This window comes from Xiphophorus couchianus, chromosome 12 (assembly GCF_001444195.1).
Source record: "Xiphophorus couchianus chromosome 12, X_couchianus-1.0, whole genome shotgun sequence".
Classification (NCBI taxonomy): domain Eukaryota; kingdom Metazoa; phylum Chordata; class Actinopteri; order Cyprinodontiformes; family Poeciliidae; genus Xiphophorus; species Xiphophorus couchianus.
In genome coordinates this window covers 8,472,300-8,544,388 of record NC_040239.1, presented here as the reverse complement: position 1 = coordinate 8,544,388, position 72,089 = coordinate 8,472,300, and the positions used below count along the sequence as shown (strand labels likewise).

Here is a 72,089-nt window from a genome sequence, read left to right as displayed (position 1 = left end):
AATTAGCATTTTATAAATTGCTAATTTATAAAATTAGCAATTTTATAAATTGCTAATTTATAAAATTAGCAATCCTTCTATTGGCTGCATAGAAGGATGGAATGCATTTCTGTGATTGTTTAATTTTCTGAACACTTCCTTCTTTTATAGGTGAAAGCTGCCACTGGGGAAGAAGTATCTGCAGAAGATCTTGGTGGTGCTGATCTGCACTGCAAGTATGAATGCAGCATTTGCAGTTACATTAGTTAACATTGTTTTAGCCACTGCACATATTCCAGAGATGCAATTTCTAATTTCAGCTTAGTGTTAGTGTTCTGTTCCCTGATTGAAATTATTTGATGGCAAAAACAAATGGGATTGCATGGACGGCGGTATATTTCACCTTCTCTCATCTTCATGATCATTTCTTAACCACTGATTTATATTCTATAATAGCTCCATTGTGATTGATTTGTTTCCAATTTCATAGAAAATCAGGCGTGACAGACCACTACGCTTTAGATGACAACCACGCACTCCATTTAGCTCGGAAGACGGTCCGAAGTCTCAACTACAGGAAGAACATTGAGGTCAATCCAATGATTAGTCTAATTGCTAATTATGGTCACCTAATTGTGCCTGAACTGCCTATTACATCTGTGTCAACTTTGTTTTTTCAGGTTACTGTAGAACCCACCGAAGCCCCCCTTTTTCCCTCAGATGAGCTTTATGGGATAGTTGGAGATAACTTGAAACGCAACTTTGATGTCAGAGAGGTAATTGCCCGGCTACTTGTCAAACCTGATCAAGGGGGGTGAGCTTAATGACTACACTCCAGAAAAGATGATCTTTGATGTGATGATTTATCTTTCATGTGTTTGACTGTGAGATAGGTATTCTTTGTTTTTGAGTTCTTACATGGGAATACATAATGAAGTAAAAATCATTCCAGAGCTCCTCTCCGAATGCTAATTAGATATTACTTGAGTCTGAATAGATTTCAATTTAATTAAAGGGAAGAAATACAATAAATTATAACCACCACACACTAGTATGTATTTAAACTTAAATATTGCTGCACTTAACAATTATTTTAGGAATCAATTATTCTATTCTTTATTCTGACAATTAATATGATGAAAACAACATGGCACATTCTGTAGATTTTTTGTTTACCACTTAAGCCTTTTTATACAATGTTGGAAATACATTTTAAGGTTTTGTTTTTCTTTCTTTGTTGTTTTTTTTTTACAGAACTTGAACTGAGTGAAACTATTTCTTTCACTTGAGGAGTTCTGGGTAGAACATATTTATAGACAAAGAAGATTTTCTTTTTATCTTAACTGCAAAATTTATAAATTTTTGTACAGTTTTGGCTTAATTACTAGTCTGTATTCTGCAGTTAACAATTATTTGATTACTGTATTATTTCAAAAATTGATTAATTACGATTAATCTGATTTCTCATTTCAGCACTAAACCTAAGCTTCATAAAGCCACACAGACATGGCTTTAAAGGCTCAGAGTGAACAGTGTTGAGATGTCATGTGCAGGTTTTCAGTTGATTATGGCTGCTTGGTATCAGTCACGCTGTTTTCCTTCTCTGGCTTCTCCTGAGGCTCCGATACTTGATGTAGACTCAGGAGCAGAAATTATTGTTAACTCAAGCAATGCCACAGCGTCTGTGGTGTAGAGCAGCATTGGCGGTCTGTTTAGATATCGGGAACAACCAGCTGCTCCTTTTTATTTACAGGGCTCTTGTTTTTTTATCAGGAACAGGCAGCCCAACACAGCATGCAGCCAAATCACTTTAATAAAGCAGGTTACATAAAATTTGTGACATTATTGCCCAATGCAGCTCGATTTTCTGCCTCAGGGCCTTGTTTTCTGACATTTTGTTACACACCTCTATGAGCTGACACATTCATTCGTTTGCAGGTTATTGCCAGAATTGTGGACGGCAGTAAATTTGATGAGTTCAAGGCATTTTATGGAGACACACTTGTTACAGGTATACAGGCTGGTATTGTTTTCAATTTCTACAGTACAAATTTTTTTTTCTTTGTTTTGCTGTCAGCCTCACCTTTCAATATCTAATTTGTGCCTTTTGTAGGCTTCTCAAGAATCTTTGGATACCCTGTTGGAATTATTGGCAACAATGGAGTCCTGTTTTCAGAGTCTGCAAAAAAGGTACTTGTCCTTTGGAACTAAAAAATAATATGAGTGTCACCTTGAAGAAAGAGCAATATAACATTTATGCACCCTGAAAATGTCAAGGTCTTAAAGCACAATCCTGAAGTGGTTCAGGCTGACCTCAGAGATTCGCTGCTCACAAAGAATGCTTGTATGTTTCGCTTGCATTGCAGAAGCTTTGGCATTCATAAGTGCTTTGCATTGACCCTTCACTGTCGAGCTGCAGAGTTTCTCTCATAAAGTAACCTTTTAAATTCCACTCGTCTTCCAATAAGTCCTCTAAAAAGGCTATTATAATAGCATTAGAGTTTGAAACCACAGGACAATCATAATTGTCATTTTGTATGATTCAGTTAACTTGCAAGCCAATTTGCTTTGAGCAGAGCTGAACTTCACGGCAGGATTAAAAAAAGATGAGTCAAATCTGTTATAATACTCCAATGTGGTTTTTTTTCAAACAGGTTTTAAATTAGATTACAGGCTTAACTTGGGGAAAAAAGAGATTTTCTTGATTCTATTTCTTTCTGTCGGGTCTCCTCGAGACAGGCTGTCTCATCGGAGTAATTACTGTCAAAAAAGGGCCGACAGTGGTTCGTGTGGAGAAGGCATGCTTGGAGAGCATATTCAACAAAAATCAATACATCACCTGGTTTTCAAGATTCATTTATGAGACACACTGCCATTGCTTTAAACAGGCCTGGGCTTCAATTATACAAGGTGTTGGGTGATTGAAAAGCATATCTGTCAGGTATTTGTGCAAAGAAAGAGAAGTAATACCGATAGAAAGATGATCTTTGGCAAAGACTTACCACATAACTACTTCTAATTGTCTGCTTTTTATTCCTTTTTACAAGTTGTTTGCAATTTTTATTGCAAAGAAATCTCCCTTACAAAAATAAGTTCTTAAAACATTACCCCAAATAAAGCATTAGTGTTTAAAATAATGACAGCACAGCCTTATATTTTGTTTGGCTCTTAAGAAGCTTCTAGTTCTTCTGTGTTTTGCATTAGCCTTTAATTCTTAATTTGAACCGACCAAATACTAGTAAATTCTCCTCCAAAATACTTCCTTACTAGTGCAACTTTTTTCAGTTTGAACTATTTATATGTCAAATATAGAAGAATATGAACTTAAAAGTGATGCTAGTAGCTCAGTTTTCAGGGATGATTTCAAGAAAACTACTAAGTAAAGACAAGATGCACCGCCTTTGTGTCCATCTGTCTGTCTGGTTTATCCATCCCTCAATTAATCCACCTATTTATTCATCTCTCCATCCCTTCATTCATTATCTATATGTCCATCTATATGTAATAATTTTTAAAAAATGATAAGTAGGGGGAGAGAACAGACTTTTCAGTCTGGAAATGTCTGAAATTGTGACTAGAAAGATGTATCTTTAAACCTTAGTAAAGGGGTTGTGATGCAGACTGGTCAGTTTTAGAAGGGCTATTGTTCAGATAATACCTGAAAATATTTTTTTTGTGTGCCCATCCATCCTTGGACTTTATTTATTGTTTGAGATGTACAGTTATATTTGAAGCAGCATCTTATTTGAAACCTATGTACTTATTTGTCCCTTGAGATGCCAAGACTTTTATCTTAATGTAATGAAGATACATTGCTGAGATTTTACCTCTTGGCAGCTCTACTGTTAGTAATAACTAAAAAATTGATTTCCATTCAGGGAACCCATTTCATCGAATTATGCTGCCAAAGACACATTCCTCTGATCTTCCTTCAAAACATAACAGGTTGGTGCAAATTTTTCCTCCTCTTTTGGAATATTGTGCTGTTTTGCAGTGATAAACCATTCTTCTTTTTTTTTATCTTTGTCCTAAGGGTTCATGGTGGGAAGAGAGTATGAAGCCGGAGGTATTGCCAAAGATGGAGCAAAGATGGTCACTGCTGTTGCCTGTGCCAAGGTGCCAAAGATAACAGTTATCATTGGAGGCTCCTACGGTGCAGGCAATTACGGCATGTGTGGAAGAGCGTACAGGTATAAAGTAGTCTCTTGCTGTTGGGTTGGGTGATTTGATACAGTAGCAAAAAATCTAAAAAAAATTTCCCTTTCTTGTACTGGTTTCATATTCACAATGCCTCATTTACATATAAGTGGAAATGTTCCTTTCTTATGAACAAAGACCTTCTTCACTTAAAGGCCAAAGACATTTTCAGTCAACTACGTTTTCGCCACAGTTATGGTTTGCTTTATTATTTTCTGTATTTGACAAGACCTTCAGGTTTTGCTATTTATTTATTTTTTTGTTAATGTTGCACCTAGCTGTTAATTATTTCATCTTAGAAAACCATCAAGAAAAAAGTAAGATAACTGGAGATTATAGTAATATAATTTCATATCTGCTAAGTAGATTTTCTACAAATCATAAGTTTATCAGCAATCATTGACATTCTACATACACAGTGGACTTTATGTAACATTTTTAGTATCATAAAGATCCATTGTTTTTGAAGTGTTGACCTTCATGTACAATTCTTGGACGATTGAGATTTAAAAAAGAAAAAATTATAATCAATACAAAGATTAATGAAGACCAGAAACAAAAAGGTAATGCAAAAATAATTTATTTTTTAATAAACTCAATAATAGATCAAAACTAAATTTTGAAAACAATACATTGTCATCTACAAAGAAAAGTTTTATGAATCAGAAACCAAAATCAAACCAAATCAAATTTTATAAATCTATTAAAATGAAATATACAAACTAAAAAAACTTGTTCCTTGCTACCAAGAGGACCACAAACATCACATGAAGAAAATGAACCATGCAACTCTTCCAACTAAATCTGACAGGTCTCACACTGCTAAATGTTCATGGATGCACTTCCAGTTTTTTGCTCTGCCCAAGCATCTTCAGCTAACAAAATACAGCCACAAACAAACCAACATCAACCTGGGCTTGGTGGAGAGAAGTTGGCGTTAAGCATGGTTTTACAAATATTTTACTACAAAGGCAAAACAACAGCATGAATGAACTGCTGACATGTCTCAGCATGATGTACCTTCTTACATTTCTCTGCTATCACTTTCTAAAGATCACTGAAGCTGAGAATAATTCATTATGACTCCTCTTCACTCAGTAATATTGTCCACTGCCAAGACTGTTGTTATTTCAGTGTAATTGTACAATATGTTGAAATTTCAATTAACTAATGAATGCAAGTCAGTGCAGGAGGATTTGATTTGACACCAGCTGATTTCTGATGTCAAGTTGGTAGGATGAGAACAACATACTCTAAATTTGAGTAAACAGGCTGTTTTTGTTGTTACATACTTATTTTCAGAAACTCCTTTGCACCATTGTTCCACCTTATCAGCTCAGAAAATATGTTTCCATTAAGCCGCCAGTGTTTCCCATTTGGTACTTCACACCGACTAGAGGCAGCTCAGTGCAGCATGGGTTGGTGCCTCCTCACAGCAGTCTGTTTTCATGGAAATTAACTCCGACACAACTCTAGAACTCAAGATTTTTGGTTTTGAAAATGTAGTGGCACTGTAAAACACTCGTCTAATGCCTCACAGTAGCAACGTAAAAAATTTAACAAGGGAGCAACCACTCTAGCTGTAATTACTGTGGCAGCCAGCAGCTGTTTCCAGCTTCTGAATGACAGAACAGACTAAAACCGGTCAGCCTAACATGTCCTTAAAGACATTTTCTTTTAATCTGAAATTGTTATGACATTTTTATAATTTTTTACTGCAACATAATGTTGGATTTGGGATGCTGAATTCACAACTCCAGTTCTTTTTTTAGGAATTAAAAAAACAACTTCTTGAGAATTAAATACTATTTTAATTTAAAATCCAGAAAATACACTTAATGCAATGTTTTAATTAAGACAAAACATTTAAAATATCAGCTGTTTGTTAAACTTGTATTTCATGCAATAAGAACTCCATCTAGATCTAGGATAAACTATTTTTTTGTGCTTTTAATCAGGTGTTAACATGTTTCACATATTTGTAAATAAACTATTTTCAATTTTTGTTAGGTGATGACTTGGGGTGTTATTTTACTAAAAAGACTCCAATTAAATTGATAATTGTTTGTTTTTCCTCACAGCCCCCGATTCCTCTACATGTGGCCCAATTCAAGAATCTCTGTAATGGGAGGCGAGCAGGCGGCGACGGTCCTGGCCACCATCACTAAAGATCAGAGGACGCGTGAAGGAAAGGAGGTAAAACCTTGTCATAAATCTGCCCTTCTCTACGCAGCCATAAATTGCCTGTGGTTGATTTGCTGCCAAAAGAATAAACATTATGAAAGGCACATTTCTTCCAGTGACAGTAAATCACAGCAGAATAAAATTATATCAGCGTTAAGTGAAACTGTGATGCCTTATCCAGAACAGTGCAGACATTAAGTGGCTGTAATTAAATTATCTCAGGTTTGCTGTTATAGGTGCATTAACAGTGCATTAATTGCTTCACAATGACACAGCTGTGCAGTGGAAACTGGCAATTTAATGATGTGTAAGCCATCTGAACGGAAAAAAGATAGCACACTAAACTGTTGAGTGTATTTTGTGAAGTTCTTTTATAGCTCTGACTCTTAGTTGAACCTGGGTGAAGAAAAAATGAATGTCAGAAGTTTTGTTGAAACTGACTAAACTCACTAAAGTATTCATATACTTTGAAGTTATCTGCATTTTGTCACGTTACAAGAAACTTCGATAAGAAAGAAGAGAAGAAACATCTGCAGTCATGATTCAAAAAATAAATGCATTAAAAAAAAGGTATTTCTATGTGTTTGCAGTGTCTTTAAAGTAAGTGAATGTCTGTAACATTCACAGATATTTAATAAAAAAGCAAGAGAGATTTGTCCCAATGGAGCATAATTTCTTTAAAGTCTGTCAGGTATCCACAGGGTTTATGGTTGTTTTTATTAGTGCCTCTTAATACAAATGGTGTAAATTTGCAGCTAAACTTCACCAAAATGATGTAGTTTAGACTATTTTAAAAGGATATTACAAAGTTAATGTTATATACAAATGTAATCAGATTGAAATTGTTGGCCCTTTTATATCACAAAACCCTATCCAAAACTACTAGCTCCATACTTGAACCTTTTTCTGGAATAAATGGATTTTCTGACAAAAATTTCAAGTGATTTTCCACAGAAACGTCAGTGCATATGTGATTACTTAACCACAAATAAGAAGGGGCCACTATAGAAAGGTATAAATGCATGGGCAATTTTTTAAAAGTGTTAAACCATGAATCATTTTCCTTCTAATTAGCAGCAGTGCAGTACTCTGTGTTTATATATATATATCACTCAAAATCCCCGTGATAAAACTCAAGGACTCTGAATAATGTTGCAAAGCACTCTACTAGTCCAAATGTTTCACTGCCATCTGAATAACAGCCTGAAAAGTGTTCTAGATATATTTAGAGTTTTTATAAAACATATTTCTTCCCGTAGTTATTAATTAGTGTCAAATTAAATGGTGTCAATGCCAATTTCTTTTATTGTTTAATGGTGTTAATTCATAATTATCAGCACACATTGAAGGTTATGAAATTCACCTTTGATGGAAATCTCAAATTGCTGAAGACTGGGAATTAGGGCTGAAACGATTACTCGTATGATTCGAGTACCTTGATTATTAAAATTCCTCGAGGAAATTTATGTTTTATTATTTAGCGCGCCATGTTCTGGCCGGGACATTATTTGCGTTACGCGTAGCTCTGACTTCCGCCTCTGAGTTTTTGACGAATGTTAAGTGTTAGCGGCATAACGTACAGTTTTCAAGTTCGACCCGTGGGGGTTCAAGTTTGGGTTTTCATCGTTTTTGGGAGACCAATAAGCATCCTTAAAATGACTGGCGCGATGCCAGGAGTACGACAGCCTTTCTCCTCCGGGAGCTGCTGGTTCAAAGCAAATGGTGGGAAGAGCGCTGCGGGAGTATTAATACAGGCAAGCAGTTAGACTGAACACGGTAGGCGGCTGAGTAGTTGATGGTTACAGTGTAAGTGCAACTTTACGGACCAACCGCACAATAAATTTCATATCATCCCAGTGTCAACAAACAGGTGGCGGAAATAATTGTGGCGGTACATGACTGGTAGATGAATTCCTGACTCATCTACCAGTGAGGGTGACGAACGAAGGTGCAATAAATATCCCATATTGTTTCCCCATTTACAACAGCCCTACTGGGAATTTATAAGGTGATGGTGCAGCAGAACACCAAATATGTGGAAGATTTTTTATTATGTTTTACAAAGTTTAGCTTTAAGTCTAGTTGAATGTTTTGCTAGAAAGTTTGTCAGATCCACAGCTTGCCCCTCTCATCCTTGAAGCTAAACTAAAAGCAGTGGGAAGCTGTTGCGTATACTCAGTGTTTTTCATTATTTTATTTTTTTTTCTCTAGAAGAATTGGCTCAGTATTTCCAAGCGGACAAGACCATCGTTCATGACAAATGAAAGGCTGTGTGCTTTCAGCTTTACATTTCATCTTCACCTTCAATAATTCAGACCAACCTTTGAAATGCCTCCAGCCGGGGCCTTCATTGCCCTGTTCTGTTCTCACAATTTATTCACAGTTCACAGCTGAACAAGAGGCTGCCATGAAGGAACCAATTGTCCGTCGGTTTGAAGAGGAAGGCAGTCCATATTACTCCAGTGCCAGGTGAGATTTGGTCAGGGCACATCACATTTATAAGGCAGGAGTGTACTGAAAAAGAACCATGTACTCCACTATGTCTCCATTTATTTCTTTTTGTTTGGAAATTGAAGTATTCAAATAATGTTGGCGAGACAGGTGTTGTTGAAGCTATGATGATATTCGACAGAACTGCCTTGCTTTTCTTTCTTTATTTTTAAATGTTTTCAGTACTTGGAATTCTGTTTTATCCTGGACCCAAGCAAGACAGTCTGTTAATACATGAGAAGTGATGCAAGGATTTGTTTTATTTCCATTAAGGCTCCTGTTGCTTTTTTTCCAATTACTTTTTATTTAGTCCTGTGGGTATTGATCAGTGTGCATGTGAGACTGGAGCTTATCAAAAGAAGTTTTGTTATTTGAATCAATACATATGTTATGAAATGGGCAGATTTAATATAACTTTTGAACATGTCTGTTCTTTAAATGTTTTTTTTAGGAAGGTGAACAAGCCTTGTATTTTACGCTCTTTGTTTCAATCTGATGCTGTCTGATGCTAACAAAGCCCCAGTAAAAAAAAACAACAACACACAAATCAGTTTGCAGTAAGCACTATGTTGAGATCAATAGGATTAAGAACATTTGGTTCAGACTGATTGGTTGGTATTGGCTCAGCCCAGGGGTGGGCAACTCCAGGCCTCGAGGGCCGGTCTCCTGCAAGCTTTAGATGCATCTCTACTTCAACACACCTGAGTCAAATAATGAGGTCATTAGCAGGACTCTGGAGAACCTGACTGCACTTAGGAGGTGATTCAGCTGTTGGATTCAAATATGTTGGACCAGGGAGACATCTAAGAGTTGCAGGACACCGGCCCTCGAGGACCAGGATTGCCCACCCCTGGCTCAGCCTGAGGGAAAGCCTGGACTTTGTTGTTCTGTAAGATCCAAGTTTTGGCTATGAATAACTATAATTGCTTAGGGCAACTATCTTTAAAACTAGTAATTTTGATCAAAAGTAATAGGTGGGGGGACCACTCAATTTTTGAGAAAATTATTTTGAGGAATTAATATGGTAATGAGTTTGACTGAATTAGAAAATCAGTAACCCCTCTGCATGTATGACAGGGGTGCCCAAAGTCGGTCCTCGAGGGCCGGCATCCTGCATTTTTTAGTTTTCTCCCTGGTTTAACGCACCTGGATCAATGATGGCTCGTTAGAAGGCCTAAGAAGAACACTAACATGCTGAAAAGGTTGGTGGTACTACCAGGGAGAGAACTAAAACGTGCAGGATCCCGGCCCTCGAGGACCGACTTTGGACACCCCTGATGTATGAGAAATGGCCAACAATGTAAGATTCTTTATTTTTACAGATTGTGGGATGATGGGATCATTGATCCTGCAGACACTCGTCTGGTTCTGGGACTGAGCCTCAGCGCAGCGCTAAATGCACCAATAAAGAAGACCCACTTTGGAGTGTTCCGGATGTAACTTTCATGTAGTTTATGCTGTAAATAGACATCTCTTTGTAGCATAGATTGTAAAGTGTGGAAAACAGATTTCAAGAGGGATCAGACTTTGGAGGAATTGAGGATGTAAGTAGTTCTCATTGTGGATCATTTCCACAATGAAGTTGTGCCTTAAGTGTTACTATTCCACTGTACAAACAACTCTTCTTTGAAACATTTTTCTTGGTTGAATTATGTTTTTATCACATACTTTAAATGAACATTAAAGAGCTGAAAACGTAAAGTTTTAATTGTTTTGACCTCTTAATAGTGCAATGAGACATTTCCTCATTAGGGGGCACTATTTAGCCAAAAATAATACACTATACCTTGTTTAGTGAGACCCAAAGGGTTTTTTTTTTTTTCTGGCTTTCTGAACTCCTTATTCAATGCTTTTGATTGAGCAAAAGAGGAAATGAGGGTAAAGTCATCAAGATATATATGTACGTATATGGTATCATATATTGTGGTGCAGTTTATGTAATTATTAAATACTGCCTTTTTACATTTAGTTAGGTATTTATTATTTTACTGAGCAGTTTCACTCCCATGTAAACCAGTTCACCCTCACTCTCAGTTTTGCATCAGGGATTTGGTGCATCATTGGATTTACATGTTTGCATGGATTCAGCTGGTTAAAGTGCTTAACCAGAAGCCCTTCACGCTTTCTGTGAATGACGGTAGTTGATGTACTATGGCTGTGGAGAGGTTCACCTTGGAGAGAGAAAGTAGAAATAACTGAGGGCATCATGTGGGCATGAGTTTGTCTGTGTGTTGCCCACACCTCCCACTAGACCTTCATCTTCCTGCTCCAAATGTCACCGTAGGAGGCATTCCAAATTTCACATCATGGTTTCTCAAATTGTGGATGTTCAGCAGATACAGACAGAGCAGATATTTCAGAAAAGTCTTCAGCATCACAAAAGAACCGGACTGGAGCTGTGAGAAACATTGATTTGCTATAGGAAATTATAGCAATTCTGATTCCGTACTATCTTTGTTGGAAATAGTTTCTGCCCCTGTCTGCAAAACGATCATTTAATGCGCATCTACCAGGTCTCTAACAGAGCAGAGTTTGGCTTTCAGTCAGTTCAGAATAATCTGGCAAGCTTTCGATCTGCTTCAGAGTGCTCTGCCTCCAAGGTTCACAGCCTTTCTTTGCTTATATTGGATTAAAAAGCAGTCAAGACAAATGGCCAGACACGTAGACGAGCACACTGAATAACAGTGATGTGTTAGATGGTTTATCTAAGAGAAAATAAAATGTCTTTGGGCAATTGAACAAAGATGAAACTAGTGAAAGAGATGAAAGTCAAGTGAGGCTCATCGAAGGCAACAGCGCAGCTGTGAGTGGCATCTCAATACATTAGACTGTCATCAAAAAGACGAGTTATATCACTATGTCAAATCAAAAAGGGAAACTATTCATTATTCCTGGGGTGATATAAACTATTTGATCGTCTCGATGATGATGGCTAAGTCTGTTTCTCTTAAAATTAGAATATTACATAAGACCACATTTTATTATATAACCCACACAATCATGGATAACACTACTTGCTTAATAGTTGTCCTACAGACATTGACACTCCACAGAGAAAAAAAAGCCATTGTAAAAGAACATTAGGTTTTACAGAGTTCTGTGTGCAAACATTTGAACAGAAAGTTGAGGAGGAGTAAAAATTGGGCTTTGCCTTACAATTCTCAATGCTCGATTATCCATGTTATTGTGCACCTGCCTCTACCTCTACGACTGAAGGAAATGAAGTCTTGTTCTGCAACTGGAGTCTGAAGGAAATGAAGTCTTGTTCTGCAACTGTAGTCTGTACTTTAAGAACCACATGTGCCCAGGTAATGAGCTACAGCTGTCATGTACCATGTGTGAAACCACTCCTTAACCAGAAACTTCATCACAGCTGTCCTATCTGAGCTAAGGAGAAAAATAATTGCTCAGTGGTAGAAAATCTTCAATTCAGATTAAAGTAAGTCAAGATCTTATCTGGAGGAAGAGTAGAGAGACACAGAATCCATGTTATTGAAGAGTGAAGCTTCTATAGTGTCATCTGCCAGTGCTGGTCCATTATGTTTCATTAGTGCAGCAGACAAACCTTTTGGAGATGTGGATTTAAATTTTCCATCAGGACTTGGCTAATGCCATTAATAAAGCAATCAGCCACATACTAAAAAGGAATCACTGTTTTTATTACTGAGACTCCATGCAAGGTTTGCTTTTTAAACTGAAATGCATAAGCTTTTCTGTCATATTTTGATTCACAAAGATCACCTTCTAGAGCTGAAGCAATTTTATCTGAAAGGCCTGATTGAAAACAAAGTATTTTGAGCCTCCAGCTGAAGTGGGATTTGACATTTTGTTTCAGCTAGATGCAGATAAGGGTTTTCTAGCTGAGCTGAATATTGTGTAAACAGTGAGTGAACCTCCACGTTGCTATGCATAGCTGAGTTCAAAATGCCAGGCATGTATTTTTAAAGCTCAAAGTTTTATTTTCATGGACACATAATGATTTGAATTCTGTCTGAAGGAATGTGTTTCTTATTTCTTATCAATCTACAGAAAGTAAAGGAATGGGAATAATAGGTGGACTACATTTTATTTGCAAACATATTTTCTGTTTAAATAAAAAATAATACTTGAAGATTTAGGGTTGTAAATCCCTCAGCTATTTTTTATTTGTGAAGCCCACTATTTCTGAGAACAGCTTCACATCTATGTTGCAGGGAGTCAACAGACTTCTGGCACTTGTGAAGAAATATTCCAGCCCCCTGACAAATACTGATTTCACACGTTTCACATTTCCTCTGCATTGCTTTATTTTGCCTCAAAAACAAGACAAAAGGTTGTGGGGTGACATCAAATATGATATCACCCCACAACCTTTCTATTCGATTTAGTTAAAAACAGTCATTTAAAGGACATTTCTTCATCAGCATAAAGCAGCATGACCATGTGTCTTTGTATGTGATAGAGTTTTATGCGGCAGCCACCATAGACAGCTCCTTACTTAGAAGAGGCAGCTCAATTTGCTGCTTGCCGAAATGTAAAACTATTTAGCTTGACATTTTTCATCATTTGGACTGTTGTGAGACTTAGCCATTAGCTTGCCTTCACAGAGGCATCATTAAGTTGTTATAATGCTCAAAGTACAATTAGGTTTTGAACACAATGTAATCATTCATTGGCTTTGCCACCATGGCTAGTTTTTGATTGATTTGAATGATCATTTATTCATAGTATTTCTTTTGATTTCCACTTTGAATTATTAGAGAATGTTTAACTGGCCAATCTATCAGATTCTGCACTTCTTTATATGTTTTCTACAATCAAACTATGCTGTTGTTCTGAACAAATTCTGGAAAGATCCCTTGAGTATGTAAACTTAAAAGATTACTCTTGGTTTATGTGAAAGGATTTGATCAATATGTTCACTTTTTTCTCAAGTTGGAGCTTTTATGTCCATAAAATGAACCAAAACTACCATCAGGAAACCTATTCTCTAAATAACATTTGCTTCCGCCATTCAGAAGGTCCGTTCATATTTTAAGAACTTTAAAAATGTTAGCTTGAAGCCTAGTTTATAAATTAGCAATAAAAAAGCAATACACAGAAGAGCTATACAAAACATCTAACATCTTTTTATGTTTTAAAAGCAGCCACAGTCAAAGTGTTGCTCATCTTGTTTTACAGGAATCAATACTACACCAGTCCTCCTCTCTACCAATTGCAAAACAAAACGTGAGAAGGAAAACCAACACAGTCTTTAATTATTAGGTTTTAGGTATTTTCCAGCCTCTTTATTGTGTAACATATTCCACCTTCTGATCCATCTGTGGGGGAGACCAAGCTATGACTTATTTATCTTCAAAAACTTTCAAACGTAGAGGTTTTTGCGTTTGTATTGTGGTTGTTAGTGTATTGACAGGACTAGGATATAACTTTCTCTAGTTATATCCATATTAGTTTTTCCATCCATCCATCCATCCATTTTCTGTTCACCCTTGTCCCTAATGGGGTCGGGAGGGTTGCTGGTGCCCATCTCCAGCTACGTTCCGGGCGAGAGGCGGGGTACACCCTGGACAGGTCGCCAGTCTGTCGCAGGGCAACACAGAGACATACAGGACAAACAACCATGCACACACACACTCACACCTAGGGAGAATTTAGAGAAACCAATTGACCTGACAGTCATGTTTTTGGACTGTGGGAGGAAGCCGGAGTACCCGGAGAGAACCCACGCATGCACAGGGAGAACATGCAAACTCCATGCAGAAAGACCCCGGCCGGGAATCGAACCCAGGACCTTCTTGCTGCAAGGCAACAGTGCTACCAACTGCGCCACTGTGCAGCCCCATATTAGTTTTTAATAAGAATAAAAAAAACATTTATTATTTCATCAACATGGCACAGGAAGGTGAAGGTCTTGTACTCAAAGATGAGGTGAAGCAAGAATGAAGCAAGATTGAGGTAGATGACTGGGTCCAAGTCCTCTGATTGCTGAGGGCATGGATGTTGTTTCAGATAGAAAGGTTTTGCAGTCTTTTGTGTAGTGGGATAAAAAGCTTCAAACTAGTCAGGGAGTTCATGCTGACCCCATACTACCACCAAAAGCACCAACAATTGGCATGACGGTGTCAGAACTCCCCCACAGTGGCAGCTTTTGCTTTAGTTGTAACCTGTGTGTGATACTTTACTCTGAATCCCGCCACGCATGTGGGTATTACTTTGAAATGTATCATTGCACTTTGTGGTTTCAACAGGATGATGTACCCTGACATAAATCAAAAGGAGATAACAAAAGATTAGAGTGCAGGAACGAGTTTGAGGTGTTGATCTTGCATATTATAGATACTGAAAACTATAAAACTGAAAAACTGAAAATTCTCCATATCTCAATCTAATGAAGCAAATATTGGACCTGCTGACCAAACAAGTCCAATACATGTAAGCCCCATCTGACAACTTACAGATTAAATGTTATACTACTACCATCTTAGTACTAGATAGTAAATCTACAAGAGTCTGATGCACTATTTCTCAGGTGGTCAAAATGTTATGTCTGTTGGTGAATATATTTTAAGAAAATGGCAAATATATTCAAGTCCTTTGGTTGAATTTTCCATTGTTGTTTCTTTTATGTGTCACAAACTCACATTTATCCTCTAAATGAACTACAAATCATGTTTTCTTTTGTCCAGCTGCAATAATTTGTTCAATAAGCCTTTCAGGCAGACCTCATTCAGGAGCTCATTCTCTCTTCAACAAATCTGCTTGGATTGCTATGACTCATGGCGAGACGACCCTCAGGCCAGAATATGAGTAATTTCCGCTGTTCAGCTCCAGGAGAGAGAGATTGGCTATTATCTGCTACAATAATTTAAATCACCTGATGAAACCCGATATGGATGGATAAAATCTAGAGTTACTTTAACTTTCTGAAGCTGTAGGTTCAAAAACACTAAACACTTCATGTAGTTTACTTACGGTTCTTATCAGTTCCTGTCAGTTTAATATGGATCCCTATAATCACTTTTGCTTTTATCTGGATCATTACTGAAAGATGTAGCCATGGCTGCTGCAAACCCTGTCTCCCCTGTGGTGGCTAAAGGATGTAGCTTAATCCAACAGACTTGAAGCAATCAGTATAAAATAGCATCCTATTAGCTGAGATGAGAAAAAAATGTCAACTGTGACATTAAAAAGAAGAATGAAAATAAAACTACTGTAGCACCGCTAAAATTGAATCTCCACTAAGTGCTGTTTGTGCAAAATTAAGAGCTAACACTGCAGCAGCTCTCGATGCTAACGAAGTTGAAGTTTAATACTGTGTTGGACTCAAATGTTGTAAAATTATTTTTGCCATATTAGGGTAATTATTATCATTGTATTTGTATTACTACACGTGAATGGAAATGACTAACCACAGTTTTAGACTGCGAATAAATACTCTTGATTCTTGATCTTTCTTGCAAGAAAAATTAAACTTGCATCAGCAAATTTTAGTTCTTAAAGTTTTTTGTTTTTTTTTTTCTTTTAGTTCTCCCAAAAATCAACAAGTTTCTTTAGTCCAAGTTAGATTTTACAATATTGCATTTAAACAGATCCACTCTGAAACGAGGACTTTAGACAAACTTTCCATAAAGATAGAAAATAAAACAAAGACAGTAAAGTTGAGTCGAAATCAGTGATACAGAAATGTGTACACATTTTAAGGGGCTTTGCAGCACTAAGTCTTTGCTAACTTTCAGCATCGGCTCCCTGAGGAGGAGGCTGCGTCGCTGGTTCGGGGGGCAGCTGCAGCCTCTGTAGTCCTCTCCAGTCTCCTGTGTGCGGTGGCCCGGCGGACGCTCCGGCTCCGGCGGTGACGAGGCCCTGTGCTGCAGTCCACGTCCGCAGCGTGCGGCGGACAGACAGGGCCGCTGGTCCAATCAAAGCGCTCGACATATTGAGGTTGCCAAATCAAAGCCAAAGAGGAGGCGCCGGCGACGTCGTCGTCGGAATGACGTCATGCACAAACAGCTGGTCGCTGGCAGATAATCAGAAAAAATGTAGACCAGCAGAGCGCCTGAGACCTGCAGCCGGGCTGGAGCCCTCCTCACAACGCGTACGGCTTTTAACGATGTTGCAGCTGGAGCGTCGGGGCTCGGGATGTAGCCCTCCGAGGCTCCTCTTGCTTGTTTACACCTTTTTCTGCGCTGTTGGAGGTGAGTGGATGCGTGTGTTTGTGTGTGCTGCTGCCGCCGCTTTGATTCGCGGAGCTGTTCCTTTTGTTGGTGGTGCTGAAATTCTCCGAGCTGGAGCAGCAGGACAAGCGGCGGTGGGAGCACCGCATCCCGGTTCTGGTTTAGTCGCCTGAGCATCCACCCTGCGCTGCTGCCTTCACTGCTGCCAGCGTATTAAAATAATAATAATAATAATAATTTTAAATGACAAGAATGAGAAAAAGATAGCTGCCAATTATGGTTCACTGAGATAAACGCTACTGAAGAATGTATCGGTTATGAAACTGACAGGGAGGAAAACACATCAGACTGGACGCTTATGTTGTTAACTTTCGTTGTGTGTTTAATTTGTTTATTATAAAGTGCAATGTACGTAAATATGACCATAACTGTAGTTACTTTTTGTTTCTAATTTCATAATTACCCACAGACTTCAAACTTAAAAATATAATTTAACCATCTGAGAGTTTTCATGTTAGTATTTCTCTTTTTCTCTTAATGTAAGCAAAAAAACTGCAATACTATAATGACTTCTAGTTATTTTTCTAAGTATAAATGCTTTAGTGGGCTTTGGAATGTCAGCCACCGACATGTCATAGCTAAACATATTAAAATTTCTGTTCTGGATTCTGGGACAACAACAAAATGCAGTACAAACTGTACTTTTCTGCACATCTGTCTGAATGTTGCAGACTTGTTGCTGTTTTGCTCCATCTGTTTATTGTAACTTTGCTGGAGACAAAAAGCTGAAATCAGCCTTTTTATTCCTATTTTCCCAGGTTTATAAGTAATAAACCTGGAAATAAATAAGGGAAAACCATTGTGTTTGCAGTGGATCTGTGTGAATGCCAGTCAGAGCAGAAGGTCTAGGAATGATTCTGACTGAATTATCTTCAAGCAGATTGCACTTGGTGGGTGTGAGCAGTAGGGTGAAGTCCTCATTGTTGTTGTGGGCACTCATCTCCAGCATCTTATCCCCCACAAACCCGCTCACACAGACACGAAAATCTATAAAAGCATACTCTTTCTTAAATCCTGCTGTTAAAAATTAAAGTTTCCAGACAGCCGTGTGAGGTGTTTATGCATAAATCTCACGTTGAGATGACAAAAAGCGGGATTATGTCTGTATTAAGCCTCTCTTCCAGAGTAAAAATCTGTGGTAGGGAGGTGCTCCTTGAAGAGATTACCAAAATTCAGAAGCATGCTGCAAGAAAGCCTGTAAGCACTCGGATGCTTTTATCTTCTCATGAGATGTCTTCATTAAGCTGACAAACAAAACAAGCATATGGAGATGTTTTTGGCATATTTGCAGCTCAGCGTTAAATGGATCCTCGGTGTCACTGAGGCTTCCACTGTTTGCTTGGATGTAAAATTTCAAATCTTTGTTAAATGAAATGCATTCAAAATATAAAAAAATATATCAGCTTGCGATTGTAAAATGAATTTTAATGTGGATGTGTTTTCACTTTGCCATGTTTTGATAGCTATGGGTAAACATAAGGTTGCAGCTTCCTGCAAGTGCAACGTCTCATATTTCTGAATATTTACAGAGTATAATTCCCTTGTGATAACTTCTTATAAACAGACTGCAAACATGCTGGCAATTAGACATATAGGCACTCATCCAAACTGCAGACATTAATTTGACTGTGGCATCCAAAATAATGTCTTCACACAAAGAGATGAAATTTTGCAATTAATTTTGCATGCTACCCAAAACCATCAATTAAACAGGGAAAGGTAGCAGTCTGGAAAGTAAGCAAAATGTATGATTGTAAGTTGGATTTTAGTTACTACAAGCAGTAATGCAGAGGGCCTTGAAAAATGTTGTTTCTGTCTTGTACATTTTTATCACATTACAACCATAAATTTTCATGCAATATATTGGGATTTTTATGCGATCAATTCACAGTGGTCCGTAACTGTACAGTAAAAAAAGATTGTGCGTGGTTCTCCAAACTTTATTAGAAATAAAATCTGAAAAGTGTGGCATGCATTTGTGTTCAACTCCCCTTAATCGATTGTTTGTAGAATCACCTTTCAGTGTTATTACAGCTGGAAGTGTTTTGGATTATGTCTGAGCTTTGTAAATACTTTTTTACTTGTGTTATTGCAGAATGCCTCCAGCTCAGTCAGATTGAATGCACTTTGTCAGTGAACATAAATTTTGAAGTCTTGCCACATATTCTTCACTCTGGACGGAAATCTTTTCATCGTCTCTCACCAGCTCTCCCTTACTTGCTGAAACAAAACTTTCCCCTTCACATAATACTGCCACCACCATGTCTCAATGAGAGGAATATGTGTTTAGGGTGAAGTGCAGTGTTAGTTTTTTCTGCATTTGCCATATCTCCTTCATGGCTTGCGATAAAATGCAAATGGAACTTATTGTGGTTTTCTTTGACTTTTTGTACCACTTTTTAAAGCCAGATTAATAAAATGACATATTTCCCTCCTGAACTATGAAGATGTCCAGCTCCTCCAGAATTACCATCAGGCTTTTAGCTGCTTTCCTGGTTAATCCGTTCTTTTTCCAGCCTAACCATTTAAATGGACAGTCCTGTTACACTTTTCAGAATAAGCTACAGTGAATTTACAGTTTGTAATAGATGGGAGACTTGCTTTGCTTTTATTGTTGTAATTTAAAGATTTTTTTTGTTGTGTAATCACCATTAATTGGAAGACTTGCTCAACATTTATGAAGATTGGTGACTTTTTCCTCTAAAACATATTTCTATCAAATTAATGAACACTCATTCATAGAATCTTGTGTAATTTTGGATGTTTAATGTATTTTTTTATAGGTTGGGAAGAAAATACAGAAAATATGCTGAAAATCCAAGTGTTCATTTCAAACTCATCCTTTTGCACTTTTGTCTTTGACCTCAGGCATTTTTTCTGTGAAATCAAAAAGCAAAAAGGAATTTCACTGTGAAGAAGCTGAAACATAATGCAGAAAGTCCAGAAAAGACTCACACAAGAGAAAAGTAGACATTTTGGAGCTTTGTATGGGATTAGGCTTTAGCTTTGAAACCAAGTCTGCTCTACCACTCTCAGTTTCCACTTCTTTTTTTCTGTATTTTTTTGTATTCAAGTTTGCCTTCAGTTATTGTAGGTGAGATTCAGTGAACACATTGAGAATTGGATGTAGAGCGAGGGGGTGGGAAGAGCAGACAGAGGCCATTTTTATCCTTTTTTTAATATACAAACAATAGACAACACAACACCTTCAGGGGAACCTTTTACTTTATGCATCAACACATCAGATCCTGCTCAGCATACAGGATCGCTTTTCTTTGCTATTTCTAATAATAAAGGGGGACAAATGAACACTTGTAAAAATATGCAGCCACAAATGGACACATTAGGACAATGAGCTTAGTGTATTGTCTTGCCTGTTAAACAAATTGGGTTTTCTTTTTTATTCCTTCCTCAAAAGATTTGTGTCAAATCTCATTTTTCTATGGTTTGCAAGCAATTTGCAATTCTCAAAAGAGGAGCGATGTCACCACAGCTACAGCAAGGACAGGATGTAAGGAGAGTAATGCGCAAACACAAAGAGAAAAGGTGTTATAAATGGAAAACATTCACCGCAGATGAAAAATCAAGATGCCTCCTTGTCGTTCCCATGGAAATCTGCAACCTGCGCTGCTGTTTATGTTTATGATAACACCTATGCTTTATGTACTGGTGTGGCAATTAGCTGACTCGCATGTAGTTACATGCAGTTTTTGCCCACCTGCAGGGTGTGCTTGGTGTCAGCCCAGCTCATGTCAATAATGTGGCAGATTACACCTGCCAGGTGTTGTTCTTTTTATGTGCAGAAACTTCTGTGGATGTAATCCTGGATTTTCCCTTGTGAAGGATGCTAATTAAGCATATTCATCTGCAGCTTTAAGGGCCGTTCAACACCTATGATCACAAATTTGGCTGATTTAAGCTTTTGAAGTGCATTTTTAGGTTCAGTGAGGAGCTTTCTGTTGTGGACTTGTGTGGTAGAACATAGAATATCAACAAAAGTGCATTAAAATTAAGGTTAAGCCTCGAGGAAAAAACAGAATAAGTTGTCAATAAATTTCCTTTAAATATCTGCTGTCGCCTGTAAATCAGGTCAACTTACTTTACTACAAAAGTCACAAGATGAGTTAAGTCTTTTTCAAAGGAAAGCAAAATCTTTAGATTACAACCTTGTGTACAAGCAGAAAATAAAATTTTAAAAAACCCTGAAAAATTCAAGAAATCTCACTAATAATCATTTTTGGCTTACATTATAATTACATTTACTGAAGTGAACTGAGATCATAGGCATGCTAACAAAAAAAATGTTGATATTGTCATTATGGTTTTATAATAATAATAATAATGTTAAAACTAGTTTCCAATGGCTCCTGGAATTATAGCTACCAAGGTTTCCAAGAATTTAACTTGTCTGAGTGAAAATAAAAGAGAAAGGAGAAGTTTCCTAATTGGGTCATTCTCTTCATCTACTACAGCTTTCTCTACATTCCTGACAGCCTCTCCTGTGTGGAGGGGTGTTGGAGGCAGAGCTGAATCACAGCAGAGAGGGAGGCACCAGATCACAATATGAATGTTCAAGCTATGTCTTTTTTTTATGAAGAAATACATTTAAATGAAAAGGAATTTTCTTGTTGGAAGTGAGAAAACTAAACAAACAACAAAAAATAAATATTAACTCTCCATAAATATATCTTTTGCACAATATGACATAACATGTAAAATATTAGCACTTTTTTGTCTTTCAGCACTTTATAGAGTAACACAGTGGGAGTATAACAAGCTGATATCAGGTGGTTAATTAGTCAGGTTATCTGCACAGGTGGAGCCTGCAGTCAGCTACTTAGCTCTTGTTGCTTTCCAGCTGTAGTTTTGAAACACTGCATCCTCATTATCGTGCTCTCCTACTTGAGAGAACATACTGTAAAATTCCTGGCTACATTTAGATTCAACCCAAAAAGTTTTTTACTCTAGAAAGCTTCAACAATGCCACCTGTGTTTAAATGTGCCAAGGATGAGAAAATGAGAGGCATCAGAAAACAAGAAACATTTTCCTCTGCAAATATATGAATGTTTTTCCGTCTGTACAATAGGTAGAGGGAAAAAAAACGCTGAGATTTGTCCTGTGCCTCCATCTGTCTCTTCCGTTCACCCTGCCTGCAAACTTGATATCAGTTAACATTTAGATGGATCTCTGCAGTTTCCATAGTTGTGTGGTTTGTCTGTTTAACTTGGAATCACATTGTCAGATTTACTGGAGAAGGGCCATGCAGTTGAAGGTCTTGCATGCACACAAGACTGGGTTTGTAGTGAAAACTTAGGCTCACAAGTACAATCAGTTAGTCTGGAGTGCTATTATTAGATTAGTTTGCTAATTAGATGCTACAGGCAGATTGTCTTTAAAAATTTGCAGCAATAATTATGATATTACCATTAAAGCAATGATTTTAAAAATGGTGGTTTTGCTTTGGTCTTGAATAACAGGGTGTATGGCACATTTTTAGTTCTCACTGTACAAATGTCTAAGGACTAAATTTGTGTTTTTATTAAGTGAGGGTAAAGTCTAGTTGCCTTCTTTCAGCCAGCTGACAATCAATATGGAGTATAAGCTGTGGCAATGACTGCGTATTGAGCTTTAGGTTGGCAGAGAAAAATCCAGCCACTTTAACACTTTCTCTGGTATCTCATTAAAAAGACGTTCAACTTTAGGAATAAGATGACAATACATTTAGGAATTTTGAAACTTTTTGATTGCTTCTTTTAACTCATTAATATTTCACATATTTTTCATTCTTTAACTGGAAACTGTCAGGGGTGCCACAAAAAGAAATGTAATAAAATAAATAAAATCAGGGAGTGAAGCGATCAATGTAAGAATACATTTGGCTCCTTTGCTATCCTCCTTACTGTTTGTGGTGACTTGATGGACTTGTGACCTTGTTCAGTCTTCCCTGTCTCAGTTTGAATTGTTGAACCTTTTCGGTTTTATTCTAGGACTTATGAGCATCTGCCTTTCTTAAACAGCATGTCTGTTTTGCCTTTTACCAGTCTGGAGATAAAATAAACTCATAAAGTCATTGATTAGTATTTAAAATTTTAACAATAAAAATGTTTATCTTAGAGGAATTTCTAGTTGTGGTAATGATCACACCAGCAATGGTTTTGGAAACAGTTATTGTTATCTTGGGTTGTTTTTTCTCTACTCAGTTGTTATGGTTAGATTTTTCACAATTTTTCAGAGTTTCTTTCTTTTTATTAAATCTTTATGTGGTGCCCAGATCCTATGTTCAAACCTCCAATCTCTGGTTTATAAATCAGGAAAGTCCTTCAGCTCAGTATATAACGTTAAACCACTCATGTGCAAATATATGATTTGTATATATATGCATATATATATGATACATGGTTTATTGTTAGATAAAATGCTAGAATAAGGTTCTTCCATCTTTGTTATATGAACAAGAAATGCATACACCATTACTCTTACAGCATGTGGAGAAAATTATGCTAACAGTAGTCGTTCTGAAAAAGAAAAGTCTACAAATGCAACATAAGATGTTTTTTTCTGGTGTTGCATTGTGCTGTTAGTCAGAATTTTTGATATTGAGAAATTAATGGTAAAAAAAAAACATTAGAACAACAAGCAGAAACAATGTAGTACTCATGTTTTTGTTTTTGTTCTCCCTAGATTGCCTTTTTGTGACCGATTACTTCACCCGTACGCCTCGTAAGCTAAATGCTTTCAACTCCTTCGCCAGTGTGGAGCTGTTCCACTTCAATGTGCCTGAAGACACAATGATGGCCGTTTGGAACCTCATCACCTTCAAGGAGCAAGGGGGCACGTTTGGAGACAGCTGCCCAAACCGCAATGTGACAGTGTAAGACAATGACTTCAGAGTTGTCTCCTTTTGAAGGGAATACGTGGACAATCATAAACCTTTTACCTCTGGAGAGCGGGCTGGTTATCTGAGCAAGGTCAACTGTTACCAGCAGCTCAGAATCATAAAGGAGCTGCTGTAAAAGCATTAGCATTAGCTTTTAATATTGCATATCTATTTCTATCATAGTTTATGGTGAGTGCTGCAAAATTTCTCATGTGTCCTAGTGATCTTTTAATAAAAATGATAGACAGTGATGCTCAATTTTAATTATACATATTTATAGAGGCCATCCATCTGTGCTCACACAGCTGAAATGCCTCCAGAGATGTTAGAAAGTATTTGCCCCTACAGATGAGACAAATTTTATTGGTCAAAAGCTATTCATACATGAAAATATAATTGCCCCCTTTGTTTATTCATTAAACGCCTGACTTAACCCTGCTGTTTCAGTTTAGTTAAGATTACCCAAGGCCTGAATGATTACTTTTTCACATACAGCCATACTACTTTGGATATTTTTTTCCCCACCTTAATGAATGAAATTATTTGAAAACTGTATTCTGTAATTCCTCAGGTTATCTCTGTCTGATATAAAACTGTTTTGTGTGAGAACAAACTTGTAAGGGGACAAATACTTTTCACCACACTGCATATCAATTTCTCCCTTTTTTGTTCATGAAAGTGTTCCTTAGTTTGAATTGTGGCTTTGCTATTAATAGGTATTTCAGGTCAGGAGCTCCTCCGGTGATCAACCCCCTTTACACCCGCTTCCCTCGGGATACGGTTGTCCCGGGGTCCTTCGCCGTGACCCTGACCTGGACTCTTCCAAACCGAACAACCGGAGCGTTCAATGTGACTAGCCCTCTCCCAGGAGACTGGTTCTTAGCCGCACATTTACCCAAGGATGAGGGCAAGATCTCAGTCAAGGTGAGCCCGGGCATTTATCAGAGCTAACTGACTTCCCAGAGCTCCACTGACAAACACATGCTGTGAATAAATCTGCCTTGATATTGACCTGGCAGGCCAATATTGCAATCGCTGCAGCCTTGCAGTTAACATGGCGGAATTGTGGAAATCTCCCATCAAGCGTTTGCTTTTTAAGGGAGCAAATTAGATGCTTGAGTCACTCTTATGTTGCTCATTACTTGTCAGTGGTGACTGGTAACATAATTTTAATGAGATCAACTACTATTTTTTTCATGCATGCTTAACTCCCTTTCATGGATGAAAAACGAAAAATGTCAGTAGGTGCCAGGATGCGTTTTCCAGCTCGTGGTGCAGAGTCAAAAGAAGCAGAACAGTATCAGAGAGTTTTCCTTTATCTCATCCTGTTCTCCTATTTGGCTGCATAAACGCCTGCTGATTTCCATTTCGGGTGATTTATTTGTGACCAGCACAGTTCTCTGTTGTGCTTGCTCTGTGGTTTTCACTGGCTGGCAAAAGTGCACCTAGTACACAACAATCAAAAATATCATCAGAAGTTTCCATCACATCAAATGCACAAAGGAATTGGTTTTCTTTTTGGGGCATTTGGGATGCAAGCCACCGTGGCTTAAAATGGGAAAAGCTTCTACTTTTACAGCGTATACACAGAAATACAAATATTCTGCTTTATGAAGCAATTTTAAAGGAAAAAGGGTTGATTTCAACTTGAAAAGGATGAAAAGAAAGAATAGGATCCAGCCTGCATTTTAGGGAACAAATAAGCAGCTTTTAGCTGCTGTTTCTTTGACTTACAAAATTTCTTTCTACTTGCAGTAGGTAATTAGAGTTCAGATGACTGCTTCTGTGAATTATTTGATTTGCTTGTACTGACCTCACAAATAAAGTTGCTTTATTTTAAATAAAGCAACTTATTTGTCCAAATATTTTAAAGATCAAATATGTGTGTTGGAAAAGTCAGTAGAAAATGTTGTTGATGTAAGACGGATATGTGTTGATCTTCATATGTTAGAAATCGCCTTCTACTAATAACTTCCTCCTCACAACTGTTAGAAGAATCTATAAATATTTTCATGAAACTTTGGTACTTGTTCCTGTTTATCTTCATGGATTTATTCCCATTTCAGCCCAGTGTGTTGGGTTGACTAAATTAGGAAAGTTGTGGTTTATAACATCGTTAATAACTACCTTCACATGTAAATCAAAGACTCAAGAGATTGTGTATGATTGTGTAAGTCAGTCTTAGCTGAATGCTGCAAGATGTAAAACAAAAAAATAGGAGCGGTTAAAAGGGCAAAATTTAATTCGAAGGGCACACCGAGTGATCTATAATGACAGAACAAGATCTTACACTCCAATGGCAGTAAGTGCAATGATGTAAATCATATACACAGAATGGCAGAAAGTCAGAATTCAACATTAGATCTTGTATTTTTAAAGTAAAACTGTTTATAATTAAAAGTTGCCTTACGAAGAAGATTAATAAAACCAATCACTCATAATAGATAAAACAAAACAGAAGTCCCCGAAATGTGAAGAGCTACAACAATCGACACTTCCAAGAGAGCTGGACCTCCTTTCACTAGCCAATGCTTTTCTTCTGAATCTTGATGCCAGTTATATCTGCTCTATCGCCACCTGCTGTTATGTTTATGTTTCTTTAAGATTGAAGCCTCTTTGTAGACTTTCACAAATGGAGGAAAACGAGTAGCATTGCCTCAGGCTTGATCATAAATCCTCCAACTGGAATCAAACATGTGCTGCCCATGTTCCAGTAGATGAACAAGTCTGTGAAAATCTAAAACATTAATGACCCATTAATAAATTGTGCACAGGAAGATCCTGTTATAAAAATTTAATTGGTGGAATAATGTGCAAAATCTGTTCACACCAGCAATTGGAAGAATCTTCTCTAAAGAGCTGCTGACAGATAGGAATGATATTTAAGTCATCCCGCACTGAAGTCAGTGCTGTCAGGTAAGCAACAAAAGTACATTACAAATAAAATATTCAGAAATGAGCCCTGAGTTTAACATAAATCTTTTAAGGTTGCGTTCATTGCAGCACTGTTACATGAGATTGCTCAGGTAACGCTGAATTTAAACTAACTGTATACCCCAGAGTTGACCCTGAAAAACGCACAGCCTCTGTGGGCATGTCTGAATAAAAGTATTCAAATAATGCAGTTAGGCAGGATTTCTTTAGGGAATCTTGGTGCTTCATGGCTCTAATGGAGTTTGAAAGAACAAAAGAAAACCCCAGAAATCTTGCCAAAAGTAAGCTACTCACTTTCTATGTTCGAGGTGGTCAAATTTAAGACTATTGCTACCCAATACAAAGTAAAGCAACCGGATTTGAAAAATCCATTTTGAAAGAGTCTTAATTAAAACCCAGCTTGCTCTAGAAGACGTTTGCTGCTGGTCGGGAGGACAGGCTGTAATAAATCAAGAGGTCACCTTTGCAGCTCCTAGAGTAATGACACGCCACAGTAATTGTTGCTTATGCACAAGGGGGTTAGTGATCAGATGATAGGGATGTAAGACCTCATTTTGCATTCACACCTGTACTTTCAAATTCAGGTTCTATTCTTTTCCAAACACATTTTCAAGCCGATCGTGTGTGGAAGCAACACATGGACTCCTGGCTTTTAAGTCATTCTTGGTGCTTGCCTCATCTCTGAACCATTAATGGTTCAGAGCAGCACAAATGAAATGGTGGGTGTGCATGCTACGCTGTGTAGCGGAGAGGAGGAGGACAGAGTCATATTAATCCAGGAGGCTGACAAGCTTAATGCACACAGTCCATTAGAGAATTTTTGGCCTCTGAATGATACCTAATCTTCTCTTTACCAGGTTTAGAGGAATATTAATGAGAAAACCGATGAAATACCGACTGAAACTGCTGCTGTGATGTTGTTTCAGGGTTTGTCTGAGGAATGCCAGTATTTGTTCCAACCACAGCTCATTGTCCAGAAGTTGATTGGAATTTCGGTGCTTTATCCTGGATACTTCATTGACCAGATGATCCCAATCCATAACAGATCAGCACTTTACAAGTGAGTGTTTTCTTTTTGTGGGATCTTAAAAAGCAAGTGTGAGGATGGATTGTGGTTATTTGCTTTGAATTTATTTGCTTTTGAATTCTGCTAAAGCCAGCCAAAAACAGCTAAAACCAAACTTGTTTTTATTGATTTGCTGACATAATTTAAAGGCACTTTGTTACTGAAAACCATTTTAAGTCATTGGATCAGGTCATAAAATTAACCTGTTCTTGCTAGATTATCTTTATGCATTGCTAATAGAGTGAGTGAGTCACTGTTTATAATTAGTAATATGCATCATTCACTGCAACCCTCCTGTTAAATAGTGGATGTCCCTGTAGAAAATACAACTTCTCTGAAGCAACAGAAGAACACTAAAATAAGAACCTTTTGCATAAGGAGAAACATGTCTGCACAGCTTATCTGAAACAAAGAATATAACAGTGCTGTTTATATTTTATAAAGAAGGTTCATAAATAATGTTTTAAAGCCTTGAAAAAACTTGCATGAAATTGGAATATATAAGCAATGAATTGAGCAAATAATAGAAAATTAACCCATTTTTAAATTACATTATTTTGAAGATCATTTGCATCAAAATTAAAATCAAAAATTGATTTCAGCACAATCTAGATCCTTGAACATCTAGTGGTAACATAAATGAATAAATTTTTTGAGGCATGTTGTTTCAACATAAATCACACATCCAGGTTTTTTTTATTTTTAGAGTACCATTTTAGCAAAATTTAGAATCTGTTTCAGGATTAATTCTGATTAAACTGACTTTTATTCATATAACCATTACTATATACATTTCCTGGCAACACTGAAATAGCTTTTGTGTTTGTCTTAAATATCCTTATGTGTACAATATTCTGTTCATACAGAGGATGTGGTTATTTGTGTCTGTTTGTGTTTGTGCAGGGTTTTCATCCCCAATTACATATCAAAGGTGAAGGTTCAGCTGGTAAACTGCAGCACCAAAAACAAAAGCAGCGACACCTGTCCCGTGGTGCTGAAGATGAGAGCGCGGGCGCCGCCGGTGCACAACTCGAGTGCCCTCGACTGCAGGGAGTGGAACCCGTGTGAATTAGTTACCCTCGTACCTGCCTGGGAGCAATGGTGCTACATCCTCGTGGAGAGGTATCTGAGTAACTCAGACGTCTACTTTCGCATCGGTGTGCAAGTCACAGGTGAGACTGAATAAAAATGAATAAGCTGTGTTTTTTTCCACCTCTTAGTTTAGCACCTCTGATTCTTTTAAGGTGTTTGATGGAGAATGTGATTAAGCTGTTTGAACAATTGAAGGGATTTGTTTGACCATTTTCTTCGCTATATCAGGTAGTATTTCCAGTAAATTGTAAATAAGGTTTATCACCTATACAATGATTATATACAGACTAAAAAGGAATATGTGAAAAAACAACCTACAGAACAGCTTTTCTCACTTCTGTGTTGAAAACCTAAGAAAGAAAAAGTGTAATTTCTCAAAATTGGAAGCAGCAGAAAACACCTCAGAGAAAATAAGAAGTCAGCACTAGTCTGAAAAAATCCTGATCTGCATGTCTCTAGACTAATGTAGACTCAACCTGCTGTTCATTCCAGACCATGTCATGTAAAATAGCACAGTATTTTTCACCAGAAACGTCTTTCTGTTTCTGGTGGAAAAAGTAAAGTTTTTAATTAAACAGCTTCTTCTGGAAGATTATACATTCATTTATGCCAAGTGAACATTTACGTTTTCCCAAAAGACAAAAAAAAAATTTGACATTAAAGTTTAATCCTAAAGTGTAATAAAGTGTTTTTGTTGATCCCAGAAATGTAGAACAACGCCTTCCTGCTGGCAGTCAGTATCAGAGCTGGTGCATAACTCTCCTGAGTGATTATCAGTAATATGCCACTGTATCTGTAGATTAGTGCTCTGTGTATAACAAATTGATGATAAAGTGTTTCTCAAAGTGATAAAAACTGATGCAAAGCACTCTTGACTAAGCATGAATTTATGTCAAGTCAGTAGTGGGCTGAAGTGCATTTGTATTCATGACATGGTCACAAATATACATGAACTAATAATGTTAAATGATCTATTCTACCATCAAAGCAGCACATTTGTCAAGAAAGCTCTTTCCTAGCATAGCAAGGTTTTTTGTGGCGTTTCAAAGTTTTAAAACACCTTAATTCCACAATAGAATAAAAAAAATTGATAATGAGAATTAAAGTAAAGACATAATTATTGCAGCTGTTTTTTTGTGGAAAAGCAGGAATACTATGTTAGTGTAGTTAAGAAAAAACCTTCTACCTCTTTAAAGACATTTGCAGACTACTATTTAATGCCCTGGTTTTGTTCATAGTCACCGTTTTCTGAATTAAAACTGAATTTAATCAAAATAGTTTGTGTCTATGTCCACTAAAAAAGTGTAAGTGGAAAATCTTTGTCATTATTCCGTCTTTTGATATGAAATAAGCAAAACAAAAATTCCTCAAGTATTTATTAGGTCTGTTGTATTTGAACAATTTTTAATGAAAACAAACCCTTACTGTTCAAGAAAAACTTGTTTTTATTCTTTACCATTTTACATTTAGCATCTCAGATTGCTGGCCATAAGTTTTTAAAAAAGTATAGTTTTGTTTTTACATTAAAATACTCCTGCAATGAATCATGAGAAATGTACTGAGGAGGTTGTAGGGAGGAACTGATATTAGGCATGTTCCACTTGGGAAACTGACGAAAGATTCCATCAGTTCCACAAAAGAAGCTTGTTCAAGAACAGTGCAGGATAGTTTAGCAGGGACTGGGAAAAAGGATGAATAATCTACTACATGCTGTTATGGAGTTTAGGATATTTTTATGCATTTCCTACAAGGGATGGCTCACAAATCTGTGGGAAGTCCACTCCCATGTAGCAATTCTCCCCCTCTGTTCCACGCCATGCCGTGCACTTTGTGACCATGGCAACACAGACACTAATTATTCACACTCTGTCTCTCCTCCTGCCTGGCAGCCAGATCTTACTTGACCTTTTGCAGATTTGAATGGAGGAACACCTCAGGTTCAGAAGGGAGACCATCTGGAGTTCTCGCCTCCTAATGCTTTGCTTGATAATATTAATTTTTGTTGCTACAAGCGTCTGAAATGGAAATGTGCAACCTTATTTGAATTCGTTCCAGTTTAAAAGCAAAGTTGATGGCTAGACAGTGCATGAAAAAAGTAGGTTACAATTTATTATTTATCATGTTGTGTAGAGCTTTTTCACTTTTTACCTCGGGTGATCGGACAAAGAAAGTTCGTGTGTTATGCTATGTATTCAAGACATAGACATTTCTCTCAATTATTAATGTCATAAAACATGTGGTTACAACCCTTCTTTGTATAGCCAGCCTTTGGTACACTAACATAACTATTAGCTTTACTCTGCATACTGGTCTTCATCATTTTCTGGAGCACTCATTATTAGGTATTTTTAGGTGAGCTTCAGCTGTTCTAACATGTCAGAATCCTTCACGCTTCTTCAGAGACAACGGTATGCAAATGAGGGTGAGCGAGAAAATCTTTTGACAAATGCTTTTCCCTTGAGGACTGCTGGTATTTGATGCTTCCCAGCCAGTTGTCATCAATGACCATTTTGCAGTGAGTTGCTTTGTGTTGAAAGAGAGAGCGTACTGTTAGCAATTACAGTGAATCTATGTCTCATTAAGAATCAGTCTGTGGCTCTGGAAGCCAGCTGAAGGCAGTCATTTGAAACATTTTGTAGTACTTAGCTACTTCAAGCCATTTTTCAACTGTTTTCCTTTCCATTTTTGTTTGACATTTCATTTTATTGATTATTTTATTACACAAATGTAACTTTAACTTTATCTTTCCCCGATCAGATTGCTCCAAACCCAGCTCATCGAAGGACCGAGCACAGTACAGCTCGTCCATGAACATGCCTCAGTCTTTTGGAACAGCAATGGGCTTCTCTCTGTCAGACACGCTGCTGATGGCATCACTGCCTGGCTTGTCTCAGAACGCTAGTCACCTGCACACCTCAGAGGACAGCATCATTTACCTCGCCCCCACAGCAGACACGAACAAATGCTGGCCCATTCGCCCCACCCTGCGTAACGAGCTGGATACCTTCTCTGTGCACTTCTATGTCTTCTTTGGTCCAAACATATCCATTCCACCTGACCGGGCCGCTGTGTTCGCCATCAACTTGATGCCTGTTTTAGACAGCGGAGGGGTCCTCAATATGGAGCTCAAATTAAACCTGGTAAGTTCCAGAATAATATATTTTATATTGTTCAATTTTCAAATTGATATGTTCCTATATTACTTCTCGTCTGTAGAAACTAATCTAAGATTTTGGTCTGCGCTCCATTGCCGCCTGTTTTGTAATGCTCTGACAGACAAATTGACAAAGCACTACAATCTTCTCCATTTTGCAACTGATTTGCTTCTACCGTTTGCTTTATTTTTGTAAAATATTTGCAAAGCAGTTTACCCTAAATAGAGGAGACTCTCACCCTCCAATTCCAGCAGATGGGTGCAACTGGCACTTGTTTTTATATGAACACATATAAAAACAATGCTTAGAGATACAGAAAAATGTTTCACTTTTTCACTTCATAATTACCAATGGTAAAGTATGCCCCTGGGTGCCTTGCCATTTTTTAAATTTCTGCATGGCTGTGACTGGAATGTTTAAATTGAATGGATGGATAAATGGAAAAGTAAATCTTTTTTTTTTTCTTTAGAAAGGGATATTGTAAATGCCATCTGTTCATTTTAATTTAGGGAAAATACAGTATGTAGCAATCTATGACAACCTTTTTTGTGTCCAAGGGACATAAATGAAGCCCAAGACCTCAAAGATTTGACAAGAGCTTCAGTCCTTAACCTCATGAGAAATTCCTCAAAACTCTGAGCAATTTCTGGCAATGCATTGGCATTTGCACATAAGTGAGTAGTACAATCTGGATTACAAGAGAGTGACATCAATTTTCAGAATTTGGAGCACATGCTAAATCAGATTTGTGAACAATTAGCCCTCACTAATAGTTTTGTGCATCTGCCCATTAATCTATTTTCTTTTACACAAGATCAGATTATGATCAGGGGCCACATGTACAAAAAGGGGTGTGGATTTCCTGCTGAAATACTTAAGCAAGAAAACAATGTGCTGCCAAATAAGTCTTGATGTATGAAATTGTGTGTACTAATGGATTCAAGCACATTTTCTTCTTCCATTCCAATCAACAGAGAAATTGAGCACACATGGAGACATGCCAGCCACCTTCTTTGGCACACCTCATTTAAATATTCAGAAAAAGAAGTATGAACTGTGATTCTCCTTTCTGCCTAATAAAAAAAATCATGTTTAGATGACGGAAGTGGGACTTCATGAAATATAAACTGGGTTGCTTTTACATAAATAATATTAAGAATAAAAAATGTCATTGTTGTAAATAAAACACTCTTATAGTGAATAAATGCAAATATGTGATGGGGAAAGAACATTTCCAAAAGTGTTCCAGTGTTAGATGCAGAGGCATTTTTAGGGGCTTGCTAGAATGTTCTGAAACTGTAGTTTAATCAGCAAATAGTTTGGTGAAATCAGCAACAGAGCATTGCATTGGATACTGACTGTACTCAGGCTCCTCTCTTAGACTCACTCAGTGCTTCTCAATTCCAGTCCTCAGGCCCCCCTGCTCTGCATGTTTTAGATGTGCCTCTATTCCAGAGCAGCTGATTCAAATGATTGCGTGCCCATCAAGTGCTGCAGAAACCTGTTGATCACCCATATATTCAATCCAGGTGTGTAGCAGAAGGGAAACACCTAAAACATGCAGGGCAGGGGGGCCTGAGGACCAGAATTGAGAAACACTGGTGCAGTTCAGTCAGTTCCAACAACCTATAAAACCTAAAATTGTTGATTAACTAATTGTCATCTTGCACCAGAAAGTATCAACATATGTGTTATTTTTGCATCAAGGTATGCGACATACACGAAGCGGAAGTTAGTGTTGCTCAAGGTGTTTTCCACTGCTGTTTGCATGCTTGACACTTCTATATATACAATTGCAATTGTATACATGTGCAAGTATTAATTGCATGTATGTGGATACATTAATATTATCATGTTTCCGATGCATACATTAATTATTTGTACATAATTAGCAGTTTCCCTGCAAACTCTGTTGGTGTTGAGTAACTCTAGAACCATACGTACCGCAGCTGTGAAGTTGGTGTGAGACTGCAGATACAATCAGTCAACACTTCTGTAAGTCTGCCTCAGGGCAGCTGTGGCTACCATGTAGCTTACCACCATCCATGTGTGAATGTGTCAGTGGCATTCACACATGGATGAATGCCACTATTAATCGGTGAATGACTAATTGTAGTGTAAAGCACTTTGGAGACTTTTGACTTGATAAAGTGCTATACAAATACAAGCCAAAAGGAAGTGAGCCACATTTCTATGAGTTGACCTCTTTGCACTTGAGATGCCTGGATGCACTTGTAAGGACGGACTTGGTGTGGGAATAGAAAAAGGTCACAACAAAAATTGCCCCAGTGTCAGAGCTGTGACATATGTCTCTAAATGAAACCAAACAAAATGCAAAAATCCATCTGTCAGATAGGGAAGGCATTAGGATGCACCTGCAGTGCCTTTGAAGATCTGCAGGGAATCAAAAAAGCTGCCAGATAGTTTTAAACTTTTCATTCATAATAGAGATCAAGCCAGCAAGTATTGAAATACGCAGAGGATTAGGCATGAAACGGAAATCTTTTAGATTGTTTGGTTCAAAGAAATGTCCTGACATTTCAGAAAATATCCTTCTTTTTGCTTCCCTCCCAGGAGTTTGACTGCTATCAGATTCACATCTGTGCATTCAGAACATGTATTGTTCAAGGACATTTTTCAGCTCTAAAAAGCATACAATAACTTGTCACCTGAAGATCTGTTAGGCATAATGACCATCAGCTTAAAAACAAAATCAGAAGTGAAAAGAATCATTTTGTTGATTGAAAATAATTCCACATAGTTTTGCCTGTGTACATGGCAGGTTTGAAGTTGTTGAAATGCCACTGCAGCCTCCATGCTGCTCCTCTCTGCTGTCAGAATTTGCGATAGGCAAGGCTAAACACATCCTTCCTCTTCACTACACACACAGAGATGAAATTGATAATCGATCTTTTAGTCTAACCCCTGCCAAGAAGGTAAACAGGACTATTTCCCAAAATGTCGGATACAAACACAAACAGAAAACGTATGAGGAAATAGAAAATAATTGAAAATAATATTAAATTGTTTCTTCAGAGACTGAGGTTGATTTTGTCATATCCTGGGAGATCATCTTGTAGACTAGGCTTTTGGTTTTTCATGTTAAATCAATCTAGTCTCTATGGTTATACATGATTTATTTATTAATATACAATAAAATTTATTGGATTCATTATACATTTTTCATATTTAACTTCATCAAAAGTTGTTATGGCACATTTTTCTTCAAACTCCACTGCGAAAATCTGACAGCACCTGAATGATGCAACATGTTTCAGTTTATCTTTTATTATTATTATTATTCATTTTCTAATGACTCTTTGAGATTGACTTTCCTAATGCTAAAAGTATTTCTTGTGTTTCAGACTGCTAGTTTATTTAGCATAGTCAAACACTTAACTTGCTGCTTTGTTGTTGGTTATACTGGAGGCTCTACTTCTGCTTTTCAAACTTGCATGGTTGTATAATTGTGTGTCAGTTTGCAGCCATTTTTATGTGGGAGTGTAAATGTTGAGTTGGGGGCATGGCCAGCAGCAGATTATTGAGAGACAAGACGACCTAAAATGTCTCATTTTAATAGGACTAAAATCCTATTATCTAAGAATGATTTTGTGCAAAAAAACAAATGCAATGAACATGTTTTGTATAGCCCATGGACGTATCCAAACCTGTTCAAGGAAGCATGATGGGTCACATTTAAAAGTAAAAAGATATAAGCAAAATCTATTTCTTTAGAAGCAAAATATACAAAAAGAAGGGATTAATATTTTTGTACAGAACCTTAATTATACTTTGCCTGTCTGGAGAGCATTTTGTGTGCTATTTTAACTTTGGGTAAGCGGTTTTGGTGCATTCCATTCATGCAAAGAACAAAGGAATAGAGCACACTTCGACTTTATGATGTGCAGGTCTGAGTTAGTAGACAGATTTTGCTTTTGCAGAAGTTACAGGGATGGAGTGTTGTCATGCAACCTGTTTGGTGTGATAGTTTTCCAGACTGTAAGATGCATTTTTCAGAGGCGGTGTCATCATATATATTCTATGAACAGATTTCTCCCCATTGGCGATGATCTGTCTCTTGCTTGTCACAAATTCAGAGTTTGTCAGCAGCTGCTGGTGGGGGACTTTAGCAGATTTGCAAGATTTTTGAGGGCAAGAGCTGAAGCTTTTGTGTAATTTAAATTCACCTCTCTCCCAGAAAGCCTAAGGGATATGTATGACTATTATTTACACTGATTCCTCGGGTGTCAGGTTATCGATTTAATCTCTTTTGATGCATTTTTAAAATGACTCTTTTGGTAGGGCAATGAAGAGGGGAAAATTAAAGGCAGCATAATGAGATCATTTATTTTAGAATATATTATTGTCCTTTATAGGTTTTTCCCAAGCTGTGCTTATAGAGGCCACAACAATTATCTTAAAACGAATTGGCAAATGAAGTATAACACAAGAGATTCAAAGAGAATTTCTAAAAATCCAAGAAATTACACATAAACTAAAGTGCCTTAAAATGAATCATAAAATTTCCAGAGTCAAATTTGAGGTGAGCTTGCAGCTTGGTTTAAATTGGATCATTAACAAGATAATCAAAGGTCAAGCAGCAAATTAAGGTTTCCTGAATTGCTGAAAAATAAAAAACAATGGGTCTTTCAAATTATGGACTTCAACGTTATTGAACGTTATATATGATAATCATCCTGGCATCCCTAGCCGTCAGTAACTTTTGTATCCTGGTTGGATGGCAGTTTTCTGTGAGAATAACAGTAAAATCTAAAATGATGCAATTTTTTGTATCTTTTTCAGTAAAGTGAGGTGAACTGTTCTGCATGGTTTCATCTGCTCACACCCTAATGGAAATTGTAGCCTGATAGTTTAATCTCTGTTTTATCAAGTTTCCTGATAGTTTTCCTTATGGCACAATAAAATATAATTTATCTACACTTTATTATTCGAACAGTGAATTTTTCCCAGGGGACTGACATGTACCTTATAGTGAGTAATAGCTTCTCTTTGGCCTCTCAACAGTAAAAGCGTGACTGAGGGAGAGGAAGCATTGATGATTGTCCTTCTATGAGGGTCACCCATCTCTATAAAGAAAATCACGTCTCATCAAAAGTTTACCTTTTAGACCAAACTTTAGGAAGTGTGAAAGACTGGGTTGTTTCTAGTAGTTAGGTGAATTTTAACAACATATAGTTAAAGGACATGTCACAAGCTCACGTATAAAATTTTCACACTACTAAATATTCCTGAGTCAATTGTTATTAAAACAAAGTGGAAGGAAGTTGAAGCAGAAGAAACTCAACCACCAAGTGATGGGCCGCATTTAATCACAGAGTGGGGTCAGTGGATGCTGAGGTGCAGAGTGTGGAGAGGTTGCCTACTGTCTGCAGAGTCTATAGATAAAGATCTTAAAACTTCATGGCCTTCAGATTCGCTGAAGTGTGTGTGAGCTTCATGAAATGAGTTTTCATGCCTGATGAGCTGCATCCAAGGCTCACATCACCAAGTGTAGTACAAAGCTGCAGATACAGTGGTGGAAAGCATACCTCCACTGCAGCAGAGTAGACACCTGTGATATGATGAATCATGCCTCACTTTCTGACAGTTCAGTTGATGAGACTGGGTTTGGCAGGAGAACAAAACTTACCTGATTGCATTGTATCAAGTCTAAAGTTTGACTCAGAGGAGACTAAGGTATGGAGAAGGTTTTAGGAAATTAGGGTCAGCACATCAGGACATATGGTATGATTTTATTTTCCCAGCTTTGTGGGAATCCCTCTCTCTTTGATAATGAAGGTGTACCAGTGAACAAAATAAAATCCATAAAGACATGAATGAATCTGTTTCTGTGGAGGAACTTGACTGGTCTGCACAGTCCAGACCTCAACCCTCAACAGTCCTGAAGAACTTTGGGATGGATTAGAGTAGAGACTTGAAGCCAGGCTTTCTAGTCCAACATCAGTGCCTGACCTTACAAATACACTTCTGGAAGTATGATCAAACAGTCCCATAATTAGACTCCTAAACCTTGAGGAAATTTCAGAAACTGTCTTAGCTGCAAAGGTTGGGCTTCCAATAAATTAAACATATGAACTAAAGGAGCAGTGTCACTCAAGTGTGGGAATCAGATCAGCAAATACTTCTAATAATGTTTTAGTCAAGGATGTTTGAGGTTAGGTTGCTCTGGCGTAGTCAGTGCTTTGACAAAATCCTATTAAACAACTTGTTGGAGTTTTTTTCTAACCATATTAACTTGATTTTATCTCTCTCACACACACTATCCCCAGTGAGACCTTAGACAGGCTGTCATACGCTTTCTTAATTATGTCCAGTGAATAAAAGAATTCACAAGTGATTGCAGTCAAGTGTAAAAGCTGCATAAGAACAGATGCGGTGCGCGTCAGAGGTGGGAGTCATATGCCTGAACAGTTTCAAATATGTTTTTTAGTTTTATTTGATTAAAAATTGCTTTGCAAATCTTGTTTTGGCTTTGGTTTGATAACTTTTTTTCATTAGAATGTGATTTAAAATAAAAGAAAAAAACCAAGTAAAAATTCGAAAGATTTCCTTCTATTAATTTATTCTTTTTTTCAGATAGAAATGTACAATCAAAAGCCTGTTACTAAGCAACATTGAAATGCTCAGTTTTTAATCGCATGCAATGCCTTACAAAAATATTCATATCCTTAAAATATTTCAACATTGTCCTTGTATTTTAATTGGATGTCATGTGATAAACAGAAATGAAATGGCAAATACTTTTGAAGCAGATGGAGATTACTACAGGCTTTTAAATATTTTTTGCTTAAATTAAAAACTGAAGTGGCATGCTTTTACATTCAGCAAATAAAGGGGGACATAAACACTTTTTGCTGCTAATAGAGATAAACATTTCACTCAATCTTTTTTGCAAAAAAAAAAACAACAAAAAAAAACAACTTAGATTTGATACTTTTCTGTGCACAGTCTTGGATATTGGTTGGTACTTTAACTAACATACCCTAACTCAAATATGGTTTGATCTAAACTATTCCATTTTCAACTCTGTGTTTGGAGTGATTGTTCTGCTGGAAAGTGTACATCCACCTCACTCTCAAGTCTTTAGCAATATTAACATATTTTCCTTGGTTTCGAGTGGTGCCCATACTCTTTACACATTCAGAGTATAGTTTTTAAAGCACGTTGACTATTAATTAGCTGACTTCTTACGAGAATTGGATTTTATTTAGGTGAAAGTCAAGAGGGCTGGCTTTTTTGTTTAGTTGTTGACATAAACAGGGACAGTGTGACTAGATTATCTTAAGTACCACAATATGATGAACAAATAATGCATCTCAACTTTGTGGTTGTGGTAGGCTGAAATTTTTAATAGCAAAACTGCATGACTTCCTTCACCTATTTATGCATTGAAAAGTTATTCTTCTCTTGCTTTATTCATGAAATTCTTTTCGTTTTTTCCACCCTCGTCCTGAAACCTTGATTAGTAATTTGTTGGTAGATGGCACTCCAAACTGAATTATGCTTCTGCCACTCACATTCAGCCATCATAACTAACTGATGCATAATGGATCCGGCATATAAATCACACTGGTAAATGTGATTGATGTGGCTATGTTTTACAACAATGCTACAAAGTGCTTTACATGGACGGGCCAAAAATAATAGGATAAGCAAAAAAATAAATATACAAATAGCAGTAAAATTACAAACATGAATTTATAATGGGGTTTAAACCAGAACCAGAAATTATGGTTAATTAAAAGCAAATCACATAATGGCCTAGAAGCAAAGCTATTTTATGAGATGTATTAAATCCCCTTGAAAGAGCTGGCCTTTGTATCTGGATAGATATGGAGTGCCGAAGGTAGATAAACCTGGAAGACAAACGGAGCCTCGGAAGTTATTGTAGAAATCTTAATTTAGGCACCACACAGATCTGCAGAGCAGAGTTTCAGAACAAAACAGTTTCCTGGTTTCACCCGCGCCAAGGGAGTTCAGATAATAAATCTGAGAAAGATGAAATGCGCAAAATAATCATGTGTATCTTGAGATAATCTCGCTTCCTTAATTCCCGGTGTTTACCGGTGAACCAGGATGTTTACGACAAGTGAAGAGAAGGGATTGCCCAACACATGATCTCCTGTAAAGATAGGATTCAACAGTAGATCAACCCTGAGAAATTCTGACTCCTTAAGCAGAATGCTTTCTGTGAGGTATGAGGGGGATGGATGTAGGTGCAGTTTCTTGAAAAATGAAATAAAATCAACAGACTTTATTTTTATCCTTGACTGTAGCTTCCTTGCATCTGTGAAATTCCATCTGTCTGCCTATCCAAATGAAGATGTCGCATCTTCATTTGGATAGGCTTTATTCAGTGGGAGATATTATACATCTGAATCCTCAGTAAATCATCATGTGTTTGTCCATTCATCTATTCATCCATCTGTTTGTCCACCCATCCATTCATCCATCTATCCATCCATTTACCCACCAATCTGTTTTTCATCCATATATCTTTTTGTCTACCTATCTCTCCACCTGTCAATCTGATGCTTGGTCTGTCCATACTTCCATCAGTCCAGTGCTTTTTTTTTTAATCAGTCAGTTTAAAAGAAAAGAGAAAGGGGGAATAAAAAGCAGAATACCCATTTTAATTTGTACAGGGCCTTTATTGGGGTTTTTCTGGCTGAGACAGCATAAGCAGAATTGATCTACAAGAGACCATGACAGTTCATGTCTGCCATGTAAAATCCATCCATCCCTATATCTGAGAATTGCTACAGCAATGGATCCATGAGAGTTCCAGAAAAGATTTATAGTGCCTCCAATGAGTTTTTGGTTTTCCGCTGGGTCCTTCCCCACCCCTCAAAGGGACCTCCCTGAAAAAACTCCAAAAGACAACAAGAATGAAAACCTGCTGATGAGAAGCTGAACACTTCCTGGCTGGGTTCACCCTTAGAGATAAGGAGAGGGGCTGTCGACTGCTTGTATCTGGAGTCCTGTTCTTTCAGTCATTTGTCCATTTATCACAACCATAGGTCAAAACGTAGATTAACCAGTAAATCAAGAACTTTGCTTATCATCTCAACTCCTTCTTCACTGTGATAAATCAGAGCAGCACATACATCAATGCAGTTGAGGCCCCAATCCCTGCTTCACTATATCACTACTCATCAACAACATAGGGGATATTTCAAATTACGCCTCCTCAGGTACTGATTGACCCCATGCCTGTAGCATGGGTTGAGAGATATGACATTTGACTTCAAGGAATTGACTCTAATTCTTTCTGCTATAAAGAATTTCTGAGTGGATTGCAGAAATTCACAGCGGCAAAAACCAAAGATATTTATGCTTGTATCAAAAGTCAAGAAACCATTAACCCTTTGCTTCCTCTTGACCAGTGTCTGGCAGACTCTTTCAGTTTTCACTTGAGTGTTTCTTACGTAATACTTCATCTTCAGATTTTAGGGTAGAGCTGCAATGAAGCATAGAGGGAGGAATCATCTTAAAATGCCAGTGGACTTGATTTAGTTTAACCATCAAGAGAGTACAGGCCAGATGGTGAGTTTAGGAAGCCTGAAATCTCAGCACCTGGCAAAGTGTTTGTCATTGCATTAATCAAGAACATTTCCAGCTCCTTCCATATACATTATGTGGAGGTGAGAGAAATCTTATAATTCCTAGAAATAATTGCCTTAAGATGTCCCTACCCCCTTTGGATACAAGTACATTTAATAACTGGAGAATTGTTCTATGATTTCCTTTTTTTGGCTCAGATAAAATGACATTTACTGTTTTTGCGGGTGCTTACCAATACAATAATTTAGTTGGACAGATTTTATATTAATTATAAACCACTTCATTACTTTATTCACAGGATAGGACAAGACAACCTGTAAAGTGTCAGATAAAGTGCTTGGATACCCTCTGATAATTTATGAATACATTTATTTTATTACTGCTTTTTTGTCCTGTTGTTTCTATGCTGACACTAAATCTGATTGCCTCGATTTCTGTTTCTACCGCATGAGCTATTTTATATTGGCATATGCAACTTCCAATGCCTGAATAATTCTTCTGAATTTCCTTTAAATGCATGAGCATGTTATTGTATAACTGATGCTGCGAGGAGATAAACTGCCAACATCTTCATCTAGGTTCCTCCGGCAGAAAAACGTAGAGCGGTTTCACTTGATTTGTTAGTTTTAAAGTATATTCTTTCATGGCTGAGGGGAACAGAGGCCTAAGGTAATCATGAATAGTATGAGCTCACTGCCAAGAAGACAGCAGATGGTTGATGGTTGTATGGATGATTGGCATTTTCTTCTGTTTCTTCTCCCTGCAGTCTACGCTGAAAGGAGCAAATCTGACTGTGTTTGGCTGCCTTAATCACGGAATGCCTCTCTTCTTGAGAGAAAATTCATCGCTAAAATGTGACTCAGGTATGTTGGATTACCATGTGACAAAATTAATTTAGAATATTTTGGGTTCCTACCAGAGGTTGCATTAACCAAATATTTTCTATCTGTGACTGGATTTTTGAAACAGTGGAAAAATCTAAACACCATCTGTCAGATTACAATTCACCCTTCTGACCACCATGTTTAGACATGCAGACATTTAAATTGTACACACAGAGTAGATTGCAGAGGCAACTATCAAAATAGATTCTAGTAAGAGCATCTTAAGCACCAGTGGTTGACCAGCTGAACCACTGGTGCAGAAGGAGCACAAGCTGTGGGATTTCCACCTGCTGAAGTGAGTGCATGAAGGATCAGGAAACCCCTCGTGCAGAGTCTTGTCGATTTATGATCACTTCAATTGGAGAAATGTTCCCTGATTTAAAAACTTTGACTGGAGTGGAGTTTGTAAGTCCAGTCTTTAGTGTGGCAGCAGAACACTGAGTCAACATCCAGATCAATATTAAAAACCCCATCAAAGTCATCTGTCTGCAGCAAAAGTCCAGCATTTTATGAGAATAGCTTCTGTGACAAGCTGCCTTTAGACATTTGGTTTTACATAAGTAGGGGTGCAATTCAGTTTCAAAGTTGTGAGACTGTGCATTCATCTTTCATATCTTCAAATGATTCATCTGTCAATTTATACATTTATTATTTTTTCACCATTCTGAACATTTATTCATCCATCATCAAAGATCAACAACACTCAAATACCTGGAAATTTAAGCAAAAACATCTGATTTTTTTATTTAAATTGAAACAGCAAGTTATTTGTTTTAATTTTCTGTGTTTTTGTAACTGAACAAATTTATAAAGCTTTATTGGTGTTCTCTTTTTTCAATCAGAATCAGTTGCTGGATTTTTCCTCTCTGTCAACGTGTCCTCTAATATTACCAAACTGAGAATTCCCTACCCACAAACAGGAACCTGGTACCTCAGTCTGCGCTCCTTATGTGCCACTGAACACGGGTAAGATTACTATGGTGTCTCACAGTGAAATTTAATTCAGCTAATTCAGAAATTACATCTTTACAAATTTATGTGCATATTTGCTTTCTTGACACAAACATAATATAAGACATATAACGGCATTTTTATATTTATGGTCTAAAGGTTTTTGACAACTATTCCAGTTGAACTTAGCAAAAAGCAAGAATAACAGGCCTGAACTGCTCTGTATATATCAGAATCCCTCTGACAACACAGGAGCAAGGTATCTGTCATCTGTTCCAGCTCTCAGCAAGAAGGTGAATAAACACATTTCCCAAAATATCTAACTGGGCCTTTAAAGTGGGAAAAAAAAGTCTATAAAGTGTACTCTCAGGAGTATTTACCCAGAAAGAAAAAAAAAATAGATTTACAAGCAAAAATTCACTGAAATGAGCTGGTTGACTGTTGCTCATAAATTTTTGATGTTCTCATAATCAGTTCACAGCCTCAGTCCCAACGCCCCACAGCAACCTCGGTGAGACAATGTTTGCTCTGTTCTGCAGGAAGACAATCACAACACAGGATATAAAGTATTTTTATAGCAGATCTTCAAACAGTCGCTACTTTGTTTACCAATTTAATAATTAATTTAGCCCAGTGATTTGGGGAACATGCTTTTCTCCCATCCGTCATCTGGCAGCACAATTTGGCCTTTAGATGTATATGACATGGAAGAGCATTTCTGTCTTGTACATTAAGAATTGTATGGCAAGTATGATGATTCAGTCATATATAAATTTTGTATCATCTCTAAAATGTTAAAGGTGATCTGTGATTATTTTAATGCCATTACAGTACAAAAGGTGCAGACTGGATCTTTACCAGCAATATCACATCAGGCAGACCAAACTGTCAGCATGTTGTGCTTTCTGTAAAGGGCACAGCTCTTATCGTTTGTGGACTAGATTATATCTTGTGATATCAAATGTTCTCTCCAACTGTTTACTCTGCAGATGAATTCAATAAGTACACACATTTTTCCGCTGAAGGTTTATTTTAAGTGTGCGTGAGAGACATTGCGGAAAGAAGATGGAAAAAAAAATATGCTATAAAGTTATTCAGCAAAATAATTTTCCCATGTTTTTCATTATTGAGCAGATTGAGCAATTTTGCCAAATCTTTAACGATTCAAAACTCTGAAAGGAATTGAATTAAATATTAAGTTTTGTAGGTTCTCTTGGGAGTTCCAGTTGAATTTGCATTACAGATAACAGATGGTGTGGGACTTGTACTTATCTTCATTTGAGAGCCTAACTGAGGTTTGGAAATGGTGATGGCATTCACATAACGGTGTGATACATTTCACACGCTAAATTAGTCCAGGCTTGCTTCAGCTGAAAAGTGACAGTGTGTTTGGCTCGTACTCATAATGATTTTTATATGTTGAAAGCACAAATCAAAAAGGGATCAGTTAAAGCTGCTATGAACAGACAGGAACATACCTGTAAGCAGTTACTTGGCATTTGAAGAGTATCAGGAAATCACACACATGTTCTGGAGTACTTTTAAGAAAAAAAATTAATGACATGGATTTTATTTAGCCTTGCAAGATAACTGCTAATAAAATAAAGCACATACAAAATAAAAGACTCTTAATGGTACTTATTGAAAAAGATTTTAAAAAATCATTGTCAACTCAAATTTCAGTTCTATTTCTCCTTTGCCTGCTTGTGCTTTTTTTCTCAGGTTTGAAGCATGCACCAATGTAACGGCAGAGGTGTATATGCGTGCATACCTTACTCCATGCATCAATGACTGCGGGACATATGGACAGTGCAAGCTCCTGCGAACCAACAACTACCTTTATGCTGCATGTGAATGCAAAGCAGGTAACAATTTATGTGCAGGAGCCGCTGCAGAGCTCTGTGTATTTGTCACTTACTAGAACGACTCTTTTTTTTTTTTTTACTTGCTTTGATTTTGTTCCCACTATGAGCTAAATTCAGATGAAGTCATCTACTAATGTCTTTTTATGATTTGATATTAATGCCAGACTCAGTCAGCAGCTGAAAATAATTAATGCCTATCTTCAAGAATCCCTCATTGTTTATTATTTAGCAGTACATAAGAAGGAAATGCATGACCATTAATGATATTCAATTTTAGATAAAAGAAAAAGAAAGAGGTCATATCTGCTGCTAATAATTTCAGATTAATTGTAAAATATATGATGGAAAATGGAAAAGTCAGCCACATGGGATTGGGCAAGCCGTTTTCCAGAACTGAACTAACAATACGGCAATTAAATGGTAGGTACCACTGTCCAAGAAGCCTAGTATTAATCTCTTTCTATAAGCTGTTGATGAGACAATAAAACACTCTTAATTACAAACAGCTTTTCAATAAAAGATGAGCTTATGAAGCCAAACAAAGCCTGTCCTCAGAGGCTTTTTTTAAATCCTGCCTTTGATCTTGTTTTATCCGAGCCCGTTTCTCTTCCATTGAATCCATTGTCATACTTCATGTGTGCCTCTACTTCCTGGCGGAACTACAGCAATCAACACTTGCCCTTGGCCTGTCTTAACTCAGCAAAACCTCAATAATACAGTGCCTTGTAAAAGTGTTATACACCTTGAACTTTTTCATGTTGCACCTTAGAACTGGGCAAAATGGACAGAATAATTATCACAATATTTTTTTGTGAACTGAATTTCAAAACAGTAACCAATGTCAAATCAAGTCAAGTTTATTTGTAAAGCACATTTGAGCTAGAAGGTAATTAAAAGTGCTTTGCATTATTAAAACATCACACAGTCACCAATGGTGAAACAAGCAATAAACATTACATTTTGTCAAATGCCATAATCAAAACCAATAAATAAACATCAAGTATGTTGATCAATGTTCCATTTAGCATTAATCAAAGGCAACTCTAAACAAATGTGTTTTTAGCCTTGATTCAAAGGAACTCGATGTTTCAGCTGTTTTGTAGTTTTCTGGAAGTTTGTTCCAGATTTGTGGAGCATCGAAACTGAGTTCTGGGGATGCAGAGCTGACCAGAACTAGAAGACCTGAGTGGTCTAGAAGGTTGTTACATAAACAATAAGTCTGTAATGGATTTTGGTGCTAAGCTGTTCAGTAATTATTAAACAATCAAAAGTATTTTAAAGTCTGTTCTCTTAGCTAAAGGGACTGGTGTAAGGACTTTACAGCTGGGATGATGAACTCTGGTTTTAGTGAGAACACAAGCAGCAGCATGGTGGAAGTTATAAAACTGCACTCCAAGCTTGGTTCTTATATCACAAAGCACTGTTCAATCCATCATGTGGAAATAAAAAGACCATGAAATGTGACTGAAATGTAGACAAAGGGAACTTGCATATAAATTCACAGCATAGTCTTACAATTTTGTATTTGCAAAAACAAACTTGAAAATCATGTATCAGTTTCTAAATCCAGCCAGTTGGTTTATCTCGGTAACATCGAACTCTGTGACTGTAATGTGACAATGTGAAAGAGTTTGCGGAATGTGAATGTTTTTGCTAGCCATAGCATTGGTCAATACTGTGTACATTCAGAGCTTAGTTTGTGATAATTTGACCCAAAAACCATAAGTACTCTCAATCATTATGTCTTGGCCTGAAATCAGCCAGAAAAACAACCAAACAAAGATAATTTTCCGAACTGTCTTATTCATTTGGCCCCTTGATGATTATGTATTGTAACAAAGCAGAGATAGTTGAGAATAGGAGATCGTTCACTCCAGGAGGCTCTATTGTTCAAGATAAACAACTTCACACAACTCTGATGTTCCTGAAAAAGAGCTGCTGCTGATGAGACTCTTATCAAGTCATACATTTTTCATACACTTTATGAAATGCACAAAATTCAAAGGAAAAGATTTTGAACGGTCTGTTTCATCTCTCATTCAAATTTCTTCCATCTTACATCCACAAAAAATATTTAACAAGACTTTCCCAAAGTTAATGTAGAGTTTAACAAAACTTATCGACACAGAAGCTCCTTTAGATCTCTCCTTTCTTGCGTCAGGCTACAGCTCTGACAGTGTGTTTGTCTAATAGGCTGGAATGGTTGGGGCTGCACCGACAACTCCGAAGCCTATTCTTACAGCTTCCAGCTCCTCTCCACCCTCCTGCTCTGTCTCAGCAACCTGATGTTCGTCCCGCCTGTGGCCATCGCCATTCGAAGCCACTACCTGCTGGAGGCTTCAGTCTACATCTTCACCATGTTTTTCTCCACTGTGAGTCACTTCTAAATGATTCAACTGATGACTGAAAGTGCAGTTGAAGCCATATGCAATAAATATAAAGAAACATATCATATTTTTTTCTGTGCTTGTTGTATGACATAAAATCCAACCAATCTTTTACTGATTTTAGGTTAGTGAGCATTACCAACATTATTTATATTTGTTAAACATGAAAATATTGAGAAGGATTTTTATTTTGTTTTAACATTTTTTTTTTCCATATGACTTCTTTTGATTCAGAAGTCGCATGCTTTAAAATGCTCTCACAATTTTTTCTTCCCTCTGCAATGTTGTGAAAAGATCAAAACAAATCAAGCAAGTTATCAGAAAGAGAATTGTGGACCTCCACTAATCTGGTTCATCTTTGGGAACAATTTCAAGATGCCTGAAGGTGGCACACTGAATTTTTCAATCAATTTTATGCAGGCATAATCAGCATGACAGTATCCAGCCATCATACTGTTAAAGAAGGAAATGCATTCTGTAGTGTAAAGATAGATGTGGAGCAAATGCATCAGCTACATAGAAAAAGCAGAAGATCTTGTGAAGATCTTGACTAAAGCTAAGAAGTGATTATTATCTACAGTGAAGTGTGTCCTGTACCCATGACGACTGAAAGCCCTCTCAGAGAGGAAGAAGCCATTACTCCAAAAGTAATTTAAAAAGCCTATATACCATTTGTAAATCCACACAGGGACAAATGTACACCTTTTTGACCCCCCCCCCCACACCCCCTCAAAAAATAAAAACATATCCTGTAGTTTGATGAAACTAAAACTGAAGTGTTTGATCATATTGCCTAAGGAGAAAAATGCTGAGAACATCACCTGTACTGTGAAGTATGGGTGGCAGCATCATAGTGTGTTGGTGTTTTGCTTCAGGAGGGACTGGTGCACTTCTCACAACAGATGGAAAGAACATTATGTGAGCATTTTAGAATAGAATAGAATTCAACTTTATTGTCATTGCACTGTCACAAGTACAAGCAACGAGATGTAGTTTGCATCTATCCAGAAGTGCTCTACGAGATATAAATATTTATTTACGGATGTACAAGAGGCAACATCTTAAGACGTCAGCCAGGAAGTTGAAGCTGGGGTAAAAATTAGTCTTGCAAATGGAAAATAAGACTAAATATACCACATAATTTGTTATAAAGTAGCCTTGACACAAAATGATTAATGTTTTTCAGTGACCCTCCCACAACCCTGATGTCAGTCCTATAGAAAAATTGAAGGGAGAGCTAAAAAAAAGTTTGTGTGAGTAATGTATTCTTCAAACTGAACTCCGTTTACTCCTGTCTGGAAGGATGAGTCATTCAAAAGGTTTAACCCAAGGCATACAATTTAAAAGCCTAGTCTAATATTCTTAATTGACCTAAAACATTAAACATTTAGTCTAATTTAAAGTCAGACAGTAAAAAAATGGGTATGTGTTTTCACTTCAAACATTTGGTTTGAGGTCTGTGTTTTTGCATCTCTCTGAAACTCTGAAACTTTATTGCTGATTCATATTCAGACACTTTTAGAGAAGACATACAAAACAAAATAATTTAGTGCTGTTCTGAAGATTAAAATCATCATCATAGAATGTGTTCTTTGTATTTGGATGCATATAAACATAAGTGATGCATGCAGGTAATTTCACACAGTTCCTAACAATGGACTCATGCTGTTCTACTGATTGACACCTAATGATAGTCTGGCACAAAAGCAGTGCTGATGACTACATTATGAAAGCGCTTACAGTGGCAAACTGAAAATGAATTACAGTCAAAAAGAGGGTTGTTTGAAAATCAGGACCAATTATATATATGTGATAAATGTTACAAACAGGAAAGCATCCAGAACAGGAAATGTGTTTCAGAAATTAGGTTCAGTGGGCAAAACAAATTACACAACATAGAATTTTATTATTTGCAAATCACTTAATAATGCAATACAGTTTATGCTCACATGTTGCATATCCAGAAGTAGATTTACTTCCAAGTCTTTCTTGCAATTATTAAAATGGTCTTTCTTCCTCTGCTACTTTTTTGAATCAATATCCTTCAAACTTTGTCCAGCTAAATTCATTTAAGCTCAAAGGATTTCTTTATAATATCCAAAAGATATGGTAGAATTTATGGCCAGGCTTACACGCCTTGAAGTTCACACATGACTTTCTCTTTCATGTTCCTATTGAGCAGCAGAGCTGAATATGTAGGTTGCACCCATAAAAAATACAAAATCTCCTATGTCAATGTAAAACTGCTCATTCTGCTGTTGACTCTTGTCTTGGGGTCCTGCTACTACAGGTGCTGACAGTCAGGTACCTGATCAGAGCCTGGATAACAGTTCCTGTGAGCATGGACCCTGTTAAAAGACATGAGTTGTCATTTGCTGCAAGCATGCCAGGTTTGACTGATCTTGACAAGACCCCTGCCAGAGCCAGCACAAAGCCAATGTGATTCCTGCCGCTTAGGACCCCAAACGTTCAGAGGCCTCCCATAAATGCTTGAAATTCAACATGAACCATAGATCTGAAATTTTCAATTTGTTCAGTAAGAAAATTATTAAATTTGATTTCATAATTTCAGCATAGATAACAATCTGCCTAGTCACAATCTGAAAGCTTAACCTTTTCTTTGTGTTGAAGCTTAGTTTGTTCACTAATACATATCAACAGCAAATAATAGCCAATCATCATGATTGCTTTTAGACTTAGCCAGTTAAATGACTGAGTCTCTCAGATTCTACCAAATCTGTCGAAACACTGTTAGTGGTGGTGATGCTGTCAATAGGAAGATCGGCCCCTCATCACATTCTCCTTAAGGCTTCATACAACCCCTTTGCTGTAGGCCAACCTTAAGCGAGTGTTGCAGTATTATTTTAAGCACGAGTTTCAAATGGCGAGGAAGATCAGTGACAACCAGCAGCCCAAACAAACAACACCACATGAAGACCAATTCCTCAACCTGTCAGCACTCAGGAACGATACGCAGTCTTCTACAGATTACAGTTTACTGGGTGTCTGACAGCTCTCTACCCTTAGAATCCAAAACACACAGTGCATTCCCAGTCTCTGAGGACTGCTAGGAGGTCTGCCATGACTACCCTTTGCCGTCTGCCAACACCAATGCAATCAGGCTACAACTGGAACTTGATCAGTATCATTTATAAACTTACAAATGCACTTCCTTTAAAATGTTGCACAATTTAAGTGAAAGAGGGGGCTTTCCATAGTTATGAGATTGAATTACTTTTTTTTTGAAAAAAAAACAACATAATTTCTAACTGTGACATGTGGACGATACAAGCAGATGAGTCCTTCACAGGCTAGTAGAGTGGCCATTCAGAGTATATAGTACGAAGCTGAAAGAACATTGGCCCTGTAGTCTTTGTTTGCACAGTAAATTAATACCGTTGAGCACAAAATTATTTATACCTCTGTCAGATTTAAATCTAAAAATATTTTTATTCACCCAAGAAGTTTGTTTCTGATAGGAAATAAGACGGGCATCTCTAAAATGGTAACAAAACAGTATGAAAGAACATATGCAAAAAATAAGTGAAAATATAATAGTTTTCAGTGAACCTGCAAATAAAAATGTTAACAGTGTGCCTATGATTTACTTTCAACTGACCTCAATGTGGTGCTCATAAAGAAAATCCAATGCAATCAATCAGCTTTGAAAGTCAATTCATAAGTAAATAGTCATAACACCTGTATAAACAAATGAAGTATAAATGATGCTTTTCTGTGAAGGCTTCAAGTTTGCTAGGGAACATGTTCGTGAACAAACAGCATCACGAAGACCAAGGAACACAGCAGGCAGGTCAGGGAGAAGGTTGTGAAAAAATCTAAAGAATGGTAAGATTATAGAAAAGAAACTCAAATCCTAGTAGCCATGAGGCTTGCAGAACATTTTTCAGAGATTCACAGCTCAGATGAGGAAATCTGTTGACCAGACAACTGTTAGTCATAATGCATGACTAACAGTTGTCTGGTCAACAGATTGACTCATTCGGAGTTTATGAAACAAACAGCATTAATAAGAAACAAAGTGAGGTTTAAAGTTCACATCTTTGATTTGTCCTGGTTTGTAAAAACAGTTCAAAGAGGTGGAAGAAGGTGTTATTCGGCAGTGAGACGTGAGCTGGTCGGAACTGATTCATGATGCTAAATTATCATTTTACACAGCTGCAACAAAATGGTTAGATCAAAGCATCTGTAATGCATTAGAATGGCCTAGTCAAAGTTGAAATCCTAAGTAATCCTAGTCAAATTTTAAATCCTAATTAGAATCTGAGGTGAGACTTGAAAAATAATATTTACCCTGGAATTCAATCTGATTCAGCCTGGAATATTTTGGAACAAAGATTTCTCAAAAATGTAAACCTTTATGTATACAATAGTGGTAGAGAAATATCCCTCGAAAGGTTAAAGTATCTGAAATCTGACATTTTTCAGATTTTTATTTTTTTAAAAAAGCATTTAATACAATTGAAAATCATTTATAACTTTTGATTCACAATGCTATACTCTTAGAGGTTATGGTTGTAACATGGCGAAACGTGAAAAAATGTTTGAGGCACAAATACTTTCAAAAGGCTGTTAGTTTCCCAACAGAAAGATTTATTTTAAGAAACTGAAACCATATGGTTAGATGGAGCTTCCATTTCAGATCTTTCTTTTCTATGCTCTGGAGAAATTCCTTTTTAAAAAGCTGACAAAAGCTGATAAATTACAGCCCAATTTCCCTTACAAGTGTGGCAAGGAACTTAAGTCGAGCTTCAGAAAAGCAGTTCATCCTGGATTTTTCTTTTGTGAAAGTGGAGTGTGTCTATTAGACGTTAGGTCTATCAAGAGAGATGAAGTCAATTTCTGTATATTATACTTTTAAAATCTACAGAGTAAAAACAATATAATTCAAACTTAAAAAGAAGGAAAGCAAGAACTAGAAATTTGATGGTGTAACAGCCGTCTTCTTTGTCTCTTCCCACAGTTTTACCATGCATGTGACCAGCCTGGTATCGTGGTCTTTTGCATCATGGAGTATGACGTTCTGCAATTTTGTGACTTCCTTGGGTCCCTTATGTCAGTGTGGGTCACAGTTATTGCTATGGCAAGGCTAAAATCCATCATCAAACAGGTATGTTTTCACTGTGTTTTTAAGTTCTCAACAAATAAGTAATTTTATGGAAACTTAGCTTCTCGTAACAGTCAATGCATATTTTTCTTTCTTGTCATAAAAGAAAGAAAATGCTATTTTAAAACTTTTGTGTTTTAAATGTTATGTCAAGAACACTACCAAATGTTTGCAATAAAAATAAAGGGAACTGCTCGGTGTATAAAATGTTATTGAAATATTTTTTTAGAATAATCTGATCAAACTGCTGAAAGTGAAATCATCTATAAAATATTGGTACTCCCTAAATTAACCAATGAGGTTTTTATGCTAATTATGAAAATGGGTTTTGCAAATTTTTTTTGATACTTACAAAAAATAGATTTTTTGTTTGGTACAGGACATTTTCTCAGTCCTAAATGACTGGTTTTACTTTTTTTTTTGCCAAATTAGGGGCAGAATGTTTTTCACTGTTAATTTGCTGCAGGGACATTTATGCAAAATAAATATTGAAAGATATGTGTCTATAAACGCAGAGGTGTATACGGGGACCAGCTTTTCTGCTACTTCTGTAATTAGACAAATAAAAGGAGACGCAACAGGATAGTCCATTAAATGGGTTTTGAGTGTCATTATCACACACATCACACATTTATAAAAATGACTACTGACACCATTAATGAAGAAAAAAAATGACTCTAGTTACTAAAAGTGCAGCAAAACCTTTATGAGTGAGAAGCCAAAAGCGGGTCATTTATCACACCATGTAATCAGCAAGCTAAAAAATGGAGAAAAACATCACTTTAACCTCTCCCATTGATCAGATGTATTTTTTACACCCCCACAGCATATCTGTCAGCCTGATATGAATTGCTGTAACAATGTGAAATCTTGTAATAAGGATTCTTTGACATCACTTCAGTATATGCATCAGTCTACCTTCAGCCTAGTTCTGTGTGAATAACATGGAAAGTCAAAACAGAAAAGTAGGTTCATTTGTATACTACTATTCATACTCAAGGTAAATAAAAAAATAAAGAAACATAGATAAGAGTCGCACTTTAAACACAAAGTATGTTGAAAAATATACATCATATAAAAATGTATAAAATTGCATATTTTGAGGCCATAAATAGCTTAGACATGATTAAAAATTATCCAATAAAAATACTTATGCACTGAATGTTAACTTGAGGTAAATGGTAACATTTTTAGTCCTGATTTAATGGAGGCAAACGTTTCTACACATCTCAGGGCTTCAGGGAGTTGTTTAGCTGTGGAGCCTAGAAACTGAATGTTCCTTCATATTGTTTAGTTTTCCTTGAGGGAACATCAAGAGAACTGGTCTCAGATAACCTGTGGGCTCTACACTTGTCACACCTGACCAGTAACTCTGAAACAAAGTTTTCAAGCCAACTTTAAAACACATTTGGTTTTAAGTTATTAAAATTAATTTATTTAAAAAAATAATGAAGGAATTGTTTTTTCTTTAAGGAAGATAAATGTGTAATCATCCTTGATATAGCTTGCTGGCAGGCTATTTGTAGCGATAGGCAGGGGGAGGGGGAGCAATGCTACATTACTCTACAGTATGTTCTACGCAAGCAGAGGAAGCTGCAGCCACTGTGGACCTTTGTCTAACATTTAATTTAAAGTTTAATTTAAAGACATTTTGGTTGAAAAATGCTGTGTATCTTGACACTGGTAACAAGTCCATGCCCTTCTTCTCTGTTTTGATGCTTCTTACTATTTATATTTTTCAAATAACCTGCATTATATGATTTTAAACAAAAATCTTTACATACATCATAGAGCATTCCCAAATTTCATTAGCTTTAGATGCTCTAATTGGCTCAGGTATTTACTGAAGCAAGCAGTCCTTCCTTAAAATGACATTTATTTTTGGACAGATAGTTAGAAATGGCCAGCTATCTGTAATCAGACCTTGGATAGCAATAGATTCCACTTCTGTTGTCTTGTAGTGTCATTGGGTGATGAGTCGAATAAAAGCCAGAACAAAGAGAGATTAGAGTTCTCCAGAGCTATGTATGAACAAATCTCACATATGCCTCCGTTCTTAGTTATAAATTAAAAGATCAGAATCTGCATAGTGTGGCACTAAATTCTCGGCTTGTTGACATATTGCAGAGAATAAACACTAACAGGTGCACCTTCTCCCTGGGTCACCCCCTGGCTGCACACCAATATGGAGCAGTGTAAATGTGTGTCCCTGTCTATAAATGAGACAGAGAAGCGCAGGGCGGTGGGGGCGGAGGGTGGAGGTGGTGAGACAGGGAGGTGTGAGCGGGGGAAAGTATGAACATCTGCTGTCCTCTCGGGTTTTTATTTTTGCTTAGTTCTGCAGTATGCAGCCACTAATCAAATCGCACGTCAGGACTGGCAAGAGGAACCGTGCACGCTTGTGTACTTGAAAAGAGACAATGTGTGTGTTTGTGTGTGTGTGTTTATCAATGTCTAGGACTGCCGCAGCAGTAGAGGGTAAAGGACCTTTCATTTTCTGATTGCGTCTATGTGTGTGTGCAGCTCATACGAGATTCACAAAGCCTTAAAAATTCCTACAAATTTGTCAGCAGAATATATTACAAGTCTGCAAACAGAAAGCGCTCTGGGTCATTTGTTAATCTCAGTTTGCTAAAGGTTACTAGTCAGTATTATTAATATGAAGGAAAATAATAGTTATCTTTGCTGGAGTAATAAAAAGAATGTTGTGACTACATTATTTGGTGACCTTTTGTTACAACGGTGCATGAATAATTAATAATTAGAGAAAATTAGCCAGATGATCTCATTTTTATCAGTCTTTGCATCTTGTGTTTCTTTGTCCACCTATCAAGTCTATTACTGATAATACAGTACTGTGCAAATATTTTGCATCACAAAACAGATTCCTTGAAATAAGTGTTTATTTCAAAAAACCTCTACCTTCAGCACGTCTTTAAGATCTTTGTTGATATCTCATTAGAGTATAAAAGATGTAAACCTTACCCTAATATGACAATGGTTAAAATCATGTTATTAATAAAAATGTTCTGATATGTTATTTCAGCAGCAAGAGGAATCATTCTAACTTTTCTATTTACATAAAAACATCTTGATCATGGTATACATTTTGTTCTAAATTTATGTGCAAGTATTTTTTATTTGTGATCGTCATACTAGGTTATTCTTGATGAATTATGAACATAGATAACAAGAAAAAAGCTTAAGCTTAAGATTTGGTTGTTTACAATTTTCTTCAAGAATATACTGGGTAAAAATATAAGAGATAATCACCCCCTACTGGAAGATATTTTGGGAGTCAGAAAACTGTGCAGAAAATTACCAGATTAAATTAATGTATCATTTATTAACCTAAGTGCACAACAAAGTTCATCCAAAATGCCCTGAGGCAGATGACTTGTCTTATGTACTCGAATAACAAAATTATAAGGGCTGGAAAAGACAAAACTTCAAAGCAATTAACTCATTTGATCAAACTGGTAATTATTCCTACAGAAAAGCCTGGGCTAATGATTAAATATTAAAAAGCAACTGAAGTCCAAACAAAAGACCTTAGTTAAACCTTAAAATATCTCTCAAGACCATTAAAATCTTAGAAGAAAGATTGACTACTTCTTCTTGGAAGTAGAATACAAAGCAATACCAGAAACTCCAGACTCACTGCTGTGCAAGAACATGCAAATGATATAAATTTACTGTAATTTCTGATACAAATATCTTTGAGTTGAAGCCAAAAAGAAATGCTACAATACATTTCATAGAGACACGGTGTGATTATTCTTAAAGAGCTCAACAAATCAGCTCTGTTAAGTCATAGTAGCACCCAATAATGGAAGCAGATCAAAAGAGCATGCAAAACCAATAAAATCAGAGCAACGACCTACCAAAGGTTACACACAAGGTGTCTAACATTATTAAATTCTTAATTAGCTCCATGACCCTACATTTAATAAATAATGTGATTAGCTTGAAACCTGAGCTGTCCATGTTCCCACTTATTAAATTTTAACTGACTTTGGAACATGTTTTGCCCAGTAAGGCAGTGTATTCTTGCACTGGCATTTAATTTACACATACGCACATCAGAACATATTACTGTACATTGCTAGGCATAAAAATATGGGTTGCTGATAAAAATAGACTAACACCACAGGACAGGAGTTTGCTTTAGCTCGTCTGTCACAGTGTTTGATAATGATTCATTACAGTAAAAAAAACCTTGCCTATGAGCATCAGAGCATTCGTGCCTGTATACAATGCATGCATTTTTGGGCACCTCCGTATGATCCAGCAGCGCGGTATGACTGATGATCGGGCTGCACAGAGTCCTCAGGCTGCACCGCAAAGCTCCTTTTCTCCTTGGTCTGTGTCAATTAGTCGTATTCTCCTGCAGGCAGGTCATCCCCTCCCAGCTCCAAACTCCCTGGTTTCTCCTCACATTGTACACCAGACACAAGAATGCAGGCGAAAGTCTTCCTGAAGCCTGTGTGTACAACATATTGATTTTTTTCCCCCCCTACGCTCATTTTATCTCTTTGTTATCTTGTGGCTTTATCTTCAATTGTGAATTGGGGAAAATAAGAATAAAAAATCTACTTTTACTATCTATTGCATGGGGCTTAGTGTTCATATTTTATTTCTACTGTTATTTTGTGCCTTCCACTTTCATAGCCATGTACATTTATTTTTTAGATTCTTTAAAAGGAGCTTTGGGTTTTGGCCTCAACTTAGTAGAACTCAATGCCTCTCTGATGAATCAAACTGATAAGACATTTAATCATTTTCTTTATGTCTGTGAAAATTGGTTATTGTTTGTAGGTAACTAACAATTTCAAAAATATAAAAAGTACCACATCAACACAAAAAATGACCAGATGCATCATCTCCATAAATTTCATATTAATTTTGACATTTTTTTTATCCCAGAGTTAACTGATGATACCATCACTAACTTTAATGATATTTCAAAAACAAACATTAAGTGCCAAAGTTTGAAATTGTAAACCAACATACTTCAATACAGTTTACAAATAATTATCTAACTAGATTTGCCTTACCAGATTTGACAGAAACATAGTTTTTGTAGCCCCTTTTCTAATCAGATAAGGTAGAGTATCTGGTTTACTCTGTCTTACAAACCTGACATTTAATCATAGTTGGTACGTTTTCAATTGGGTTGAGGTTGGTGCCATATCTGAGGTTTAATCTTAACCAACACCTCAGTCTTTCTCTCCGTAACATAAAACTACTATAAAACTTTTCTCCAGAAACATTTAGCTTTCCCATGCGGACACCTATGGGAAAGCTATAGGTGTCATGGAGATGTCACATTCGCCATGGAGAATGTGCATGGCTACACTCACTTCTCTGTAAATACTGGCAGTAGTTTATCATAGGTTTGGACCTTAGAGTTTTGCAGCTTGTTTTTTTATCATCCTAACCACTTTCCTGTTGTCTTATGGTGATAGATTGGGTCTGGCAGATTAAAATTAGAAAGAATTGGCTACCAAACAGAACAACAATTCCCCATCAGAACGGTTTTTGATTTGGCCGAAGCAGATTAACGTTAAGGGTATTGAATTGGCGGTTAAAATTGTAGGCTATGTTTAAAAGTCAGGGCCAGGAAACAATTTTAAGTGAGCCTAAAATGTTTGACAAAAAGAGAATTCAGATCTCCATCTAGAATTAGGTCAGGTCTTTGATGGCTATGAAAACTGTGTGACTTCTGTATCTCAAATCTAATTCTTGCCTCTGAACATTACTTAAGTTATGTGATTTATTTTAGTCCCACTTTTGAAAAGAAATATTTGAGGGCATTATTCAGAGCCCACAATTTGACATTTATGCCCATGATGAGGTAATTTATACCAGATTTTTTTAAATTTAATTAAAACTTGATAAATACAGAAGATAACTTAAGAGAAAGATATAATAAAAATACGAGAGTCACCACATTACTCCAGAGATTAAAATACTAAAACATGGTTGAGCAAATTGTCCTCCAAACCTCCAAGGATACACTGTGCAACCACAGCAGAGATGGAAGCAAATCTCTTTATTGCTGATTGTTTTGAAAATTTTTACGAATTTTACAGAAACACGACAGAAAATGTTGAACAAATGTTTCATTAGCATTATAAAATCTAAAATAAATATCATGCTGTTTCAGTTGTCACAATGTATTGTAGGACAGTGGAGTTCTAGTCTGTTTTATAAATTTTCACAATCTGCAGAAAAACAAATTCAGTAAAGTAATTTTCTTGCACAAATTACAAAAAATTACAAGCACATCTCTTCTATTATTGATTAGTCAATCGATAATAGAAGAGACATGCTTTTGCCTCACTACACAATCATCCTTGTATTTACTGGTGATGAGATGATTTGAACAGTGTTTATGGGGGACAGTTATTGATCAGTGTGTGTGTGTGTTGTTTTTTCTTTCTATCCTGTGAAGGTGCTGTATCTGCTGGGGGCGATGTCTCTGTCCATGGCTCTGCAGCTGGACCGTCACGGTCTGTGGAACCTGCTGGGACCTAGCCTGTTCGCGCTGGGCATAATGGCTGTAGCATGGGTAAGGGGATTTCCTATGCTCAGGTTCAGACCATTTCTCATTAAATCAAGTTAATTTTCCTATTAGGTTTTATTGTACTTGAGGGAAAATTCTAAAATAGATGTGATCAGATGGGTGAAGGTGTCTTTTTTTAAGGGATTATAAAAGCTGCCTTAAACTACTTCAAGTAATGCTTTAAATAAAATTATTTGTTCAAAAGAATTTCTGAAAGCTGCACAGTTTGAATCCTGTCTTTCATATTCACAGTAATCTACACAGCTCTGAATGCATTACAAAGAGGTTTTCCCACAGGATGAAAGACAATTATTTCAACGCATCTGTGCTTAACGTTCAAAGCCACGCTGGTTCAAACATGCAGAAGAAATGTGTTTTCTGTGCTGTCCATGTTCCATGTGCTAGAAGGTGTTAAAGCATTTAATCTATCATGTAAGCCAATTGAGGGCTAGAACACGTGTGTGTGTGGATAAAAACTAGAGTTTCTGACCAACATAGCTAGTTTATATTAGCATGGAAGAGGCTTTAAAAGTTTTTCTGCCTGTGGGGTATTAGTCATGGCTTGTAGTTCCATTATAACTCTGCGTGTACTTTCACTGACTCTTCGAGTCATAATGTACTCCCTGAACTGAGAAGATAAAAATAATAGTCTTTTAGGGAGGATTCTTGAAAAAAATAGAGCCTTTAACACCAACCCCTCTAGATGTGAGTCTGAAAACAAGTTTGTTGTTTCCTTGAAGAAACAAACAAGTGTTGAATAAAATGTAGGAGTTTCGTTCATGAGAGTTGGTTTACCGTTTCCTGAAGGATCCCTTGAAAGCTAGAGGAGCTTTAAATCCTCCCTGCAAAGGCTTGTGTTTGAGCACAAAGAGGACAAAGCATTATTATAATAAAAACAAAATTTGACATTATTTTTCAAAACAAATTACCAAAAACATTGAAAGTTAATACATCTATTTGAGATTTAGTGTAGATTGTTCCTTGACATTCATACCTCTCTCCATATATTTTAGCAATTATCTGTTTCTAAAAAAGTCCAATAAACCCTGATCTAAAACTGATCCATTATCATGTATTCTACTTCACAACTTGACTACATCAAACAATAATTCAGTCATATTTTTAAATATATTACTATCTGGTGGTCTCATGGAACCAACAGTGGTTGGTAATATGCATAGGGTTACAAATAAATGTTCCTTTGTTGATTCTTGAGAAAATACTTCTTTAAATAAAATTCCAAGCCTCCTCCCTTTTTCCCAGCACACGGCCAGCAAAAGAGACTAAAAATATATTAATGTGTAGATTTTTAAATTAACATTTTTTTTAGTCCATATAGAAACCTACAATGAGCACTGTAAGTGTGCAACATCTTACATTGTTGATGACTGTATGTGTATGATCTCTGCTATACATTTTATTACTGCACATTAATATTGTCAGCAGTTATTGACATAAACTTGGATCACTCTGGCAGTTCAAATTTGATGTTGAATTTCGGCCAGAGTACACAGTTTCACAGCAGCTGTTGCTACATTTGATACTGCTTTGTTCGGCTGAACATCGTCTGTTTCAGTGTGAAGGTACACTGATGAGCGTTCCAGTTGTATCATTCCAACTCATCAGCTGATTATGAACCCACTGGAATCATTTTCAAAAATCTAAGAGACACGGAAAGCACAGAAACATACTGCTTTTGATTTTGCTGCTCGACTGCAGCCCGACTTAAAATCCAAAGGTTTTCTTTATTGTAGGTGGTGCTAAAGCAGAGCAGCTGCATGAAGACTGGGCCACCTGTGAGTGCTTTGAAATGAGGTAGCAACCCATGGCAGCAGCTGTTTCTTCTTGATAAGAGACTAAGCGTTCATACTAGACTCCAAAAATACACCAGGTCACTAGTTGCTGTTTTGCAAATTGGTTGCCAGAGGTGTCTGAGTAGTTGCTGTATATAGCAACAAGCTTAATGATTTGGCAACATTGGCTGTTTGCATCCTACATCTCCAGTGTATCTGTTTGAATGACAAAACCAGAGAGGTCCTTGTGGAGCCAGTCAAAAACAAAAGCACAGCTTTGCTCTACCTGCAGGTGTACATAATGCATGTGTAGATGAATTAAAGCTAAACACAGAGGAGAATCTTTTTTTAGATGAAACTGAAGTAAGGACCAGTTCTACCATCATGAATGGTTGTGGAGTATGTTACTTTTTAAATCTATTTATTTAATACTTATTAATATAGTTTTATTGTTGTGACAAAAATACTAATTGAGGCTAGAATTTCATCTCACCTTAGATTTGTAAATATGACACTGAACACCTGCCCCTCCAAGATTAAACTTATCAACTAAGTTAAATGGACAATAAAGCCAATAAAAGTAGGTGATCATTTATATAATATGCCATAAAAAATTGCATACTGCAAAGAATCCTGTGCTTTAAAATCTTTCTTAAAAGGTTGATTTACTGGTTTACCAAACACTAGCAGATTCCTCTTTTCAGTCGATTTTCTGTAGGCACTGGCAGATTTGTAATTTAATTATAAATGTCATGTTGTCATGTGCAATTTAACAAATACAAACTCCAAGCATTAGCTTTTTGTGTATTATGACAAGCTCTACATAATACAAGTCTAAACTCTGAGACGGCATTTCTAATCTTTCCCTGCCAAATGAAAACTAGCTACAAAACTGATCTCCTCACAGCAACTTCTTTAAAAAAAGAAGAAGAAAAAAAAGAAACTTACTTGGATCTACTGCTAATGTTGCAGAATTTAAAGATAAACCTGGGCAACTGCTTTGATTACATGACAGTTAATTTATAGGCTGTTCGGCTGAGATTGTCTGCATTTCAACAGTCTTCCCTCCGCGCTGCGCCTCTCGGATTGAGCGCCACACGATCTCTACAAGAGCCCTTTCATTTCAGCTTGTCATGTTTCTGCAAAGCTTGGCATTCTGAATGCTCCCAGACACCACCAAATTAGATCAGTGAAGCGGAGGGCACAGAGCGTCTGCTGCTGCCGCTGCGTAGGGGTGTCATTAGCAGTAAGAGGAAGGGGAGCGGTTCCGATCAGTCGGTTCCAAAATATCCCTATTTCTCCAAACTAAATGAAGTCTCTGACTGGAGCGTGAAAAGACTCTCCCAGTTTAGAATTGTTTGCTTTAACAAAAAAAACATGCAGCGCAGAAGGGAACTGAACAGCCAAAATACATTTTGTTTTTCACTTCACTTCGCACAGATTATTAGTCTTCACTCTAAACTGTATTCTGCACAATAACTTAATCACAGCCATTTCCTGTACGAGTATTTGTAATTATTTTTGCATCTAATGTAGAGCGCGCATTTCCCTTGATGGCATTGCAGTTCTTCATGGTAACATTTTCTGGAAGATCTTTAAGAAGTGCAAGTAATCAGTGCTCAGGAGCTGATGAAAATAGAGATGGAGTGAAATGAAATGTTGAAGTGTTTTTCTGCTGTGATTGTGGCGCTTCTGGGAACAAATGAGCATAATCTGTTGATTAAAACAAACAGAGACACCATATCCAGTAACTGCGAAACAGAACATGAGCATACATGACAGGATAGATAAGAGACTGACTAACAAGTCAAATTCATCTGCTGATCAGTCTGATGCACGTGGTGAGGAATACAAACCCCTCAGAATAACACAAATGGAGATTATTTTAAAAAAAATCACTGTCCCTCTGCTCCTGAAGTTAGAACAGGTCCTTTATCTAAAATCCTACTTTAATTATGTGTGAGCTCCAACTCCAATGACCTGTCTCTGAATTGACCACTCTACATGAAAAGAAATAGATATGGATATTAACAAGTCCATTTATGCCTTTTTGTGCCGTGCTTAGGCATTTTCCACAATAGTTACCTGACCAGGTTCTGCTGCAGCTCTATGCTTCACAGCTGACATGAGGTTCTTGACAGACATGTTCTTAGTTTTGAGGTCCAAATAATTCTGATTCATCTGTCTAATGATCATTATTCCAAAAGTCTCGTGTTCCATCTTTCAGCCTTCATGTTTTTTTCTTCATGGCTCTCTTATTTATAGCGTAGCTTAATCTGCAGACTTTTTTTTCCCAAATTATGTGAAATAATCTAATATTTTCTGTATAATTGAAACTCTCATAGAAAGGAAGACAGACAAGATTTTTCTGTGTTTTAGTTTTATTGTGAAAATGCTTTTTTTTTTTAGAGAGAGATTTAATTTTAGTAATTTGAATTACTATTTGTGGGTTTTTGTAGATTCATGCCAGTATTATATTTAAAATAAAAAGACACCAAACATCGCTCAGTATATTCTGAACATAATTCTGGGTAAAGCTTACAGCAGCATTAACATGATTTGTTTGGTGATCCTATCAGACTGTGCGCACCATCCGCCGCCGGCGCTGCTACCCTCCCACGTGGAAGCGCTGGGTCTTCTTCCTGTTCCCCGGCACCATGATCGCCACATCTGCTGTGGCTCTGTACGCCTTCGTGGAGACGGAGGAGAACTACTTCTACATCCACAGCATTTGGCACATGCTGATCGCAGGGAGCGTGGGCTTCCTTTTGCCACCTCGCGCCAAGCCAGACGCCAAGGTGACCCCGCTGAAGCGCAAGCGGGGCTGCGGATATCAGCTGTGCGTGAACGAACACGAGGAACTGGGCCTGGTGGACCCAGGCATCATAACCATCAATAGCATCTGTACCAGCTGATAAACTCCACATTCACTACTTTTTACCTTAGAGACACTTCATTGCCTTCTTTTACTGCAGAAATTCACACATGGAAATGAAGCCACAGAACTTTAAAAAAGGAAGAAGAAAAAAATGTAAATACTTAAATCCTAATGTGACACTGAAATTTCTTTTTCTGTTGTAATGGTCATGGTAATTATGATCAGTATGTAATTATTATCTATAGTTGAAGTTCTGATGATTTGTGGGTGTATAGTGACACAGTGTTGCTTGTGGATATGTATTTAAAGTCAAAGCTGAAACACTGCTGCTATCTGACGGTGACTGTAAATCTGCTTCTGTTGGTTATTTATTGCTGGTCTTGTAAGCAGGCCAAGAACTATAGTGTGGGAAGGTACGGGTTGCTGTTAACGTGGACATAGATGGACGTTTACCAAGGGCACGGCTTTTCTGAAATTCTTTTAAGATATATCTTTTGCACTGAGACACAAAAATATTAGTCTGTACATTTTTATAACAACAATGGGCATCACAAATGTAAAACCTAGCTGTTATGTGGAATGTTAGACTGTCTTTTGCAAATGCAATGTATCACTTTTACACGAATGTGCTGAGTGTTCTTAGAGGAAAAAAACCCCCAGACCTCCTGAAAGAGAAGAGAAAAGGCAGGAATACCTAAAATGATAGATTTTTATTATTTTATCTTTTTTAAATGAGGTTGTAAGGTGTATTTGTCAGCATCTTACCAACAGCTAAATGCATTCTGAGTCACCTCAGTTGGAGAATTACTGAAAAATTTTCTTAGAAGAGGAAAAGCCTTTATGGTCATTTTTTTCATCAGTTCTGATTCTGACAGAGTGAAAAATATTTTTTTCACACTGTCACACTTACATATTTACCTAGGATTCAGATTTGTAATCATGTGATACTGCAGCATCTGTAGACATAATGTCGTAATTATTGTTTGGACATGCCACAAGTGTCACAACTCTGACCTTCAATCTATACAGCATATTTTCACCACTGCAAAGGAATTGATATATATTGTACACCAGTGATACAGCAATGGCAAGATAACATTACTAAATGTTACATGATGCAGACACTCTGTCTGCACTGATGGTTTAACTTTGTCATGTTGAATACTTACGGTTACGGACACAGCAGGGAACTTGGACCAATGTTCTAATGAATTCATTAAATCTTTGATCAGCAGTAAAGCATTACATTTTCACCAAGATAGTCATGGCATTTAGTATGGGGAAAAATCCTATAACACAATATAACTTGCTCTACCCTAAATTGGAAATTGATTTGGCACATTTCATCAATACACATGGAATATTTGTAATGGGCCATTACACAAGTGATACATGACTTATATATTACACCAGACTTTACATTTCACAGAATGCATTTTATTACTTCACATTTCAATCCAGATAAAAAATGGTCAAAATTCATTTCAAAATGAGAAACAGCGCAGCAGCACAACAACCTATAGGCACTCCTCTTATTATCCCGTTGAGACTCATGTGGCTACACATGAATTTGATGGAATTTGGTAGAATTGAAAACTATACTGTTAACAATTCAGATGAAATGTTAACAATACAGAAAGCATTTTTTTCTATAAAGGCAGGGAAATTAAATATGTGAGTCCATTGGAGTCTCATGGGGCACTTTTGGCCATGAATGTTTCCAGAGGGAATATCTGGCACCACATAAAAATGCTAAAGCAGTCAAACAATTTTGTTACTGCTTTTTCATGTTTCCAGAACTCTAATTACCACATAAGTCTGGTGCCCTGCACATTTATTTATTGGAGAATAATTAACTTTTTAAACAGTTTTGTTTTGTAATCAACAAGAATCCGTATAATCAGTGACTTTTAAGTTTGTAAAATTCTGACCACAATTTAATGTTTGATAAATAGTTTAGTAAATTTATGATACAGTTGTATCACAGTATAAGGTTTTGTTTTCCAAGGAGTTCAGACATGCATTAACAGTATAAAAGGCATATTAGAATGAAAAAAATACTGGATTACAAAAATGTTATCAAAAAGAAAAAGTCCAAATATTCAAGTCAAAATACTACTTTTCTGGAAATTTGTTAAAATTGTGTTTCTTAAAATTTGCATTGCTTTTTTACTCATTCAAGCAGAGAAAATATCCCTTGGTATATTCCAGATATAATTCTAATCAGTTTATCCAGCATTGTTTTTTTATTTTATTTTCATCCTATCAGACATTGTGAACAATCCTTTTTATTGACGCTGCTGTTTCTTTGCAAAACTTTATGCCACAAACACTTACACACAGGGGTGAAACATGCATTCTCAAGAAACTATTTTAAAAATGTAAGAATTTGCATTTGTATTCATAGTGGGAATATTCTCTGGAAATCTTTCAGCCCAGCTCCCTCATGAGAATTTTAAGTCGATTCTCCAAACTGATAATGACTTGTTTTTTGACCACTTAAGATGATGACTACTCTTACCTACTCCTCAAAGCAATGCTTCAAAAACAACAGACTATTCTTTTAAGAGACCTCAGACATAGACCTTTCCTCGCCACTCTTTTTCTGACAGGACCTCTGTGACACCACATTCATGAACAATAAATGTTTTCTTTCTTTGCCTCGGTATCACTTTGCTGCTCTCAAAGCTTTTAAACACTGCACAACTGCTGAAATCTCTCACTAAGACATCATATTGCCATTCTTGGCCCTAATGGAAGCCAGTGGTTCTCAGACAGTTGGATGAAATGCTGTCAACAGCATCCTCTCAGGAATAGAGCAGGAGTGGAGATAAATAATTCTTCTATACAAGTAGCAGACTGAAGGCCGTTCCAGAGAATGCTGTCGATATGTGGCTTTTTTTCCTTCCTTTTGGAAGAAAAAGCAGAGTTGTGAGACTTTTATGAGTCTCTGCTATGTTCTCCCTCGGTGTGATCCATCATTTCCTGTGCGCACCAGATAGTTACGAGAGTATTTCAGGAAGGCTGAAAGGATTTATTATTTTAGCAATGCAAATCCTGGTCCAAGGTAAGCGGTGACTGTACCTGGACTTGATGTCACACATGGAGGAAACGATTGCTGTTAAAGGTATAGTTTGACATTTGGGAAATTGTACTCACCCTCTCTCATGTTATGGATGGACTGCCATTGCTCTCACGATGTTAACAGCTACAGCTTTTTTTAAAAGATCTTTTAGCTGAGAACAAAAGATTGGAAACGAGGGGAAACAGCTCAGCTCGGTTTGAGCTGGTTAGACAGAACAAATAAAAATCTTTAGAGGTATGGTTGCCATAGTTTCAAATTTAACAAACAAGCAAATGCTGGAGTGGTATCGATTTCCCTCAGCAATAAAGTAGATGAGCACATTTGCCAAAAATGTCAGTCTATTTCTATTAGAATAATAACATTTGTAAAAAGAAAAAAGAAATCAATGTTAGGGTTCTTTTTTAATAATTTAGCAAATATTTAAATCCAAAGCTATGAATAAGTCACACACATGCATACTAATCGGCCAGAATAAATAGCATCCCTTTTCTTTTCGCTTTTGTAAGCAAAGAAGTTCTTCCCGGAATAAGATGCAGGATTACTCCACCACCACTACAGCTAATTACACCAGATTTTTGCCCTGTGTTTGCCTATTCAGCTTTGAAAACATGACAGAATCAGGTCACACGAGGCCAAACAAAGTCCTTATATTTACTGTTTTTCTCTATCCGCAGATATTTTCTCCCCTTGACAAATCTTTAAGCAGTGTATGGCTTTAGCCCTAAATAAGAAAGAGGCCATATGAGCAATGCTAAATGCCTTATGCTTTTCATAAAATTTAGATGAATCATACCTTGGTATCATTTGTAATATTTTAATTTACAGAGGATTATTTATTAACCGCAAGTAACATCCCACACAATTTTGCTTTCATATTTTCATTAAAAAGAAATGTAAATTAGCCCTCTTTGCTATTTTTTTTCAATGCAAGCAAATAATTGAAGATGTGTCTCTGAAATGATTATGTCAATAACAAAGGAGAGGAGGGAAGGGAAATCCCAAAAAGAAATTCAGATCTCTCTACCTGCTCAAAATATAAAAAATGAATAATTTATATTTTACTTTATTTTTCTCAGTGATGTCCATAAAAAGCAAAGTAATGGGAATTTCTGTAATACAAAACTCAGTATCTCGAATGCAGAGTGCACCCCTTGGTACAAATAAAAGGCATGTAGCTGTGCCTAATGAGACAAATCAGGCCCAGATGACAAGATTTCACATATTAAAATTTCAAACAGTGAATATTTATTTAGATAAACATCACATAAAATCCACGCAAACATCTTGTTTGTATTCATGGGTTCTTCTCAAAAATACAATATTACTCAAAAACAGCATACCTGACATCACAAGAGTATTTTCAGCTGGACAGTTTACACTTCAATATTTTCTGCTGATTTTAGTGTGAACGGATGGGCTTCAGAGCTGATATACGATACAATACACTGTGCCAAAATACAAGTTTGTGTAATGATTTGTTTCATGATACTTTATGATACTTTATAATACCACATGGTCATCTGTTTTAGCAATAGCATGCTTAATATACACGGATTAAATTCGTGGACAAAACCAGCTTTAGAGGACAAAGAAATTATAGAGCCAGAAAACATCTTTAAAGGATGAAACAAATACATCTCTATTGACTACATATAATTTGAGTATCTGGAGAAAAGCCACTCTTTAGGCCAGGAACACTAATATACGTACATGGATGATGCCATATCAGTGGGAACTGCCCCGTGGGACTGTCTATTATTGCAAAAAATTTGTGTAACCATGTTTTTGGAAAAGCACTCTCACTTTCTGATTCAAAATCTGATTTTGAGGAAAATCAGACTTCAGATTTTGTGTGCTGAAGCTGAGAGACATCTTAAGGTTGTCTCTTGGTGGAAAGTTTGAGACCACAGGCCTAAAGAAAAGTATTCAAATTTTATGTTAATAAAAAAAAGAATTCAATTCAATTTAGTTTATTTATATATTGAACAAGTTTTAAATTCACAGCATTTCATGTTAAGTCATTTTACAGAACAAAATGTCTGTTCAATTAAATGATACAAACTGATTTAGTTTAAAGTAGTCCAAATGTTTTCCACATAAGGAAATCCATCATATTGCTTTGAATCACTTCATAAAAGAGACAGAAAGGACATTAAGAATGGAACATAATCTTTAAAGTTGTTAGATCTACTATAATTTATCTCAGGGTGGCGCAGTTTGTTAGATTAAACTCAAAGGTTATCAAGCAATGGTCAGGCAGAAAAGAGTTAGTGATACCATATGTCGGCATAAGGTTCAGAGTATGAAGACTAAAGTTGGTAGGTTGGTGGATGTTTTGAATAAAGCCAGTTGAGTCTAAAATAGCATTAAAGACTGTATTCAGGCAATCACTTCCAGTGTCAACATGAATGTTAAAATCCCCCACTGTAATTACTTTTTCCCTTTTTAACACTAATTTGAATAAGAAAACAGAAAACTGATCTAAAAATTGAGAGTGAGTGCTGCCTGGTGAATAAAACAAAAAGATAAGCAGAAGTGGTTTGAGCATTTGCAATCTGAATGAGAAAAACAATCCAAAAGAATTGTAGTTATTAATTGGCCTGGGACTAATCAATAAATCTGACTGAAAGATGGTTGCTACTCCTCCTTTCCCAGGAATGTGAAAATTTTAATTAATTAGAAGAAGTTGACTAATTTAGATGAACATAATCCTCTTGCTGCAGCCAGGTGTCTTTAAGACTAAATACACCAATCTGATTATCCTTAAGTCATTAACTAATAATTTATTTGAAGAGAAAGACTTTATATTCAATAAACCATGTTTAATTGTTTCAACTTTCTATTTGGTCAGACTAGTATTTATTCCTATGGGATGTTTAATCGATTGGACTTTGGCCTTGAGGAAGACATTGTCTCAATAGGGTAATGGGTGGGTAATAATACAGAAGCTATAGAGAAGTTTGTAAACTATGACTCTGCTTCCAAACAAGCATTTTTTAAATTTGCTTTCTGCTTGATATGATCGATCTACTGCACAAAACCTGCCACTATGGGCTTACAAAAAACAAGCAAAGCACGTGGGACATCGCAGCAGGATGACTACATGGCAGGTGATTGTTCTCAAAGTGTTGCAGATCTGTAGTCGAGCTTTTATTAGATTTTTTTTTTCTTCACTCAGTTAGAGTGTGGTTGAAACTGGTGGTGGAGGTAAAAGGCTTCTCCTGTTCAGTAACAGCAGAAGTGAACTGCTTCCTCCATGGAATAAGATTGAATAGATTTTATTCACCTTGACTTATTAAAGGTGGTCTCAAACGTTTCTGTCATTCTTTATGAACACAGTGGTGTAGAAATAGAAATAATCTTTATTTTCTGTCAGTGGGAAAATGTAGCTGTACCAGGAGCAAAGTGCATGTCGAAACATGTTGATTCAACTGAAAGTAAAAATATAAAATAAGAATAAGAGACTGTACAGTCATGGAATATTTACAGCAATTTATCTTATGAGAGCATACGAATAATAAAAGATCAAGAGAAAATAAATGAAGATATAGACATTCAAGAGAAAATATGCAGAAATTAAAAGCATCTTAAATTCAATTTCTACCTCCTTCAGATATTGTAGGCTTTCAATTTGTTTGTAAAAATCATTTTATTTGTATTTAGCTGTTTCTACAGTCATTTTTTGTCCAGTGACAGTCCTAGTACCATATTCCCCCCCCTTAACTGGACCCATTTTTTTCATTCATAAAATGCTGTAAATGATTGTTTTGTACCTAAACTCTCACAGCAAATTGGACAGTGTTTGCTTTTTATTATGAGTATTGCAGAAAGTGAAGAACCAAACAGGAGTTGAGCTTAGAAATCTAGAAAACAGGAGAAAAACCCAGCAAAACAGAACCTGAAAGAGAACATGAGAAGCTTCAAACATCATTCAGTTCATCTTTTTGTGGATGTATCTGATTGGCCTGAGTAATTTATAGGTCAGAGTTAGTTATAACGGAAAAGGGAAAACAAACATGAGTGAGTAGATATGTTGGTAGATATAAAAAAGTGAATAATTTACAAAACAAATTAATTACTTTACATTAGAAACTGAGTGAACATAGCTTCAGTGAGTTTAAGAGCAACTTTCTCCAGACATAATTACCAAACTTATTTCATATCACAAATTGTTTAGATTATTTATTTTAGTAAACAACAGCTTGTCCTTAATTCAGGTTGTATGTGAAAAATCATCATAATTCACAGAAAAATATGCTTGAAAACATTATCTTGTGTGTAAACCTACTTCCTTTTATTAAACAGATTCCAGCTCAGTGATTTCTTCTACAGGTCTGACCATAATCAGGCTAATAGTGTGTGGTTAATGAAATTGAACTAAGCTTTCCACAAAATGTAGCTTACCGTAGTTAATGTAATTTGAATGTTGTTTTCCCTTTAATAAAGTAAGTCATCATTCGAAAACAATTTTAGCCATCCACTCAGGGTTTTTTTTGTCTCATACTGAAAGTAATTTAACGATCTTCAGCATTTAAGTGTTTAAATTTCTTTTGTTAAAATTGGGTAAGAGAAGAGTTCTGCTAAGAGAGCAAGTAATTTTTCACAGCACAGTACATGGCACTCTAAAGATTTAGCGGCACACTTTATCCAATAGAGTGCTTTATTCTCAGACTGCCTTTTGAGATGTGGTTCTGAGTAGACTGGACCTTTAGTTGTCAAGATCCACTCCTGTGGAATCAACTCCCACAGGATACAAGTATTGTTTGTTCTTTTCAAACTG

The 72,089-nt window shown here is 36.7% G+C and overlaps 2 protein-coding genes across 2 annotated transcripts in view; both read left to right on the top strand.

Annotated features, from left to right (window-relative positions):
* Positions 1-10,551, top strand: part of mccc2 (methylcrotonyl-CoA carboxylase subunit 2) — an 18,212-nt gene extending 7,661 nt beyond the window's left edge. The window contains exons 8-17 of the mRNA XM_028034426.1: positions 151-215; positions 470-569; positions 660-755; positions 1,918-1,990; positions 2,093-2,169; positions 3,858-3,924; positions 4,013-4,169; positions 6,258-6,372; positions 8,744-8,829; positions 10,173-10,551. Of these exons, the coding sequence (XP_027890227.1) occupies positions 151-215; positions 470-569; positions 660-755; positions 1,918-1,990; positions 2,093-2,169; positions 3,858-3,924; positions 4,013-4,169; positions 6,258-6,372; positions 8,744-8,829; positions 10,173-10,290 (954 nt within the window). The 3' untranslated portion in view covers positions 10,291-10,551. The remainder of the gene's footprint in view (positions 1-150; positions 216-469; positions 570-659; positions 756-1,917; positions 1,991-2,092; positions 2,170-3,857; positions 3,925-4,012; positions 4,170-6,257; positions 6,373-8,743; positions 8,830-10,172) is intronic.
* A 6,072-nt stretch (positions 10,552-16,623) lies between these two features.
* Positions 16,624-66,892, top strand: tmem8b (transmembrane protein 8B). The gene is made up of 13 exons (XM_028034549.1): positions 16,624-17,024; positions 23,746-23,935; positions 24,658-24,865; positions 27,802-27,935; positions 28,845-29,113; positions 31,791-32,173; positions 42,540-42,636; positions 43,500-43,623; positions 45,331-45,473; positions 47,667-47,845; positions 52,842-52,988; positions 59,443-59,559; positions 63,926-66,892. The coding sequence occupies exons 1-13, from the start codon at positions 16,820-16,822 to the stop codon at positions 64,259-64,261; spliced, it is 2,532 nt and encodes an 843-aa protein (XP_027890350.1). The 5' UTR covers positions 16,624-16,819; the 3' UTR covers positions 64,262-66,892.
* Positions 66,893-72,089: the final 5,197 nt, after the last annotated feature.

Coding starts and splice junctions, on each gene's coding strand:
- tmem8b (XM_028034549.1), top strand. CDS start 16,820: ATGACGTCATGCACAAACAGCTGGTCGCTGGCAGATAATCAGAAAAAA. Junction 24,866..27,801: donor AGGGCAAGATCTCAGTCAAG/GTGAGCCCGGGC, acceptor ATGTTGTTTCAG/GGTTTGTCTGAGGAATGCCA. Junction 42,637..43,499: donor ATCGCTAAAATGTGACTCAG/GTATGTTGGATT, acceptor TTTTTCAATCAG/AATCAGTTGCTGGATTTTTC.